At 38.3% G+C, this 62004-nt stretch overlaps 1 protein-coding gene and 1 pseudogene across 1 annotated transcript; one reads left to right on the top strand and one right to left on the bottom strand.

Annotated features, from left to right (window-relative positions):
• The first annotated feature begins 1305 nt into the window (after positions 1 to 1305).
• On the top strand, positions 1306 to 59104 carry DTWD2 (DTW motif tRNA-uridine aminocarboxypropyltransferase 2). Its single transcript, XM_085529442.1, has 10 exons — positions 1306 to 1429; positions 1482 to 1633; positions 17710 to 17800; positions 18220 to 18284; positions 21732 to 21929; positions 22304 to 22398; positions 35563 to 35752; positions 41653 to 41715; positions 53246 to 53374; positions 55648 to 59104. The coding sequence occupies exons 1-10, from the start codon at positions 1306 to 1308 to the stop codon at positions 55816 to 55818; spliced, it is 1278 nt and encodes a 425-aa protein (XP_085385568.1). The 3' UTR covers positions 55819 to 59104.
• On the bottom strand, positions 11126 to 12257 carry LOC146753703 (uncharacterized; annotated as a pseudogene).
• Positions 59105 to 62004: the final 2900 nt, after the last annotated feature.

Here is a 62004-nt window from a genome sequence, read left to right as displayed (position 1 = left end):
TTGTATGAGGCTGTAGCTTTTGTGAAAGCCAGTCATAAGCTCAGAAGAATGTCACATGCCTTGTGTTGGTACTTAAAACTGAGTTGAACCAGAGTGGAAATTGCAGTGCTTAAATTCAATGAATGAAACTGCTTGAGCTGCTGAATAACAAAGCACACCTGCCATTTGAATATCATAGGATCACAGAATGGCTGGGGCTGGAAAGGACCTCAGAGATCCATGCAGTTCCAACACCTTTGCCATGGGCTCAGCTGCCACCTGATAGATGAAGATGCCCAGGAGCATATCCAGCCTGGCCTTGAATGCTTCTAGGGATGGGGAAGTCACAGCTTCTCTGTGCAGCTGTGCCAGCACTCAGCACGCTCTGAGTGAAGAAATTCTTCCTAGCATCTAACCTAATCTTTCAGTTTAAACCCATTTCCCTCTGTCTTATCACTGTCTACCTGTTTGAAAAGCCAGTCTCTCTCATACTTGTAAGCACCCTTCAAGTACTCAAGATTGCAATGAGGTCTCCCTGGAGCCTTCTCTCCAAGCTAAACAATCCATCTCTCTAAACCTTTCATCACAGGAGAGGTGCTCCAGCCCTCAATATGCTTGTTTGAAAAGTGCTGTTTTGACAGCTTCTTCACGACTCTCAGAAACAAAAACACTCTGTATTGAAATTCAAAGAATCACAGAATCACAGAATGACCCGGGTTGGAAGGGACCTCAAGGATCATGTAGTTCCAACCCCCCTGCCTGGCAGGGCCACCAAACATACACCTTTACTAGATCAGGTTGCCCAGGGCCCCGTCCAACCTGGTCTTGAACACCTCCAAGGACGGGGCATCCACAACCTCCCTGGGCAGCCTGTTCCAGGGCCTAACCACTTTCCTAGTAAAGAACTTCCCTCTACCAACCAACCTAAATCTTCCCTCTTTTAACTTAAAACCCGTGTCCTGCTGTTGTCAGCCCTTTCGAAGAGTTTACTCCCCTCCTGGGTGTAGGGGAAAGGAAATCGTATTGAAAGGCTGCAATGAGGTCACCTCGCAACCTTCTCTTCTCCAGGCTGAACAAACCCAACTCCCTCAGCCTGTCCTCATAGGGGAGGTGCTCCAGCCCCCTGATTCTCTGGGAGACTTAAGATTTCTCTGGGATTAAGATTCTCTGGGAGACTTTAAGAGTCTGAGTGCTCCACTGGTAGCAGCAAGAAATAAGAGTTGCTACAGGCTTGGGGCTGAGTGTCTGGATGACTGTGAAGAGGAAAGGGACCAGGGGGTGTTGTCTGATGCTCGGATGAACATGAGTGTGCCCCAGGTGGCCAAGATGGCCGCTGTCAGCAGTGGGGAGAGACGAAACGCGACCCGACCCGTCCATAGCCAGGACCAACAGCGCCCCCTCCCGGCCGCACCACGCAGCATCGAGCTGGAGGACCGAAAGGCGGAGCTTCGTCATCCCCGCTCCCTGATTGGCTGAGATCAGCTCTCGTTCTCTCTGCTCAGCGGCGCCCCCTGGCGGCAGGAGGTGGAGGCATGGAGCGGGACAGCGGCGCCGCCGCCGGGCCGTCAGCGGGGGAGGAGGGCGAGGGCTGCGCCGGGCTGTGGGAGCTGCCGGTGGAGCGCTGCGAGAGGCGGCCGGAGTGCAGCCAATGCAGGTGAGTGGGACGGCTGGCCTGGGTTAGAGGAGGGAGCAATGCACGGTGGGCGTGCGGCCCTCCCTTGCCTTGCGTTGTAGTGCCCGGCCCCCGCCCCGCCCCTTCGGCGTGGCCTGGAGCTGAGCGCTGCTTCCGCCTGGCTGGCGTTTGATAGTATGCGAAACAAAATAAGCCATCCCTGCACTTGGAGCCGTACACAGCTTGATGCTGTGATGGTCTTGGGAAGGTGTTTTAAGTGTAAACGTGAGTTTAGCGTTTAATTGGTGATATCTGAGGAAGTAAAATGAGCGTGCGTTGATTCTTTTAGCTGTGTTTCGTGCGTGGAAATTGCTTTGATGTTCTTCAAACAGGAGCTCCAGGCGTTTGTTTTCACTGCTCTGAGTTTATTGCGATTTCTCACTCCCTGAAAGCATTGATTTCTTATCACTTAAATAACTAAACTTACGTATTTTCCCATGCTTCATGACTTGTAAGAAGTGCCAAGCTATTCCGCAGCGTAAGGTGTTTTTGAAGTCATACCATGCACGTCCTGTTCAGTTTGTATTGAAAAAGAAGCAAAGAAAGAAATACACAGGGTAGGTGACAGTCTTGAACAGATTTCATTATTCCAGGTTGTTGTGTGGTATCTTGAAGGCATTTGTTTTAAGTAACTATTAAAAACTCCTAAATCAGAGCAGTTAGTGCTGCCTATGCACATGCTGCCCACTATTGAAGTTTAGGGTTTTTTTAATTCAGCTTGTATTAGTTACTGTATCTGCAGGAATTCTTCACGCTGTTGTTTCTTTGGCCTGTATTAGCAGTAATGAGTTGTGCCAGTGCTGTTGTTGAAATAAAAATGTTACTGACTTTAATGCTACTTCCTTCTGCATGGCTAAGTTTCAAAGGCACTCGTTCATTTGCTGTAATATTCTAAACAGACTAATGAGTAGTGACCTTTTTAGGCCACTTACTTTGTGCTTGACCGACTTGGTTAACATCCATTTTGATGGGCTGGCATTTAATGAGAAAATAAAGAAAGCCAAGTGTCTGGCTGGCCATATTCTTTTGACTATGGATGACTAAGGGCTAGGAGGAGCACAGCCAAAGACAAGACCTGCAGCAGTGGATAATCTTGTTAATTAAAGCAACTATAGTGCCTTTGATTTCCCAATTCTCCGTAATTATATCAGCTGTGACTTTGCCTTCAGGGCGATAGATTATTGAAAGAGAAGTCAAAGATGTTTTAACAGTGATCAAATTTCTTCAACTTAATCATCAGGAATCTACAACCATAAGTGGTTCCTTTACAAGAATTGGTATTGATTTTAGTATATGTAACACAAAGCAGAAATAACCTTACACATATATGTGTATATATATTTTTTTCCTTTTTATGTAGTAATGCCTATGTAAGTAGATGAGAGCTGAAAGCTGTTATCTGTGTACTTGAAGACTTGGCTTAGGCACAGCCAAGTGTGTAATTTTTCTTGCTTGTTATGGAGGAGAGTTTGCCATAGGTGAATTTCAATGGAGATAAGAAATATCTCTTGAAATAGAAAAGGTATTTACTTTTGCAGAAAGCAAGCTCTGGCAAATCCCAGAGCTACTTATAGCATTCAATTGCTGCCGATGTCTGAAAGTCCTTTGGCTGGTGTCAAATTGAGATTTTTCTTCTGTTCCATCACCTTCTCCCTTCCCTCCCTGGACTTATCAACCTTCATTTTTGCAAAGCTGGGCTCTCCTGTCACTTCAGATATATTGCTTAAACCTTACTTTATTCTTGAGATGATATGCCTACAGTCTCTCTTTTTTTTTTTTTTCTTTTTTTTTTTCCCTGCCTTTCACTTATGCACTTTTCTTTCAGTATAAGGAAGGTGGTCGTTGCTGTCTTTTCTCCTTTCAGTTACTGTATTTCTATATTTAATTCCATCATCTGTTCTCTCCTTACAGTGCGCTTGTTTGTCACTTCCTATTCTTTAAAGTCAAATCATGTCTGCATTATATTCAGTTTTCCCTTGCCCATTTTATTGCTTTAAATGGATCATAGGTTTGCATCACAGTCTCTGCTGAAATGTTTTTTGTCATATCTGTGATGTTTTTTGCTTGGAACAAATCATCCTTCATGGACGTCAGCCCGGAACTTGGCTATGTTGTTATTGCAAGTATAACTTCCCTTTGGCTTCGACTACTTTTTCCTCTGTCTTTCTACATAACATTTCTGAAATATACTGATTATGTCTCTAATTTCTCTCAAGTTTCCTTTTAAATTATTTTCCTCAGTTTCTAAAGCTATTAAGCTTCTACGTCAGTACGAAGACCCACAGACTGTCTGTAACAGATGGTTTTGGTTCACTTGTCTTCCCATGAACATCCAGAAATAGATGGAGTCTTGTGTTCTGTGGCTTCTTTGACTCATCAGTAGTAGATTGTATATAATTTATACTCTAAAGTGTATAAAGAATGTATGCTGTAAAGTATTTTTCTTATGGTGTTACTAAAATTGTCATTTTCCCTTATGCTTCTGTTTAGTTTCAGCACTTCAACAGTTCTTATTTCCAACGTCTGGGTTAGTGAAGTTGAATAATTGTGCACTGTGGGGAGAATAAATGGACCAAATTGGAATGAGTGGGAAATGTTCAGAAATGATGTATTCAGGTGCTCACATATGGAAGTGGAAAGAAAACATTCCTTATCTTAAATAAAGCACCAACAGGTTTATTGCTTTCAGGTCTTAGAGGTTGAATGGATAATGAGAGTTATCCTCAGGTAATCTGGAGAATAGTAACGCAAGTGAGACATCTCTCAACAGAGACCTATCTGGTGGAAGCTGTGGTGTTTAATACTGCAGGTATTTGCAAATAGATGTTCCAAAAAGATGTTCTCTGGATAGTGGGTATCTGCAGCTTAACAGACTGAGTTCCAATACTGTTTCTAAGAATGGCTGGATTGACACACGAGAGGGAAGGGATGCCATCTGGAGTCTGGACCGGCTTAAGAGGTGGGCCCATAACAACCTCAAGAAGTTCATAGGGCCAAGTGCAAGGTCCTGTACCTGGATGGGGGCAGTTCCAGGCTCAGATACAGGTTGGGTGGAAAATGGCTTGAGAGCGGCTCTGAGGAGAAGGATTTGGAAGTGTTGGTTGAAGAAAGACTCAACATCTGGCAATCTTCAGTTTTGTAATGTGTGGAATTTTGTTTTCTTGGTGGTGAAGTACACTTAATGGGACTACTCTCAAAATGCTTAAGTTTTTCCTTAGTGTCTGTTAGAAATTGATTTAGGAGCTTGATGACTTGTCCTTACTAGGATTTCTCACTAGGTGGAGGTTTTAGTCTGTAAAATCATTACAGTTTACATGTATTTTGCTATTTTTAATGTAAATGCATGTTGATTGTATTCAGTAATAGGGAATTTCTTCATTAAGGTGCCAAAGAGATGAGCAATTAAATCCAGATGTGCTGTTTCTCTTGGAGACTTACATATAATTTCTCTTAAATGTTGAATCTAAGTATCTTAAGTTGATTTGAAAACACAGATATCTGAAGAGAATTTTAAGCATCTTCTAGAAAGTTATCTGTAAGTTGATTAAAAAAAGACGACAACAACTCACAAGCAAAAAGGAAAGGACCAAAGCTGTCAAGCACAGCTCACTTTTTTCTGTGTATGGCCCCTTCATGTGTTAGGAAACTTAATCAGAGATTCTGGATGGTATGTTTGCATTTTAAACTCAGGCAGTTTCCAAGGACCTAAATATCTATATAGGCCAGTCTGAAAGTAATGCCTTGTGCTTATATCCATGGAAACTACGACATTGACAAAGAGCACAGTATTATTGTTTGATAGAGCAAATTCTCAGCTACAAAACACTATTTTTCAACACGGCGTCACCACCATTAGGTGGTGGGAAGCTGGTGCAGATGACCTTCAGAGGTCCCTGCAGTCTGAATTACTTTGAGTCTGTTTATAGCTTTGCATGGTTATGCTCTGTGTGAGCTCATACCTGTGATCTCTCAGAACGGGCAGTGCTAATTTTCTCAGCATTAAATCATACTGCTATAGTGCAAATTGTTCCCAACAGTGTTTCCATGAGGTACCTGGCTGCTGTCAGTCTTTCTTCTTGTTAGCTTTTATGAGCACGCTTGCTAAACATGCTACGTTAATTATACAAGTTGTTTCCAAACTGTGGAAGAAAGGTTAATTTTTGTGTTGGACTTCTAACTTTTTAAATCAAAATGAAATATTACTGGATATGCTTTGATTCTGTAATCAGGTACTTAAAATCAAATGTTTAATTGGCTGTGTACATAAAAAAACAACATCTTATGGTATCCCTGAAAGCTTTAGAGTAAATTAATGATGTCTAATATAAATGAAATGCTGAGTATTCAGCAAAAACCTCACCAACTTAGTGAAATCTAATAACTGTTTACTTTTTAATAACAGGTGTATAATCTTAAAATACATTATTTGTTGTGTTACACCAGGAAACTGGCTTTTTAAAATAAAGTTTATGAAGAAGCCTGTGTCTTCAAGATTGAGGTGAAAGTATGTTAAACAGAAGTGCCTGCTGTTTTGAAAAAGGACACTAGAGTGTAGTATAGCATTTGGAGTTCTCCTGCAGCTCTGAGCTGTCAGAAAGTTCTGAGCAGGACATTCTTGTGTGCTGCCTTTTTCATGTCATGCCAGGACTCTGAGTTGTGGAGTTGTTCTCAAGCTCTCTGACAACAAACAAAGCCCAGTTTTTCTACCATTTATAACTGAAGTGAATAGTTGTACTGAAATTGAAGATTTTTTTAATTAATATTTAATCACCTACTAGAATTGGCTATAAAGCTGTTAACTGTTGTTGTTTTTCCAAGCATATATACACTTTAGGATAAATTGCAGACAATGGTGTGTTTTCTTTGTAATATGAATATTTACTGTTTAAAGAAGTAATTTTGCTTATTAGAAGGCATCCACTTTTTTGTTTGTGTTATCTGTAGTTTGGAACAGGCTTTCTGTTATGTGTTCATGTATTTTACCCGAATAATTAACCCAAATAATTTTAATTAACTTAATTATATGTAACTTAATATATGTAACTTAATTTCATAGCTTTTTTTTTTTTTTTTTTTTTTGTTATTTGTGAGGGGAAAAAGACATAAGTAGTTTTATGTGACGAGATACTGCATTATGGAGTGGAAAACATAAATACTTAGCTCTTCTTTTAACTGATGTTCAAATGATGTGTGTGTTCTGAGCCTGCTTTTGCTTGAGGTCAATAGCGGAATTCACCCCTGAGGTTACTTGGTGTGAGAGTGACCTTTTCATTTAACTCTGCTTTTAAATCTGCTTTGTTTCAAGCTAGGACTCAGGCATGGTTTGCTGTCTACAGACAGAGTAAATACATGCCAATAGCGTTTGTCATTAATGTCTGTCCCTAAAATATTGTATTAAATAAGGTAATGTTACATAGGTGGACCTGAATTTCAAATATGAAAAGAACTATTACATATGTGGTGATTAAGTTATTACAGAAGTCATCTGTGGTCATCACAGCTGATGCTTTTGGAACAAGAGAATGTTGTAGAACCACCCTTTGGAAGAAAGCTGAATATCTTTGTAAAAGATGTGGGAAAAACAGAAATATTTGCTGGAAATGTTTACTCTTGCATAGATCCTTGCAAGGTTTCACTTAATGAGAAGTTGTAATAATCTCTTTTTGATCAAAGAAGCAACCACAGAATAATAATAGGTGACACCTACAGCTCAGTCAGGGTGCTCAGAGCCTGGTCCAGCCTGACCATGAGTGTCACCAGGGATGGAGCATCCACCACCTCTCTGGGCAATCTGTTCCACTGGTTCACTACCCTTAACATAAAAAAAAACAAAACAAAACAAAAAAAACAAAACACCAAACTGTTTTCTTATATACTTTCTTCTCAGGTTGCACTGAAAGTGATGCATCCTATTTATTTCCATGGAAACTGCAAGAGATTCAAAGAACACAATAACAGTATTTGATGGAGCAAATTCCCAGCTACTAAACATTATTTTTCTATGTGGTTACCACCATTAGCTCTGCATTTCCTCCCACTAGGAAGAAGAGCCAGATTCATAAGCATCTGTACCAGTAGAGGTGACCCACTTGTAAAGTTTTCCCTATTACAGAGACCCAACGCGATGCTTATACAATTTTCCCATCACCATAAATGTTGATATAATTTGAGTGATGATTTGATGGGTGTTCATAATCTTCCGTGGGCCAGTGCTTGATAGATGTTACTGGAGACAAGCCATCTTAAGGTGCAAGTCTATCTGCATTTCATCAGTCCAAGCAAATCGTCCTGCGATGGTCCTAGAAGCTTAGAGTCTCAGGGAGAGTAATACAAATGTTTCAAGGGTACTAGGAGGGGAAGGTCCACCCTCCAAGGCAAGATACAGGCCGTATTCTTATCATGGGTCAATACTTCTGCTTGTACCGGTTTATGCCCCGGCCTCCGATACCATACCCTCTGGCCAGATATCTGTGGCTGTATAACTATATCTGGCACCAGAAGAGGAGTCTTAATTTGCCTTATGGACATGATAGGTGTCCCTTTAGCAATGAAGATCGGAGTATTGACCACAATGTCAGTAGGCCATGTACCTATCACCGAGGGGGTTACTGAACCTCCCACCTCCAATAATCTCCCCCAAGGTGCAAGTAGGCCACACCACTTGGGTCCTACCTGCACCTTCCAGGGCCAGTTTATCTTATGGATTCCTGGTTCTAGATTCTCAAGGGCAGGGAGCAGAAGATTATTTTCATTACTAACCTGCGGTTTTACCTGATTATCAGTACCCGTAATTTGGATCCTAAGAGGGGAGGCCCATATAGTCTGCAGCTTTTTTAGGGCACTGGGTCTGCCATCTCGAGGTCTTTCATTCAGGTCCCGCAGGGTTTCGTTTAGTCTTTTTGTCCACCCCTGCAGGGACTGGGAGTCTGTCTTCAGGGCAGTCTTGAGGATACCGCTGTAACGTTCAATAAGGCCTGCCCCTGTTGGATTATATGGTAGGTGGAATCGCCATTCAGTGTTGTTTTCTTCTGCCCAGCGCTGTTTCATTGCACCAGTAAAATGAGTCCTTTGGTCACTCTCAATAACTTGAAGTGTCCCATAGGTAGACATCAATTTAGTAAGTGCCTTGATGGTATACGCCTGATTTGCTTTTGGCACTGGATAGGCTTGCAGCAGTCCACTTACGGTATCGATGCAGGTCACCCCCTCAGATCGAGGGAGGGGCCCAATGTAATCAACCTGCCATCTTTGAAGAGGACTGTATCCTCTAGTAATGTGGGATGTTGTTTTGGGCAACGATCTTGGTCTCATCTTTGAGCAAGTGTCGCAGTCCTGACATGCTTGGACGATATCAGATAATTGTACAGGCAGCCCCCATGCTTTAGCAGCTGCCCACATTATCTTTTGTCTAGCATGTCATAGTTTCTGGTGTAACCAACAGGCAATATTTTCGGATTGTGAGTTCTCAATCCATCGGATTCGGGCCACTGTGTCAGCTTCATCGTTTCTGCATCCGTGACTGCATCCGTGACTGCAGGGGTTGATGACCGGAGACATGGTAGACACATACTGTCCTGCATTTGACTGCATTCCATATATCTAACCACATGTCTTTACCCCAAATTGGTCAGGCGTGTATAGTCCATTCTTGAGTAGCCCACTGCGTAATCCACAGAGTGAGCCCCTGATACACAGCCCAGCTATCTGTACAGATGTTCAGGACACCGTCACCAGGTTCTTTAGTTATAACCATCCACACAGCTCGCAATTCTGCTCATTGGCTGCTCTGACCATCCCCCTCATCAAAGCAGATTGTCTCAGCAGAGGGATGGTATGCTATCGCTCGCCACTTACTCGGGTTGCCTTTGCTCGATCCATCCGTATACCAGGCATCTTCAGGAATAGGATATCTTCCTTCCTGAATGGGACTCTTCTCTGGTGGAGCAACCATCGGTTCTTTTGGTGCATCACTGTGATATGTCACTGGGCCTAGGATTTTCTGTAGTTTTTCTTTAAGTGGAGATGAAGACAGACTACTTCTCTGGCTCAGATAGGCGACCCATCGTGCTACCGTTTGTGCTTGGGCCACCCTTGTCTTAGGGAGGTGGGTCAAAACCCTTACCCACCCATGGATTGGTAATGTAGTTTTTACTGTAACTTTTGCTGTCTGCGTTATTGGCTCTACTGCTTGTAACACCAAATAGGCAGCCAATAACTGTTTCTCAATCATGCTATATCTTTGCTCTGCTCCATGCCAAACCTGAGACCAGAATCTAATGGGGGTTCGAACAGAACTCTGGCATTGCCACAGGCCCCAGCCAAAATCATCCTGAGTAACATGAACATCTAATTCGGCTGGGAGGGTAGGATCAAATATACCCAGTGCCTGAGCTTGTTTAACTGCCAGTTTTGCTTGTCGAAAAGCATCCTGTTCTACCTTCCCCCAATCCCATGATTGACCCTTCTTAGTGAGTCTGTACAATGGCCTCAATAGCTGCGCCAAATGAGGTATAAAGGAGCGCCAATACCCCAATATACCTAAGAATTCTTGCAGCTGCTTAGATGTCATAGGGACTGGAAATGCCTGAACCTTATCTACTACAGCACTGGGTAGTACTTTGGTTTTCCCCGACCAAACTACTCCCAGGGATTTCGCAGATAACCCTGGATGTTGCACCTTCTGTGAGTTTATAGCCCACCCTCTTTTCTGCAGATAAGTTGTCAACAAATCTGCTGCTTGTCCTACTGCCTCTAATGAGTCAGATGTTAACAGGAGGCCATCAATTTAATGATATAAATTGACATTATCCAGCTTTTCCCAATTAGCCATGTGACACACCACTAAATTATGACAGTAGGTGGGAGAATGCACGTACCCTTGCAGTAGGACCTGGAAAGTCCACTGCCTGCCCTCCCATGTAAAAGCAAACTGATCTTATGATTCTTCATTGATTGGAATGCTGAAGAATGCATTTGCTAAATCCAGGACACAGTGGTATGTTTTAATTTCTCTGCTTAGTCTGTCCATTAGGGAGGCAATATTGGGTACAGCCGCATGAATGGGCGGCGTGCCTTTATTCAGTTCTCTATAATCTACTGTCATCCTCCATGTTCCATCTGGTTTTCACACTGGCCATATTGGGGAGTTGTATGGGCTGTGTGTAGGCCTTATAATACCCACTCTCTCTAACTCCTGCACTGTTTTTGTTATTTTGTCCTGCCCACCCGGGAGTCTATATTGTTTTACATTAGTAATCCGGCATGGCTTTGTCAGAGAAATAGGCTCATGTTTGGCATGGCCTCTCAATATTGTTTGTATTGCTCGGATACTAATGCATCTCTGTCAGAGCCGAAACTCCCCCACCACTGTGTGGAGAGCCAGGCCCCACAAGATGTCAATCCCCAATATAAACTCTGGAACTGGGGCAATGGATACCTTATACTCCCGTGGTGGGAGGCGTCCAACCCCCAATTTTACCCAGGTTTGGGTGACTGGAATCGTCTGTCCCCCAGATCTGCTACTAGCTGAGCAGCTTGTTGAACTGCTGCTTCTGAAGCCACCAATGGGTTTAATATGGAAACTAATGTTCCATACATATGTGAGGGAGCTTGCTGCAGTATTAGGTCCCTCATCCCTGCAGAAAATTTTACCATATCAGGACTATCGAATGTATCTTCATAAATGGGTTCTCGCATGCCCAATTCCCGTATATAATTTTGAAGGTCCTCCATGGAAGACCACATGCCCATATTTACCGGTAAGTCAGATTTATCTGACCATAACATGCAGCATGCAACCATCAACCAATCTATGATTGAATGATTTTCATCAGGGAACTGTGTCCCTGCATAGAACCTTTGCCTAATAGCAGAATGGATGGTTATAGTTGCTAATTTAGATACCTTGGGTCCGCTAACTAATACACTTTCTGCCCCTGAATCCCATAGACGCAACAGCCAGGCCTGAACACTTTCTCGTGGCCTTTGTCTGAATCACTGAACCAAAACCATGAGTTCCATAGGTGTGTAGGGGTGGGCTGTTACGTGTAGGTAAGACTCAGCAGGGGGCCATTGATCTGGTGGCTGGTCCTGGATCTTTTTTGTCTTTTGAGTCACCACAGGACAGACTTCTAATAAGTCCGCCTTAGGTGGTTCTTCCAGATCAGCTTTGGTGACTTTATCCTGATCTGTTGTTTTAGGATCTTGTTCATCATTCATTGTAATATATCTAATTTGGGGATTTGGCGAAAAAAACGATGGATTTTTCCCCGTTAATAAACTGAGCTCGCTTTCTAGCTTTTCAATTCAAGTCTTTAATAATTGATTTTCATTTTCAATATCATTTGATCTTATTTTGGCCTGATTTAAAGCAGTTAGTAAGGGCCAGGCTACTATAGACACGGCCATTTGTCTTTCTTTAGTAGTAAGTATGTTGAAAATATTCAGTTAAACAAAATGGGGACATGTTGTCCACCACCCATAAGGGACCCCATTGTTCAATAATAGTCGCAAGTTGGAAATATGGGAATCCCGTGAATCCTGGGATTTGCCCAGGAAGGATCTTTCCTAAAGGAGTGGCCTTCTCCCCCTTGAACCAGCTAAACATATTCCATAGTGTGCCCCGGTGGCACAGTGGTAGGAATGAATGCTGCTTTGCAAACACTGGGGCCCAGATTCAAATCCCCCTGTGGCACAAGTGGGGGAAGTGCCGCTCTGCTACACAGAGGCTCAAATCCCAGGGGTTGGACTCGATGATCTCTAAGGTCCCTTCCAACCTGCAAGAGACTATTATCTATTATTATTATTATAAGAAGGATATTCTCATCTCCTGCCTGGCTCGCCAAATGTAAAGGTAGCTAATATAATGTTGACCAAGATAGTGATAAATAGTCAAAGGTTATTAGTAAAGAAAACTCACCAATGTCGATGCCTGGACCAGATAGCTGAAGCAGTCTCCACTGGGGAGCAATCTCCAAGAGATGCTGCCTCAGTGGTGGTCAGCCCTTAAATGAGGTCTCAGAGGGGGTGGAGTCGAAGTCCACCCCTTCTGGGAGCACAGCTAGATTACTCTCACCTGTGCTCCCACAGCTGACCCAAAACTTGCCTCAGCTAATTAATCAGTGGTTCAAGCTGTGATTTCCCATACACCCACTGGTGCTGCACTACTGCTGAAACACACCACACACTGCCACACTGTGCTCACATCCACTGTTTGTTGTTGTTGTCTATAAATGTTCAGCAAGTGCTGATGAATGGCAGAGTTCCTTTTTTTCCACCCTGAGGAATGAGAACACCTTTGCTTCATAGGCACATCCATGTCAGATGCAAATTTGTCAGACTGCCCCTCTGCTGCCATCTATTGCATGGCAAAAAAAAATGTAATGAAATATTGTCAGGAAGGTTCAACTTCTACTGCCAAACCACCAGTGTTATGTTGGCCTCTGATGTGATGGGTCAACATAATAAAACAGGAGACACTATTTTTGGATAAGTCCTTGTGTATGGTAAAAAAATCAATATATCTTGGGCTAATCCCATTAGAACCAGTGCTACCAAAAAAAAAAAAAAAAAAAAGAGAAGTGTCTGTGCCTGTGACTGAAAACTCTGGATGGTGCATCAAACTATTTCCAAAGTAAGAACTAAAAAGCTTGTTAAACAAAAGGGGGAAAAAAAAAAAAAAAAGATATAGAGTTTCTTATGGTTGCCATCTCAGACCTTTCTTTAATTTCTCTGCTCTGATTTTAATTGAAGATGCACAGACTCTGAACTTCGTACAGGCAGGATTTTACAAACTCCAACTATGGAATATTAACTACACTTCCTAAAGATGTGTACATGAAAAAGGAAGGAAGCTGTGAGCACTGAAACTGAAGCTGTTGTCTTTTCTACTTAGCTTCAACACAGCGTTATTTACTGGGCAGGTCTGCTTTAACCTGGCCGTCCATTGCCTTAATTTCTTCACTAGATCTGAACATAAATAGGTGATCTTAAAGACATCTTCTGCAGCAGGTCAAGAAGCCGCTAAGCTATAAAACAATACAGAGAAGCAAAGCTGGTTGTAACACAAAGTGCCTGCTGTTTGATTTCCCTGCCTGAGGACATCAGCTGAAAAATCTAGCTTGAGTGGCACCACTACTGCCAGGCTAGACTGGCATATGATCTGAGTTCTTTTTACTTCTATGACATGTACAGCGTAAAATCTCTGTCCCTGAAGCTCCATGATGAATGTTTATATTGATTAGACTTCTCCACGTACTGATATGGCAATTGTGCTTGTGCAGTGTTATCCCTGTGATAACAGGGAAGAAATCCTAGCATTTAAAAATTGTACCTCTTTCTTCTTTTTTAGTGAGGAGTTTACCCTTATACTGCAGTAGGACCTCTGGCAGTGGAAAGTAAGACCTGGGTTAGTGTTCCATGTATCTGCCCTTGACAGAGCTATGGGAACAAACTTGTTTATGTCCCTCTTCTCATGTGCTTGTCTCTGCTTTTGAGAGTTTAACTCTCCATTTTCAGCCTCCAAAAATTTGAGGATACCCATATTAGTATCCTTTTGTTCCTAGCTGTTGTTCACAGGGTGCATTGAGGCATCTCTGCTTCCTTCATCCTGTAAATGCTTTTGCTTTCATTAGTTGGTGTTCACCAGGTTACATCCATGGATACATACCTCCATGCTGGTTGTCTGTGCATGATGTGTGCTAAGACAGCTCTCACCCTCATGTTTTTTTTCTTGTAGTAACTTCATCCTTAGTATTTCTTCTTATGAATTCAGAAATGATGTCCCGCTTATACAGGCAGCATATTAAAAAATAAAGACAAAAACAAAGTACTGTAATACTCCAGATAAGAGATCTTACAGTCATTCCGCTCACAATAACCATTTTAATTGTAATTGAAGGGTTTCTTAATTGTGGAAAGCCTAATTCTAAGGTATTTTTCAGTACTGTCTTCTCAAGTTGTTATCAAGATGGCAACTACAGATACAAGTCAGCAGCATGCACAATTATCTTGATTTTTAACGTGACTATTTCGTGAATCAAGTGTAATGAACAACATGGCAGCTGAAGACCAGTTATATTTACTACTCCTCACATAAGCCTTGAAGAAGATTTTGAAGACCGTGTTGAGAACCATTGAAACATGGAGATATGAGGCACTTGGTGACATTGATTAGTGGGCATGGTGGTAATGGGTTAAATGGTCTTAGAAGTCTTTACCAACCTTAATGATGCTGTGATTCTGCGGTATTCACTTTTAGGCTTCCTTTGCCCAGAAACTTGTAATCACAGTGTACAGTTCACTGTCTTGATTCAGTTTTGCTGGGAAAATAGACCACATTATTTTGAAGCTGAACATCATAACTGAGATGTGAAAAATGAAACGGGAGCTATGAGAGCTCAGCGCGTGATTCTCTGTTGTATATGAAGACAGAGAATAATTTTTGAGTCCTGCCAGTATGTCTGGTTGCTCTGTCATGAGTTTTTCAACTAGAAATGCTGAAAAACAGGTAGAAGGATGTTGGATAGCTTTGAGTTGTAGTGAAATTGCTTACAGGTGAATATTACCATAAAAATTATTCTCCTTCGAATTCTTCTCCCTACCCCTGGGCTTTTCCATAATATTCTCAATACTGCTGTTTTGCCTGGAGTCTGGTGCAGATTGCTTTCATTTTCAGAAATGGATGAAAACTTATAGTTGTCATTAACTGAGTCCCCTGGTGCTCTGCCCCTGCTCTTCTGTAACATCAGTGATATACATCGCACAAGACATAGCACACGTTTTCAACAGAAGAAAAACACAAAAAGCCTTTTCTTCCTAGGTGGCCTTTATGAGAGTAAAGATAGCTTTTGTGGTAGTGGAACAGGACTTCTCCTGTTCACTACTGTTTCCTAAATTATTACTAGAGTAGACTCATAATGTAAGATTTCATGTAGGGATAAAGTATGTGTTGTTTCTTTTTTCTTTTTTTTTTTTTTTGTCTCAGTACAATAGCCATTACATACCACGTTGAATGTACAGAAATAAGTCTTTGTGCTCCTGCAGTGGGGTTTAAAAGTGCCCTACCCATGCAACATAATTAGGCACCTAATTGAGTACTTAAAAGTTAAGTAATGTATATACATATGTATGCCATTAAGTTATATTGGAAAGTATTCTGTTTGTAATTGTTTGTGCCTTGCTGCCTACAAATCAAATTATAGGTAGGGTTGGTTCTGTGATGATTTAAGAATGCTTGCTTTTGGGGTAATTTCCTTTACTTTTTTACAACGTTAATAATGCTAAGAAAACAACCCATGAAGAACATGAGCCAGCCACAGAAAATAAGTAAATTATATCTGGCCAACTTTGTAATAGTAAACACCCTGGGGTCAGAAACCATCAGAAACCATTTCTGCCTGCTTATAAAAGCTAGGGAACAAGGCAGTTCTTTGTATCAAAGTCACCTGTTGACTGTTTTGGTACCTTTATGTACTAGATTTTCTCATCTTAATCTCTCCTCAAAAGAAAATACAGTTGTGGGGAGAATTCTCTTGCTAATGACACCGGCCTTTCGGTGGTTTCATTTCAGTAATGGAGGAGAATCAAGGAACGATTGGATGTTGTGTTGAGAAAGCAGGCAGCTTTTTGGATCATTATGTTGGAAGATCATATGGGAATAATTCCATTTTGTCTTTTTTTTTCTTTTGGTCATGAGCTTTTTGGTGTAAATATTTTAAAACACTTATTTTGATCAGTAGCAGTTGCTTCCCCTCCTCCCTCACTCCCGGTTCAGATTTTGGCTATTGTTAGATAGCTTTTAACTGGTTCCCCTTGGCAAGGGAAAGTAATTTCTCTATGGCAGTAGGGCTAGAAGAAGGCAGGGGTCTTAAATTAACACAAGCTGCAAGCTGTTAAAGACCAATTTATCCACTGTTATTGCCTTTTTTACTGTGTTGCCATTTACAGGTAAGAGCTAATGTTTTATTTTAAGATGGTCTGAGTAAAGAACAGTTATGCTGGCTTAGATCACTTAGCTTGCTTAATGGGGTGCTATTGCGGGCAAGCACTGCAGTGGCAGTGGGGCTGGCAATTGGCTTGGTCTGGACCTAAGAATTAACTTCAGTACATCACATCTGCTACAGTGTCTGCTTACATTGTCTCATATATGATCAACATCAAAACTGTTAATGACAAAGTAAGACGGAGGCAGCAGGTCGAGTTGTATTTGGAGCTGCTTGGATTCAGCTGAAAATCACAACTTTATTTTCTTAATCTTGGAGTGTTTGTTTTGCAGGCAAAGTGAATTGTGAGTGATGATGATCACATCAGCATTAAGGAAGTCCATTGTTTTTCTAAGTTCCTGAATAACATCCAGTAATTGCACTGTCTATGCTATAACAACTTCAGTGATTCTGAGAAGCTTTAAGCTTAATTCCTTGCTTCTGTTTATTCTTGACTATCCAGTGTATTATTTTAATGCCAAATGATACATAGGTTAATTTATGTAAATACAGTTCTCCTGGTAGTGATTTTAACAATGCATGCCATGCACCAGAAAACATCAAATTGTTGTATTAGTTTTTTCAGACGTTAATTAGAAAAGTGTGGTGGTGTTTGTTTTCATACGTCTTGTCTGCTATGCGTTTCAGAATGAATGAAATCATGGGGTTTCTTGTGAGTATACTTTAAAACGCTCTATCATAAATAGTTTCTCAACTATGTTAATTATATATTCTGTTACAGCATTCCGTCACTGAAACACTAACTTGGTATAAAATGCAGTAACAGGTTTATATAATTGGAGCATGGTTGCTCCTTCTGAAGATCATGAAAGGATTATGAAAGCGCTTTAATGCTAACCAGACCACAGGAGAGGTCTGAACAACATCTTCAAAATTCAGTTTGAATGAAAACTTCCCTTTCTTTCTATTTTTAAAGCAACAGAGATCTCAAACAGAAGTTTTTATCATGTTTCAATGTACTGTTTCATAAGGGGGAGTCCATACTGACCCTTATGGGACACGTTTATGCCACTGCTGATTAATTTTATTGTTTTCCCCCCCTGTTCTGTCATGTAGCCGCCCTCAGAAGGTGTGTTTGTGTCCATTCCTGCCGATACATCCTCTAAAAATCTCCACCTGCTTGTATATAATTCAGCATCCAGCAGAGGTAAGACCATTGTAAGGGTTCAGCTACAATCTTAATGCAGTAAATGTTCTGCGAGAGGAAGCAACCATATTTTTAATGCATAGTAAGTTTTCCTTTAAAATCAGAGAGTGGAATACAAGTTAATCTGAATTTTTGTGTCTTCTGAAATCATGCTTAACTTCTGTGATTTTCATATACACAAGACATCTTTTCATTCAGATAATCCTAGATTATGTGCTTGGCTTGGCACAAACGGTGTCAGGAGAGAATCTTAATATAACACAGAAGCACTCTGTTATAAATATGAATTAAGCAGCACATCTTGGTGGTGACTCAAAGTATTTAGCCAATGGAAATTTATGGCTTAGTTTCAAAATAGTCTGTTTCTGTGTTTCTTGTTTTTTGTTTTTTGGTTTTTTTTTTGGTCTCACTTATTGAAGAGAAGCACATGAAAGAACTACTGACGGAGCAGCTTTCTTTGCAGTTGCATTGTTTCCTGGTAAAGGTACTTTTGTTTTTCAAAGACTCTGTATGGCTTTGAAGTGTGTCCCCCATTGGACTTGACACAATGCATCCTTTTATGTTTTTGCCTATTTCATGCCTTCAAAGGTTTAACGGGCTCTTGCTTTTTTGATTTAGCTATTAGAGGCGTTTATATGGATGCTTTATTTTTCTGTTAATAATGCAGTATTTTGGTGGATCGCAAGTTTTAGAAGATGAACCATGGTTACATAGATCTGGATAGGCAGTCTTTTTACAAAATAGACTGTGGCATTCAGAACCTGTATTCATATGATCCAGCTGTACTTACAGTAGCTCAGTCTGCAGGCAGAGTCCTTGCTTGAAGGAACTTCAGCAGAATATAAATGACCAAATTATAGAAAAGCGTCTAGAGAAATAAGTGTTTAGTCCCTAAGTGGGAAAACTATGATTTTTAACTGTCTGTTTTCTGTAAAAATACTTTTATGTGTTACTTTTTATCTTGAAAATACTTAAGTGTGTGTCACCTTAAGTCATTTGCTGGAAAAAAAAAAAGAAGTTGCAAAATGTACCGGAGAGCTTTGAACTGATGCCTGAATTGTATTGCATTTAATGTGCTGAAAAGTACTAGAAGTTTACACATTCTTTTTAGATCCCCTGATCATCCTTCTAAAATGCTATCTGCATTTTTTATTAGTTAGTTTTAATTAACAGCTTTCTGTTACAAGAGGATGCAACTTTTGCACAGGTATATGGAAACAAGTGGCAAAACACATAAACACAGGTTGATGGAAACAAGTGGCTAAAGCAGTGCTGTCCAAGTAACACAGACAGTCCATCAGTGGAAAAACTTAACTATCTTGAATGTACTTGGTTTGAGGAGACAAATCTAAACAAAAGCTGAAAAGCTAGGAATATGGCTTGATGGCCTTAGTTGATCATAGCTGATTCTTTTGACATCAGAATGGTGGAGGCATACCCGCTGAAGGGTAGGTTCCCTTTGCTGTAGATGCTTCTGATCAAAACTCAGTCAGACTTGAAGGCAGATAAGCCCTCTGAATGTACTAGCAGCATCTGATCCTTCAGGCTGCCATGTCATTACAGAAGTACATTTCAAAAGTATCTCATTAAACTAACCAAACAGAGAATGTATTTTTCCTGCTGTGCATCTGTGATGACTTTTCATCCTCCACCTGTTTTGTTATTTATTGTTTTTTGCAGTTTGCAGTGCAGTAAGTAGCCCACCAACTGTGGAGTGATTATTGCATTGTGACTTATATTTGGGCAAGAGGGTAAGGCATGAAAGTGGGAGCAGGATTTCCTGCTCCTTCACAGTCCTTCAATCCAGAAGGCATGCTGTTGGATACATTCATACTAATGTTAGGTGCTGTGAAAGAGAATAGTCTCTTGATGCATAGCAACAAGGATTCTCTAAGATCCCGGGTTATTAATCTTACCATCCAGCATTCATCTTTGTATAATAGATCCATGAATTAATTCAAATATCATTTGTGAAGATAATTCTGCATTGCATGTCTAGGTGCAACTGTTTTCTGAATAGTGTTAGTGCATTACTTTTAATAATGAGAGTAATTAAAAATAAAGTAGGTACAAACAGAGGATCCTAACCCTATCAGCAGGAATAGCGGAACAGTGAATAATTTATTTGCCTAGCATGATTTCTACTCTTTTCCTCTTTCCACATACATATGAATATAAATAAATACAAGTAGGTAAAATGCTTTTCTCATCTTTATTCTCTCCCCTGCCTCCATTTGCAGACTTGAAGGTCAGTGGCATAGTTAGGTGTGTACAAACCACTGTGCAGCTCTTTCTTACCACTGATTTACTGTTGATGGAGTGATCTCCAGAGGAGCATAGGTCATTCTATACTTTTTGAGCTTGGATGGTTGTTGTAACTCAGGACAGAGCCCTTAGAGCGCAGCAGAAATGTCTGCCTAGGTTGTTCTGTTGCTCTGCCTTCTTTCTTTCCAGAACTGAATTTCCATTTTTCTGCACCTGTGAACAAAACCTGTATTTAATAAGCTTATATATGGGTCTAATAATATTCTTTATTGAATGGCAAGAATCAAGTACATCAAATATAGTTTGCTAATTGTTTTACAAGTTCAGGAGAAAATGAAGTAATGTGTATTTACTGGCTCAGATAAATGTTTTTATTAGTTAGAACTTGCTGTTCATGGTAGAACAACCCTTCAGTGTTACCAAAAGTATAATGAATTCCCATAAAAGGAAAAAAAACCCATTCTTAAAGCAACTTCTCCAAACCTATTTGTATATATATATATACTTCAGTGGTTAAAAAATGATTAAGCAAAGAACTGTGCATGACGGTTATGATGCCAAGAAGAACAAGGAGAGAACGACTATTCTCTATCAAAGCAGGAAATGGAAATAATTGATATGCCAACAGGCTGTGTGTGAAATAGCTAAATTCAGACATTTTTGTGAAGAAAATTCTAAACAAATGGAACCTATTTTAGAGGCAGTTTTGCCTAGATGTTCTTGAGCTCCTTTTCTCAAATTTTTTTTGTGGTATCTTCCTATAAACATAGATTGGAAAACTGCAACTTTTTTGCTGTTGTTGGAGAATGTATTTATTTGGTAAAAGGTAATTCTGAAATAACATGACATTGAAGAGAACAATTGAATGACTTTCCTATAACTGATAAGCTTTTAAAATTATTTATTAGTGACAAATAATCAATTTTCTTCCAGTTCCCTTATTGCTGCTTTTCCCGTTTGTATGAATTGGGGTGTTTTTTTGATGATGATGAAATCAACACAAATGATCTTATACTGCCAATGATGACTTATTCAGCTTTGTCAAACTGATGGAGTTTGAAGGATATTTCTCCTCACTTTTCTTGGACTTCATTCACCAAATACTTTGATCTTCATCTATCCCTAGGACACATCACACTGCTACTGCAGTGTTGCATATAGCAGGACAACTTATTCCTTTAACTCTGTGATGTTTTATTTATACTTCACAGAATGAGTAAGTATGGAGCAGAAAAAGCAAAATTAGTGAAGGTCTTAGGCAACAGTGATGAAAAGATTCACTGAATTAATTTAAGAGCAGTCTGATGATATAAGTGCTATAGGTGGATTCACATTGATACTTGTGGAGAGTAAGAGCCACAGAAATCATGGAGCTGAGCTAGTCAGGGCATTACTTGTTACTGAAACTTTATTTTCATCTCTCTGGTTTTTTCCATTAAATTCAAGATCTACCTTTGCTCCTTCTTCTTTGCCTGGAAACAGAAATCGACACTTTCTCTCTAATGTTACTTTTACTGAAAATGTCCTAAATATCGTTGTTCAATTTGCAATACTTCTTGTTCAGATGTTGAGTTACATTGCACATGGAAACAATTTTCTCTGTTTAGTATGTAGATGATTTGCTCCTCCTGTCATTTCTTCCCTCTTCCTCTGTCTTGTGAAGCAGGCATTCTCTGGTCCAGCACAGCACCCTTGCATGCTCTTTGAGATCTGGAGAGCCCCTCTTCCCCTCCCAGCCATGGCAATCTTATCCTTAACTGCAACAGATGCCTTCTCTGCACTGCCCAATTGGCAGGAGATAGAGCACTCACAGCAGCTTCAGTGTTGTGCTACTGTGCTTTTTCAAAGTGATAATGGAGTGGAGGTATTTATGTTTTACTCCGTTTGACACACCTTGTGCTCATATTTTTATCGCTTGTCTGGGGAAACCAAGCCCTCCCCTTATTTTCCAGGATAGAGAAATCAATGCTCCAACCTGTTACGTTAATGGTAGTGCTGTTTTTGTTTACATTTTGTTGTTATTTTATATATCATTACTGATAATGTAGCTCAAACTCTTGCTAATGGTCGTAGTTTAGGACAAGATTAAATCTCTTACGCTTGGTAAAAATAATATATATGTATGAAACTGATTTTTTGGTGTGTGTACAGTGAAAGAACTTGAAAATAGATGGAAATATTAACAATTCATAGAAGCCCTACTTGATTTTACTCAAAAGATACTTCTCCTTTTTACAGGAAAGTCGGGTATTGAGGACAGTGCCTTTGTTAGCAGCTTGTCTCCCTCCAGACAAATGTAAAATTTTGGTTGGTCGGCGTTTTAGTGAAGACAGGTGAGCAGGATTGCTTATACATCTTTTCTGTGTTGCTGTAAATTATAAAGATATTTCTTTGGGTATCTTTATTATTAGCAAGCAGTGTTCTTCATTTTTGTTTCTAGTGTGTACATTCACCTTTGGTGCCTTTGATTTCCATCAAAGCGTGGTATGATGGTCTGAAACATTTAATATATCTTCCTCTACTTTGTAGCTTTTACTGTCTCAGTATTTATCATGATTCTGTAGTGCAATATGTTATCTCTCATACTTTCTACTTTCCTTACTTTTTCAGTTTTCTCTTTATTTGAACCATGTCACCAGTATTTCAAACAGTAAGATGGTATGTTCTTTCCTTGCTCTTTCAGTAAATTACAATGCATTCAGATTGTCAAGTTACTTCCTTCAGCTGTGGTGCTCTGGGGGGGGGGCGCTCAAGCCTTCACTCTGCTACTTTTAGAAAGCTTTTTGCAATTCATTTCTGACTTGTTACTCAGTTTATCTTCCGTGTTTCTTTCCATATTTGCTTTGTTTGACAAACCACTTGATGCTATTCAAATAGAGTTAACATTTTGTACTTACGTGTGCGAAACTGTACTTAAGAAGTCAGCCCAGAGGTGAAAGATTCTTAGAGAATGTATTTTCTTCAGATGCTCTTTTTTTTTTTTTCCTCTTATAATTAATTGTGTGAAGTTATACCTCTCAGATCCACTTTTTGAATTTTTATCTAATTATTTATTTATTTATTTACTTATACTCTGAGATTTTGGACAATATTGGTCTCCTAGGTAATTCTTTCATCTTCGTTAGATGGAGCTAAGTCTTAGGAACCAGTTCTTGGAACAAATGCTAATGACATTTAGTACGTACATTTTTAATAAGTGCAAACAAAAATCATGAATAATGATGAAGGAAATTAATTCTAAAATTGATTTTAATCTTTGGAGAAAACTGGTAGAGTTCGCTGAGCAAAAACATCAGAAGGTGATTCAGAGTGCTGCTCCCACGCCTTTGTGCTGCCTGTATAGTGAGTAAAGCACATTAGAAATATATTACCTTTCTATTAGTCTTCTATGATAATAACAATAGTAATTATCCGAGAAGTTCCAGGCCACAGGGAAATCGTTCTCTCTTCCCATTAAACCTGAAAATGAAGCAGCTTTTCATTCTGTTGTGCGCAGAGTGGAATACCATCAATGCAGTCTTGTTTCCAGTGAATATCCTTGGAAATTTTTTTTAGAAGTGATGATTACAGTTTTAAAGCTTCTTCAGGTTTGAATATAGAGATTTCTCTAACATCAGGGATCCTGTTTAGGTCAGAATCAGTTGTGAACATCTCAACCCCCAAATAGTTTAAAGACATTCAGAATCACATTGTTCCTATGAGAAGAATGCTTTCTGCCACAAAACATTATGAAGATGCTGATTGAAATAAAGTTTTCTTGAGATTAATTTGGATTTTGCTGACTTAATTTACTGTGCTTCAAGGCTAAAAGCAATTAGGAAGAATCTGCAGTCTGCCTGCTTTGTGAATGTGAGACTGCACAGATGTGGAATGCTCAGTCATTGAGCTCATTGAATCACAGGATTAGTTACGTTGGAAGGGACCATTAAAGATCATCTGGTCTAACTCCTCTGCAATGAGGAGGGGCACCAACAGCTCAGGTACTCGAGGTACCATCCAGACTGACTTTGAGTGTCTCCAAAGATGGGGCATCTACCACCTCTCTGGGCAACCTGTGCCAGTGATTCACCATATTTATTGGAAATATCTTCTTTAAATCCAATCTAAATCTCCCCTCAATGCAGTTTTTCATTGTTTGTTTGTTTGTTTGTTTTCCCATGTTCCTTACTTTTAAGCAGCACTAGTTGCTGGAATATCTGGTAGAAGTATTGTATCAATGTAGTTTTGTCCTTTTTAGCATCCTGTCAGGCTTTGTTCCCTGCTGAGGTGTGTTCTAGGAGGAAGCATATGCAGACATGGGAAGAAACTTTGCAGTGTTTACAGTGAATGAGGAGCACAGTTTTGATTCCTGCTTTCTCTTAGGGTGAAATTTGCTGCTAACAGGACTCTTAAAAAATCAAAATATGAGCTGAACTGCTGCAATCTATGGCATATTAAGCTAAACAGTCTTTATTTCCTCTACTTAACAGCCATGCTGTTTGTAAGTAACTTGTTAGCTGCTATATAAGCTCCTTAATCAACCTTGCCCCATGTGGATGTACACTTTGTTATTTTGAGTGAGGAAAAATATCATCAATGTGTGCCTACTGATGCATTTTACATGTTATTGTTTTGAAGCACATTAAAGCCTTACGTTTGCTGCTTTTGATGTTCTGCTTTGATGCTTACATTCTCTGCTGCTTCCAACAGAAATACGTAGGTTGGAAGGGAACAGAAACAATTTTATTCTGAATTCACACTTGCACTGGTCTTGCATGTAAACATGTGCCTACAGATAGATATAATGTGGTGTACGCATTCTTCTGCATTGATATAGAAGCAGTATCATGCAGTAAGTATGGGAAATCATGCGGTAAATATGGGAAAGTTCTATCTGTGGTGGTTTTCCATACATTTATAAAGTACCAGAATAAAATGGTAGTGTACATATTTATATTATCACAGGATCTAGCAGCTCTTGGCAATAGCTCTGAAAATTAATCTGATTAACCTTGTGTGCAGCAGCATACAAACCAGTAAACGAATGATTGCTAATCTGTAGCTGTCTGCCTTCTGCGAGGACAAGCAAACCAGGTAAGCTGTGTAGCTCTTTCAGTCTTAGTGCCCTCCTCTTGAAGGGGAAAAGAAGCCTATTATTCACATGTATGTAGGTTATTTTTCCTGTTTTGCCCTAAGTGTATGAAATTTTACGTTTCCTATTCTTTGTAACCGGCATCCAAAACTGATGAGGAACACAGAGGATTTTGTAGGAAACTTCATATAAAATTGGATACATTAGGGTAACCGGAATGACCTGAAAGCTCAACATTTTGGCTTCTGAATTTTATGACAATAAAATAAAAAAATAAGATTTTTTTTTTAATTTTAATTTTAATTTTTTTAAATTCTTATGTTTTTATGTGCATATGGGTTGGCGGGGAGAGGGAGAGATTCACAGAATCACATAATGGCCTGGGCTGGAAGGGACCTCAAGGACCATCAAGCTCCAACCCTCCTGCCACAGGCAGGGCCACCAGCCTCAACATCTCATACCAGACCAGGCTGCTCATGGTCCCATCCAACCTGGGCCTTGAACACCTCCAGGGACGGGGCATCCACAGCCTCTCTGTGGATGTGCAGCATCCAGCACATCACCACACTCATAGTAAAGAACTTCCCCTGATATCCAACCTAAATCTTCCGTTCTTCAACTCAAAACCATTTCCAATTGTCCAGTTGTTCTGCAAAAGTTATTTGTTCTGCTCCTTCCTTTTTTTTTTTTTTTTTCCTAGCTATAGTATATCACAGAGTAGAACTGTAGCTTCTGATTTATTTTTTTTTTTGCCCTGAACTCATCTTTTCTTTTACCCTTTCTTCAAATGTTTATTTTCATTTTACAATATCTTATTTGTTTTTTTATTTTTGCACTATTTAATTTCCATTCCTGTATTACCTCATTGGCTTCTCAATGCTGTTCTCTGCTTTGGTTTCCTCTATTGATTTCACAGGTGGCTTTCTCTTTTCTCTGCATCTGATTTTCTCTGATTATCTATAGTTGTATCTTACCCAAATACGGAAAACTTACAAATATCTTTTGGAATAGAATGAGAGGTCATAATTTTTTTACATGTTCTGTTTTTCTGACGTGTTCTGGTTTGACTGCTAAGCTTGAGATTAAAATTCTTGTCTTGACTTTCATGTGCTGCAGATACTATTGCAAGCTTTTCTTTGACCTTGACAAATATAAATCTTTTCCCATGAAAACCTATTGAAAATCCTACAGACCAACAGTTTTCACAGCTTATTGAACTACTTCGTTCTGATTGTTTGACAAGTCAGGATGCCATCTCCTGTTGTCAGACTGAAAATTAACTTGTTGCTTTTACAGTTTTTCTTTGTCTGATGTCCTGTCATCCCCTGCACTCTTGAAATGTGTCCTCACGCCTCCTTTTACCCAAAGACATCTGTTTCTTTTTGATTATTTCTCAGATTTTTTCCATAAATCTATTCAGACTTGTTTTAATTTTCCTGGAAACAATTGCAGAGTTAATTAGCCTCTGCTTCATCCATCCTGAAAAATCAATTTGCCATAAATTTTATATGTGCATACAGAATTAAGTCAGGCTCCTGATAAAGTATTCAGTGTTTCTGATCTCTATTATTATTATATGTTTCTTACTTCTTTCCTTAATCCATTTTGCATCAGGTTTGTTAATCCTTTGATAGGGGATTAGCTCACTTCAGTTTTGTTTTTACAGTTTTTCTGAGGTCTAATCTCAAATGGTAAGAGTTTTCATTGCTTGAATATTGTAAATTATTGCTTAAGAATTTATACCTGCAGCTTGTAAATGCAGTTGTACTGTGTGTGTATTTGCTATGCTAGTTTACAAGGTAGATTTTTTAGTGTATCTTGTGTGAGGTTTTCTAAGTAGGCTACTTGGAAATATTTTTTTTGCTGATTTTTTTGAAAAATGGCCTATAAGAAAGGGCATAGGCTGTTTCTCCAATGTCCCAACATTCTGACTTGGGAACTACTAGCAGTAAGATGAAATGTATGTAAACATCTTTTGGTGAAGCCCATTTCTTGTGAGTTATGTTTGGTCTGAGAGGACTCCAGAAAGGAAAGACTATCAGACTGCAAGTGGATTGGTAAGGTTGTGTGATAGCAATGATTAAGGAGATAAAATGAATCCATTCTACCTGTTTGTTCAAAATGCTGGCACACTTGAAGGAAAGACCAAATCCTAAAGTATCCTCTCTGAATATGTTCAGTAATAAGTTAGCAGATCTAAATTTCAGACATTTTATATGCTGTAATGAATGATCGCTAACAGGAAAACCAATTCAAATATCTCTGCCTCTACCACCGTGTTGTTTATGAGAAAGAGCAATTGCATGTTTATTTACACTGCTCTCAGAAATCAAGCTGCAGTAATATCCAGTATGTTCTGTACTGTATAGGTGCTTGCTTTGCTACAGTGCAGTAATTCTGGCCAGAAATGAATTGGGCCTCTTCAAGCAGCATTCAAGTGATAAAAAGCGACTTATTTCTGTCAGTTTTATAAAGCTGTTTCTGTTAATTACGTGCTGTAGATGTGGTAATTTTTCATGCTTGTTGACAATAAAAATACTCTTCCAGAATCAAATAATGAAGACCTACCACTTATCAAATAATTAAAAGCTATTTATAAGACACGTTTCTTTTTTCATTCAAGTAGACTTTCTTATTAGGCTTTTTTCACGTGCTTCAATGTATCTACTAAACTAGATTTTCTGCTTCTCTTCTTAATCTCAGTCATCAAGTAGATGCTGTTAGAGATTTCAATTTATTGCCTCTTTACTTCTGAAACTGTACTTGACCGTATCAAATTTCAGATTCCTCAGTCTAGTTTGGATAAAAATTTTTCTAGCTTCTTTGCCTTGAATGCTGCAAGCCTTCAGCTTGGCAGTCAGTGCACAGCTGCTCTGCTCTGCTGCTCCTTCCCCTTCACCCTCTTCCCCTACTCTACCACAGGCTCTCCGTGGGCTGCAAGACACGATCATAATGACCAATGCCCATGTCTCTCTTGCTTTGTAATAATGATGTAACTGTCCTTGTTAACCTTCACGGAATGATTCCTTTGGGCCTATCCCAACAAAAAACTTTGTGAATTAGGGATGAAATTTGAACTGAACTTTATTTTTGCACAATGGATGAAAAGCAGAAGTTATCTAGCATTAGTAATGTTTCATTTGTTTCATTTGGAAAATCATTTGTCATGGACTCTTCTTATGAATAGTGAAGTAAGTTGCATTAACCCAGGCTACAAAGGAGAAACAGGTGCATTAACTTCATGCAAAACTTGCAATCTTTGTAGAGAAACATTTGTAAGTGCCATTTGTTTAAAGGAATGTGGCACTTCTAACTGTGTTAATTGTGGCTGCCATTTAAAATACATGCTTTTCTTCCTGAGCTTTAGTTCCAGATTTGTTTGGATATTTTTTGCTGTATTGAGAAGCCATGCTGTGAATACTTTGTTCAGTTTTCTGCTTTGTTTACTGGTCGTATACTGGGCTAGGATTTGATAAAGTGAGGGCTTTTAAAGTATATATGCTTAACATGCTAAAATATCGCTCACAAGCAATACAGATGTCAAAGAAAAATACTTAACAGAAGTTTTATAGCCTTGTGGAGGAGGGTTGGGTGAGAAACCCTGTTACGGAAATTAAGGTATTTCGAAATGCTCATGGGTGGCTGGATTGTGTTATATAAAAGGCATATTGAGACCGCACAACACCTGGAAAAGTCTGCTAGCATTACTGCAGTTTCTCTGGCTGCCTTTCTGACCAATTCCCACGTACTGCTTGACAGAGGATTAGACTTTAGTCTGTATGTGTTTGTTGTGCAGAAGGAAATTGATTTGGTTTATGGCTACAGTGTCTAGTAATATCAGGTACTGGTCTGTGTGATACAAACCCCCCCCCCCCCCCCAAGCAGAGCCAAGGTGATGGCTCTGCTTTCTATTTCTTGTCAGGATGTTACCTTTGGCTGCCATTCCATTTGTTGTCAAAAGTAATCTGCCAACATTAGCATACGGGACAGCAGAGGTGACAATTAATAGCATATTCTCACAGTTTACATGTTGTGGGTACTGTTAGGTCTGGGGGATTGAGTCTAAATATTCACCTCTGTTATAATGCAAAGAGCATTGCATCAATTAAAGGCATTGCTTGTACAAAAACTCAGCTGTCATTTTGGTCCAGTGAAGGGAGGAAGGAAATAATTTCTTCTCATTAGGCTTCTATCCTCTATATTGGTATGTTTTTCTTTTCAGTGTTTGAATAGATATACTTCAAGTAACTGAATAAATATCAAGAATATAAAATAAGGTTTTTATGTGGATGTGTTGATTTTCTATTCTTGCAGTGTTTATAGTGTATATGGGTAGTGAATACCATGATGGTGCAAACACTGAGATAAGTGCATTTTAATTAAAAATGAAAGCTAAACTCATGTTTTAGTAATTATCTTCATACCTTCCATACTGCTTCTGTGTAATGCAGCAAGAGCTGAAAACATTTCAGAAATAAGGGAAACCGTAAATAGAAAAGTATCTTTTTAAGGTGAGAGAAGTAGATAACACTAGTTAGAAAACCAATTTGATGATTTGATTAACGGCATGAACAAGTCCAGATTATATTAGCAACTAAACACCACTTACCCTTCAAAAAAATTAGCATATAATTTACAAAAACATCAATTTTCTATTTTTCTCTTATTCTTCAGTATTGATCCTGAAGGACAGTGTCTTAGTGTAGAGACTATAGAGACCTTATTGTTATTGATTTAACCTCCTTATGTGAATTACTGTTGATCAGTATTCCTGCAGTCTTCCAAATGCAGGAATACGGAAATGAATAAAGTCCCTTATTTGAGACCAAATTACGAGAAAAAACAGAAGCTTCTATTATCTTGATGGTTCTCAACTGACAGTATATTAGCGTATGTTCTATGATATGGCTTTTGTATGCAGCTAATGGCTGTGTTGGATTTTTGTTTATTTGTTTCATCTGTAATGCTTGCCTTTGGCATTGGCAGTGTTTAATACAGCCCCTTGAATTACAACTACCTACAGATATTACAATTCAAAAAAATTGAGTATAGAAGTGTAATAAAGACGTTTATGATAGTAATACTAGATTATTACAAGTTAAAAGTGTTTAATTTAAACATCTCAAGACCGTGCATCCCAGGAATAATGAAACATTATTTATCTCAAGTATGGTCATGAGAATATATAAATCTCTTATGACAGAGTGGTTGGATACACTTCAAATACAAGTGAAATATCTGAATGTTTCTGCTTAGCAGAGATTTTTGTCACAGCCCGCAATGCATGTTGCATACTAAAAGTAAGGCTGAGTGGTGGTTTCCATGAAAAGCAAGTGCTGCAAATGTTTCTCTTAAAAAGTTAAAGACCATAGTATTACCTTAAACACCCTTTTTTTTCAACATCACATCATCTTAATGAACTTTACGTTAGCAGTTTAACATGGAACGACAAAGAAAATTTAAGACAAAGAAAATTAGATATATTTTTAGGAAGGGATGATCTTTAGGTTGGTTTACTTTTTAATTATTATAGAAATATGTTGACAGGAATGAATTGGAACGCCATAACTTTAAATAATAAAAAAAAAATACTCATGAATTTCAGCATATTCAAAACTTCACAAACTGCTGATGAAGTCTCAAAAGCTAGTAACACACAGAAATACAAAACGCACAGCAGTGAATTTATGGAGTGTCATCAAGCATACGTACAAGATATTCCTCCAGCATAGTTTCATTACTTAAAACCACTATATTTAGGAATAAATCGAATGAAAGACCCAATACTGGAACTGGATATTTATGATATATAGCTGTAAAGTTGTCAAAACAGGGCTGGAAAGATGCTGAGAATGCTGCTGTTCCACATGTGTGGAATGAAAGCTGCTGTTTATAGGTATGCAGACGAATGCGTTATTTTTTTTCTCTACTTTAAATTAACTTGCTTATTTTTAACCTGAATTTGATGTTACCTGTTTAGACTTACGCTGTACTATTGTAACCATTCTTACCTGAGTAAGTGTTCTCTGTCTCTTAATTCATATTTATTTATGCTTCTTGTGCTTCATACAGATTTGACATGAGTAGTTGTGTACTCACTGTGTTTCTTTTTCATCCCTTGCCTTTCATCCTCTTAGTTTGTGTTTCTTTGTTCTGTGGGAATAGTAACTCTTTATTTTATCCTGCCTTCAAGCTTTGTGTCAGTCTTGTTCACCAGTTCCGTGAATACCTCTTTTTTTAATTTGACATTGTTTTGCTTTCATTTTGTTGTTCTTCATTTGGAAAATGTGTTGGAGAGTGCCTAGTAGATTTAGCAATGCAGAAATGATTAGAAAAGGAAAACCTTCAGACAACTTGGAATTCAAGATGCTTTTTATGCTCTTATTCTTTTCCCAAGTTAATAAACTAGTTATCATTTTCATTCTGCTAGGAGTTACTACATTCTTTTGCAGGCTTTTAAAATGCTTGGGAGGAACAGCTGTTGAATATATATATATATATATATTTTCATTTATAACAACATTTCTTTTTTTCCCTTCTGATTGATTGAGTTTTAAATTCCTTAAAAAAATCAGCCTCTGATCTGTAGGAAGAGAAATGCTTCTTGTTTAGAAATTCAGCTTTCTAGTCTTCTCTAATCTAGTCTTCTCTAGATTTGGTAGCTTCAAAGCATCTGCCATCAGCCTGTTAACTCTTCTGATTGAAGTGGAAGATACAATTTAAGTCCCCATTAATTCTCTGAAGTTAGCTACACTTCACATTAAGAAAGGATTGTATAGAAGTACTACAGATATGTCCAGGATAAAAGGTGTTGGAATATGATGTAGCTTTGTCTGTCACACTGGCCAGCAGCCCCATTGCACTGTACTCCTTTCTTCCTCTACTATTCTAACCTCCTGGGCTAATTGTGGAGGACCCTACCATGCCTAGCCTTATCGTTGTCTTATGGATGTCTGCTGGTTGTAGGCTATCATCATGTCCAAGTACTGGAAGTGTTGATGTCCTGAACCAGGGTGGAAAGTGATAATTATAGGAGGAAATTATCTTGCTGAATTGCTCCAGAAATAATAAGCTATTATTTGTGGAGATGCTTAAAGAAGGCTTTGCTGTCAAGCACATGGGCCCTCTCACTCATGTCTGTAACTGCACAAACTTTCCTGTTCTTCATCTATGCTGCCAAAGCTCTGTGACTTCATGGCAGACATAAAGTCGTGGTAAAAGCTGTTAAGTTCTGTATACCAAAAGACATCAAGGAAGGCAAGAAGACCCAATTTCTGTCTGTAAGCAGCTGCTGTGATATTCTTCCTTCCTAAACTCAGCTATTTCCTCAAAAGCTTGAGCTAGTTTATCTTGGAAACACAGCTCATCATTTTCCTGACTTTCCCCATGCTCCCATCTTATCTCTGTGTTTCCTTTGGGTTTTATTCCCCCACATTTACAAAGTAGCTATGAACTTGCTAAGACTTTAGTGAGTGTTACCCAACTCCTTGTAGCTTTTGCCAGTTTCAAACACTTGAAATCAGGCATGTGTCTTCCTAAGAATTTGCAAAAATGCATTTCCATTTGTAGCATAGCGCTGACCTACTTCTGTTGTGGCTCTGAGGAGACTTTCAAAGCTGGCAGATATCCTTTATTATCTCTGGAGATCCTTCAGTATTTTTAGAGTCGTCGTGAATAGAAACATCAACATTTAATGAAGTTATCTCTTATGTTTTTAATAAGCTGTAGTATTTGTCTCAAATCAGTGTTAAACATCGGAATGAATGAATAGCATTCAAAATGAAATCAGCATGAAGTCAGTATTTTAGAGTAGGACTATATGCAGGTTTTTTTGGATACAAAGCTCTGTGAAGATTAGACCTAATTCCTGGACTTTTACTTCATGTTTTTGTAAATCTAAGCATGCAAGACAAAGCTCATGTAGAAAAAAGAAGTTTATGCCTTGTGTGTGGATAAGGTTTTCAAAAGAACTCATTAAGCAAAAGCTCTATTTCAGCATTACAGTGAAATTGCTAATTTTTTGCAATTATTTCCTGTAAGCTTCCTTTGCAAACATTTGACACTAGTAGAGAAAATCTCACCACAATGTATAGCAGCACTTCATGAATACTGTGTAATTAATTAGACTGTACTGCGGTGTTTACCAAAGCAAACACATCAGGAGCATATTATTGTGCAGAGGCTGTGAAAACTGATATTGTTGATATATGTGAGAGCTGCTCTGAAAGTAATGCCTCTTCTTTTATTATGTTGGCAAAGTGTCAGACAGATGTTGGTGGTACAGAAGTAGAGGTTGACCTTCCCACCAGTATTCTGTTTCATTTTGTTGCTGTGTGACAGATGGCAGCAGGTACTGTTTGTGTGAACTGTAACCTGGAAAAGGTTCCATATATTTCTGAGAAGCTGTTAATATAAAATCTAAATAGCTGTAAATAGCTCTCTGTATGTGCTGATTGTCATTCTAGCATGAAATCAGTTGATCACTGAAGTCAGTGATAGCTTTTTGAAGGTACCAGTGCATCAACAGCTGTTGTTTCCCTGTGAATTGTATTACAAAGACTCAGACTTGAGATATAATGTTTGCTTTTCCTCTTGTTGTTTTCTTAAGGAGCTTTTTACTGGGTGTTCATTTTTGCTTCTGGGAATCGTAGAGTCGTAGAATTCTTAAGAGTTGAAAGTGACCTTTAAATGTTACCTAGTCTAACTCTCCTGCAGTGAACAGAGACACCTACAGCTAGATCAGGTTGCCCAGAGCCCTGTCCAGCCTCACTTTGAAAGTCTCCAGGGATGGGGCATTCACCAATCTTAGGCAGCCTGTTCTGATGTCTCACCATCCTCACTGTAAAATATTTTTTCTTTATATCATACCTAAATCTCCCCATTTTAAGTTTTAAACAATTTCCCTTGTTCTCACCAGCCTTACCAGCATGGAGCAGAGGGGCAGGATCAGCTCCCTCACCCTGCTAGCCACATCTCTTTTGGTGCAGCCCAAGATATAGTTGGCTTTCTGGGCTGCAAAAGTGCACTGCTTTCTTTTGTTCAGCTTCCCACCCACCAGTATACTCAGGTGCCTTTTCAGCAGAGCTTTGCTCGGTTCTTTTCATCCCCCAGGTTGTATTGGTAATGGAATTGCAAGACCTTGTACTTGGCTTTGTTCAACCTCCTGAGGTTTTCCTGGGCCTACTGCTCAGCCTGTCTAGGTCTGTCTGGATGACATCCTGTCCCTTAGGCATGCTGACTGCACCCCACAGCTTCGGGTGTCATCTACAAACTTGCTGAGGGTGCACTCAACCCCACTGTGGATGACATTAATGAAGATATTAAACAGTATTGGTTATGGTTTTATATTAGTATTAAGAGAATTTTCTCCTGCTTTCAAGGCTAAACACCCATTTCAAAGTTGCTTTTTTAACTACCTAAGAGTTGTTAACTATTGGAAAGCTCTCCCAACCCTCAATTAAGGCACTTAGCACTTCTGAAGGTTTGGGCTTGCAGAACAAACATCTTAAATTAGTGAATAATTCTGTAGATTTAAACCTTGAGTACAATGTAGCCCGTAATGAGATACCCCTTGGCTGTGATTTTGTGTATGTTTCCTTAAACTGAAGTGATAATGGAAGATAGGTGAAAAAAAATGATGGGCAGGTAAATTTCCACATCATTCTATTTGCCACAGACTTATCTTGTGTATTTCCTGTCGCTGTTTACACTGTTTATTTTGTAAGTAAATATTGCTACTCTTTTTATAGTGAATATTTTTTTTCAGTAATTAACTATGTATTACGAAATTGTTTGCTTGGGAACTGAGAATGGTCAAATATTGGTGTACTGGCTCTGAACCCATTGGTACACTGAATTCATTTCCTCTTTCATTTTTGATGTTAAGCTCTGAATCTCCGTGTCCTAGACAGAGCGATTGCATTGGAACCAAATACTGATAAAACTCTGTTTTCACATATGTCCCCAGAGACTGATAATGGGTTGCACAGGTCAGAAGTGCACCTACTATATATTGACTCAAAAATCGTTATTATACATTGCTTTTTTCCCTATCTTTAAGACAAGTAAAGTACAGTCTTACTTACTAGCTTTCTTTCAGATTCTCCTTTGCTGTCTATAGGTGTTTGTTTAAGATGTCCAATGTGGTACTTAAATAATAATGCTTCTCATAGATTTTATAAACTAACTTACAGTAGTGTCTTGTAAAAACTGAAGGAATTTCTGTGACTTAATGTGACTTAATATTAACACTTAATGGAAAATAGCTTAGAATTTTTTTTCTTGAAGTGTTGGAAAGAGAGATTAGTAACTGAGTGATGGACTTTAGAAGAGACTAATAGGGTTTAGTAATATAGAATATCTGGATGTACATGTTTGTCATGGAAACTTGCAGTAATTATTGTTTCCTTCTGTGTGTGCGCTGAAGGTATCCTGAGCTAGCAGCTGTATGCAGAAATCCCAGTACTCTTATTTTGTATCCTGGAGCTGAAGCAACCAATTTGGAAGAAGTCACTGTGATGTCTTCTAGCCCACCGGTTATGATCATAATTGATGGAACATGGAGCCAGGCTAAAGATATATTTTACAAAAATTCTCTCTTCCGATTTCCCAAGCAGGTAAGTTATAATACATAAATTAAAGATGTGTGTATAATAGACGTTTACATTCTGACCATCTCCGAAGTAGTATTTTAGTTAAGGAAATTAATGAAAATCTTTTCCTTTTCAGTTGGAACCAGCTGATAAAGAGAACGCTGAAAAAAAGTGTCAGCTTATGAGAAAGTTGAATTGACTTTGAGTATTTTTCATTGCGCTGGCAGAAAAGGTGAAAGTCGAAGTTTATAGTCTTATGAAAGCCTCACAGTCGTATTCACAAACTTGCTTTCCACTGCATTAAAAGCTATTGATGTTGTATGCTGTGTTTTTGCAATTATTGCAGCTCTCCCTGCCTACATGAAAATACCATTGATATTAGTGTAATAACATTAATGGGCATGTGTTCTTTTTGATGCATTCATAAAAGTTATAGAACTTGTTTTATAGGAGATATCTGAGTGTGGCTTTAACACAGCAGTCCTGAATGTAAGTTTTGAAAGTAAAACTTAGATCTTGTCTAACTGAGTCATTGACATTGGGGATTGAATTTCTCCTATTATTAGACTGAACTCATTTATATTCATGCTATGTGAACACAGTAGGTGGCACTTCATTTTGTATAACAGTGATTCCTCTGGGTTAAACACCTGAATTTAGGAATAGATTTTAGAATTTTAGAAATGGATTTTCTACAAAAAGATCCCATTATGCTTGTTTGTAGTTTTTGTATGCTGCACATCATTCATAATAAGGAACTTCTAAATCTGGAAGCTTGAAAATTTTAGTCATTTGATTGATTGTAAGTTTTTGAAAGGAAACACGACTTTTTATTTTTTATTGAGTTCTGTCATGTGCTTGTCAATGGAGCATGCTGAAACTGGTCAAACTTTGTTTCTGCTGTGATTGCATCTTCTCTGTAATACCATAGGTTTTAATTTGTTTGGAATTCAGATTGATGCCTGAAGGTCAGTGGTACCATTGCTTTAGGATTCCTTTTCTGTTCATTCAAGACCTACAAGGTGTTCATACAAGATACTTGATTTTGTTCCTTACCAGCTACCTCACATTCGTACTGAAACAGAAATAGTGAGATGGAGCACCTATACCCTGGAGAGTTTAATGGCCTTTGGCCCTCTGTAATGAAAAGATGCACAGCAGCTTGAGCTGTCAAAGGCAATGCACAAAGCCCTTGTGTAAGACTTGTCTCAGTCTTTGTTCTAGTTCATAGCTTGGGTGCAGCTTCTTGTTTATTGCCCTTTTTTGAAACTTCTGTGTAGTGCAGGATTTTCATCTGAATTCTTGTGTGAGTGCTTTGAAGTATTTGATTCATCAGCTAGCTCAATTTGGATATCTGAAGTCACATGTAGGAGTGGTTTTTCCACAGATCGAAACAGGAGGCAGTGTTTTGTCCTTATCTTGGTTTCTTGTAGATAGTATAGTGTCTGCAAGATGTTTCTTCCTGTAAATCATTATAATAGTGCCGCTAGAGGAATGTATATTGTATACTCGAATATTGCACACTGGGTTAAATTGTGTTTTTCCTTTTTATGTACTTCCATTAGAACAGGACTATTTGTCCAATTGAGCCTTTTTCCTCTCTTTCTTTCAGGAATGTTATTAAAAGTATATTGTGAAAAAGGGTTAATATTGACATTTTTACTAACAGAAAACATTTCATTGTTGGATCACCTTTTCATCAGTGCAAATGTAACTAACTCTTCTGGGGCAAGAGAGGCAATATGAAAAGTTATAAAAATCCAAGCCCCTGTTGACTCTAATGTTTGAATAGATTAATGGAATACTGTTTTTCAGCATGCTGCTAATTAAAAAAAAAGAAAAACCTAGTACTGTAACTACTTAAGTTATAAATAATTTACTTTAGGTGATGAAATCTGTTTGTTATCAAATAAGGGAATTGCTTTTAAGCTCTTAGCAATCAAGCTATATTAGTGTAAGTGAAATGGAAGAGTAGATTCTTGGTCTTAGTCCAATTGTTTTGGCTTTCAGAAGAAGATGGAATCTGGAGCTAGGAACTTATGGGATTCATTTCAATGTATTTCAATTTAACTGCAGCTCTATGAATAGATTTTATGGAATTTATTTCACTGCAATTCATTTCAAATTCTGCAGATCATTTGTCTTACGCTGGCATACCTGATCACTGATACGTGACTTGCCTTTAAGTTCAGAAGTGTTTTCGTGCATAATTCCTGTAGCTGGAAGCTACCAAATTTGCCAGAGGAGTCAGACATCAATAATCGTAATGCTCTAAAGTGGCTGTTTAACAGTTCAAAAAGTATTCCTGAAAATACACGTTTCACAGCCTATTTATGTCACTAATTATTCCTGTGCTGTTGCTTTTCGTTTTTCATTTTTTTTTCAGATGGGAGAAATGCTATTCAGAGTGAGCTAGACAGGCTTGAGCAGTGGGCCAAAAGGAACAGCCTGAGGTTCAACAAAGCCGAGTGCAAAGTCTTGCACCTGGGTTGCAGGAGCCCCCACGGTCAATATATTCTGCTGGAGGAATAGATAGAGCACAGCCAAAATGGACTTTGGGGTCCTGGTGGATGGCAGGCTGGGCATGAGCCAGCAATGTGTCCTCATAGCTCAGAAAGCCAGCTGTATTCTGAGCTGCATCAAAAAGCAGCATGTTCAGCAGGGTGAGGGAGCTGATCCTGCCCTTCTGCTCTGTGCTGGTGAGGCCTCACCTGGAGCACTGCATCCAGATGTGGAGTCCTCAGTGCAGCAGAGATGTGGATCTATTGGAGTGCATCCAGAGGAGGATTCCAGGGATATAGTGTTTTCCCTATGAGGAAAGGCTGGGTTGAGATTATTCAGCTTGGAGAAGAGAAGACCAGGGAGGCCTGATAGCGCTCTTTCAGTATCTAAAAGGAGGGTATAAGAAAGAAAGGGACAGACTCTTCAGCAGGTTCTGTTGTGACAGGACAAGGAGAAATCCCCTAAAAAGGGAGAGATTTAAAATGGGTATAGGAAAGGTTTTTTTACAGGAAGGGCAGTGAAGCAGTGAAACACGTTGTACAGAGGGCTGGGAGATGCTGTGAGTCTGGACACATTCAAGGTCAGGCTGAACCAAGCTCTGAGAACCTTGATCTAGCTGTTCTTTGTAGTGGAATTGGATTAGATGACCTTTAATGTTTCCTTCCAACCCAAGAGAGTATATGCTTCTATGAGTCTCTGAAATAGATTAATATCTTGAAAAGTAAGATCTGATGGTTACAGTTGAACTATAATTCAAGCCCAGTATTCCACAATAAATCTTTCATATTAATTTGTAGTGTCCCTTACTTGTCGGTATAGCTTGGATGTTTAAGGTAGCCTTCCTTTTCGCTTCCATTCTCTTATGTCCTTGTTGCTGGCAGAACTTCCAATCAATGGCTGTATGTGAGAGAGGCAGTAGAAGTGTATCACACATTTTCTTAAGTGTTGATTTATTCACTCAGTCATTTTAGAACTGGCTTTTCTTCTGTTCTGTCATTCAGCTTTCTTGGAAGGTCTATGATTTGTGTTTGTATATGCCTATATATATATGTGTGTGCCCCTATAATAGATATTGTTTTAGGTGGTATTTTTGTTGTTGTTGTTGTTTGGTTGTTTTTTTTTCTTTTAATAGAAATTGGAAGGGATCACTCAAGTTCATCTAGTCCAACTCCTCTGCTAAAGCAGGTTCTCTACAGTTTATCCTTGCTGCATCTCTGCATGCCCTGAAAGTTCCTGTATTCATATCAAGTGCCCATGCTCGTTTTCTGTGTTCAGTAAACTTTCTTCTCACATTTGAGTTTTTGCATGAGTTCCTTGCTCTTTCATGCAGGACTCCTGTCACCCTTGCCTGATTTCTTCCTCTTAGGGATGCACCCATCTTGAGGTTGGAGAAAATGGTGTTTGGATGTTAACCAACTCTCTTGGGCACCATTATCTCCTAGTGCTCTAACTCATGGTATACCACCAAGTCTGTCCTTGTAGAGATCAAAGTTGGCTCACCAGAAGTCCAGGATTGCTATCCTACTTACAGCCTTGCATGAGATCTTCAGCTCCACTGTCTCATGGTCACTGGACCCAAGGCTGCTCCCAGCCTTCACATCCCTGTGTCCATTCCTTGTTACTGAGAACAAGGTCAAGCAGCACCCCTATACCTTGTCAGCTCCACCACCACTTGTATCATAAAGTTATCTTCTGTAGACTGCAGGAACTTGCTGGACTTTATCTGCCTGGTTGTATTGCTTTGCCAGCAAATATGAATGTGGTTAAAGTCCCCCATGTGTTTGGGATCATAAGACTACTTCCAGATGAAGGCTTTATCAGCTTCCTCCTCCTGATTGGGCAGCCTGTAGTAAACACCCACAATGTAACCCACACTGGCCTGCCATTAAGCTCTCCACTCATTCATGGAGCTCAATACATTCCAGCTGTTCTCTCACATAAAGAGCACTTCACTGCCTTGCCACACTGGCCTGCCTTTCCTATATATTATACAGCCATCCAAGACAGTGTTCCGGTCATGTGAGCTGTTTCACCGTGTAACTACTAGCTCTGCCTGTCCATAGTCAGTGATTTTGGCAGATCATTTATGTTAAGAGTGGAGTGTGTAGATTTTCTGTTTTGTCAACTATTTCTTCTGCTTGATATCCTTGTTGTTTCTCTTTCATCGTATTGGTGAGAGTGGCTTCTGAGTTATTTCTTACTGGACTGCAGGTTACTCCTGTTTCACAATACTTCTGAGTTTCTGTTTCTGAGATGTGTGACATGAGGAAGCTGTCTGATGATCTTGTTTTTAAGTTCCTGTTCTTTAGCATTTTAAACTTTACTGTGTAAGGGCATAAGACTGTGTTGTATTTCCACGATTGAAAGGTATTGGAAATAAAGTATTTTTCAAACACTTTCCTTAAACAGCTTCATGCTGCAGTACAGGGAATTTTTTTCCCTGTGCTAAGATTCCAGCTTTATTGTATGAATATAAAGAAAGTAGTCAGACACGCATAAACCAGCAGAATTCATTGAGCACTAAAAATCAGAAGGATTGCAGCCAAACCACTTTTTCATAAAGGTTAAAAAAAAGTTCTTTAAGCACAAAATCGAAATCTCCAACAGAGCAAAAAATGTGATAGACACGTAATGCAAATGCAGTGGCTTGAAAAAGGATCTGTGTTATGTATAAAACTGAAGTATTTGGCTTAAACTGGCAATCATAGCACTGGGTAAATACAGTATCTGTGTAAATTCTGCTCTTTCTTAACCTTTATCTTATCCTACTGGGGTACCATAGCAACTTTTGTTTTACTTTAAATTCTTTTGAAAACAAAGAGCACGATGACTCTTCAAATATTATGAATTAATGTATGGATTAAGGCTGTTTTGAAACAGATGGTTAGTTCGGTTGTTATGAAATACCAGAACTAAAACCATTATTTGGTCTTATTTTTTTCATTATGGTCCAGTTGATACTTGCAGTTACATAGATGACTTTCAGCTGTCCATAGCCTTTATTGATGATGTTAGAAACTGAACTGCATGAGCAGCTTCCTTCAGGAAAAAAAAGCAGTGCACTGTTGAAGTGTCACCTAATTGACTTCCATCTCTTTATCAAAGCCTAAAGGTTATGTTTAGCAGTTTGAATGTTTTTTTCTTCTTTGCTTGCACAGTTCTGGTTTTTACAGTATTAAGTCCAAACTTGGGCTGTGATGCAGGGTTGTGGATTGATACCTGCTGACTCCTATTCTGAGTATGTGGTTCCTCCTGCTTTCAGACTGTGATAGTTTGCTGTACCTTCAGTTAAAGAAATATGCTGGAATTGGGTGGAAAGAAGGAGTGTCACACATGGGCAAATGTACACTTTAATTTGTGCCTAAATGTTCTGTGAATGATTCTCTGCTGAGTATGTTTTGTTTTATGTTTTGCAAGTCCAGGTTTGTGATGCAGTTTTGCAAGACCACAGTGATGAGAATGTCATTGGATCTGGAAATTTGGAGGTTTGTTATTGTAGAATGAGAGTGAGGTAGATCTGAAGATGTTAAAGTGATTTGATTCCTATGGGGGTTACCTTTAAATGAAATACAGACTGTTAAAGCAGAAGAAAAGGCTTTTTTTGATAGTGAGATGATCACAATTTCTTAACTGCAAGACAGACAAGAAAAAGACATTAAATTGTAGGCATTAGATGACCACATTTAATTGTGTTCCTTCACAGGTTCACTGATATTGTGTAATATGAGCTGCTATATTGAATGATTTTAAAGATGGTGTAGTATGTTTTATTGAATTGTTGTTCTTTTAAATTGGTATTAAAAGTTAAAAAGTTATTTAGTCAGAAGTGTTGGGTTCTTTTTTGTTTTGTTTTTTGAAAGGAATGTCTGAAGAAATTTGGACACTACTCTCCCAGAGCACCTAGAGGAAACAGCTATAACATATTACCTTTATAAGAAATATCTACATTTATGCCTTGCTGCAGAATCATTCTTTTTGTCTGGTATTTTTTAATGAAAAATAGTGAGCTTGGAAAAACTTCGTAACAGGAACTTGAGACATATGGTGTAAGGTGACTTCTGTGGCTTATATATGATTGTAATGATTGTGTCTCTTATGTCATCAGTTGGCACCCTTTAGAGAAGCACATTAGCCCAGGATGTTCTGCATAGTCACCACTGAGAGTCCAGAAGCATTAGGTTATGCACTGTAGGCTTTCTTGCAACAGCTGCTGTGGTTTGCAAAGCTTATGCAGAAAAAAGTATTGCATTAGCTTGGGCCAGTGGATGCAATTAGTTCAGGGGGATGAATGAGCTGGTTTGCACAGCCAGCATGTTTGGCTCAATTAGACTGCTGGTATATTGTATGAAGCAGTCATAGAACACGGTGGGTGAAGCTGCTTCTGTTAATGAGGAGATAAGCAGAGCATAGTGGGAGCAGATGGCTAAAAAGAGTATTTGACCTTCTACTACTTAATCATCAAAAAGCTGCAAAAAAAAACAAAACCTGTTCACCTACATGAACAGAGTATTTCTGTCACCTGCTATCTTGTTTTTCTGTTTTTCAAACAGCCAGTGAAGAAAATTATGTTTATATTGAATGCTTGTATAAAGAAAGAAAGAATCATTTCTTAAGAATGCTGAACTATGAAAGTGCTGCATAGCTGGTTTTAAGAACTGGGATGAAGGAGGAATTTATGTCTTGATGGTTGTGGCTTAAGCAGTAAGCAGCTGAACACTGCACAGCTTTTCACTTACTCTGGAGTGAGAAAAACTGGAGAAAGTAGAATGGTATGTTGAAATAAAACTGTTTACCAGGACAGAAAGGGAAGAGAGGAATAACAATAATGACAATTTATATTTATATGTATGTATATATATATGTGTGTGTGTGTGTGTAAAACAAGTGATAATTTTATATGTGTATATATAAAAGTATATACATATATAAAACAAGTGATGCACAATGCAAATATTCCTCGATTCAGTGCCAAAAAAAACAATAATGAAAAATTGGATTTCTGGCTTTCATGCTCACTATCTCTCTCAGCCACACAGCACTTCAATGAAAAAAAAAAAAAAAAAAAAAAAAAAGCCAAAAAGAAATGGGAGCATGTTGAAGAGGTTCAAGAAAAGCCAACGAGTGATTGAAGTATGCGGTGTGTGATGCTAATAAGGAGGGGCAAAGCAAGCCGCATGACTTTTTAGCTGTAAGGACAACTGGCAGAGTTTTGTGAATGCATGAGTGGAGCAAAATGGGCAAATATGCACCAACCGGTGACCATCTCTGCTAATACCTGAACTAAAAGTCACCAGAAGCAATAGGAACTTAAAAATTCTGATGAAGAAATGGTAATTCTTCACACATTTTCAAATATATGGAATTCTTTGCTGTTATTTTGTATGAGTTGGAAGATCAGAATGCAGCTGGACATAATAGTGGAAGAAAAAGCCATCAAGTGTTAAATAGTTGAATGCTAAGAAATTGCACAAGCCTATGAAATCTGTGAGTTGCTGAAAGCTAGGAAAACATTCAGATTAATTGCAAATTAATTTATTGTCATTTAGCACACTTCTAATTTCTGACTCAAGTATTAGTAAGAAGTCAAACCAAGACTTAGGGCAGTGTCCACAGTTTTCTCCCGTGCGCTACACCCTTCATTTCAACTAAGCACTTAGAGGGGTTGAGCAGAGCCAGGGTTGGCTATAAACTGCTGCAGTTGGTCCAGAATGCTGTGTGCTTGACCGATATACTTAGCAGTAGGTCCACTGCAGGTCCAGCTGGGGCTGATATGTATGACTTACCTCCTTTACCATCATCACAACTTTAATAGACATGTAAATTCTACCCTCCCAATGGGTAACAGTGGGCTTGGTAGCAGTGTGTACATGCACTCAGTGAAGCTCCACCTCTTGCTTCTGTGCGACACCAAACCTGAAAGGATTATAATAGCTTTGACATCTACCTGCTGACTTCCTTTTGCACTGAGCTCTCACTGGTACTTCAGCAATGTCTGCTGGCTACACTTCCCAGATTGTCCCAGTTGTTGTTGTCCCGGTCTGCTGGTAGTGATGGTCATGGTCACCATGCCATGGCCTCAAAGCAGGACCTGTGGAGCTGTCTGTAAACAGCTGTGCCCAGCACAAGGTCTGCCCTGCAGTCCCAGATGCACAGGTTCTAGGTCTTAGTCTGATCCATAACCTTAACTTGCGGGGATACCCACAAGTTCAGAAATGCATGGGAAGCATCATACTGCCTCTTCCCCATGAGTAAAATGGTACAGCGCCTTCCTGAGTTTATGTCACTGTTCCAGACAACCAGGGTGACAATGGACCTGAGGAGACAAGTGTAAGAGGTGACAAGCCACATGGCATGATATTTTCCCTTTAAGGTAGGTTGTTCCATATCATCAGTGCTCTGTACACAAAGCAGTCAGCAGGTTTCTCTCAAGGAAGACCAAGTTTCTGGCTCTATTTTTATGTCTGGAAAGAAGATGAGTTTAGGGATGCTCCGTTGCTGGAGATGCTGTTTTGCTTAAGTGCTTTGAACTCATTTAAACAACACCAAAAAAAAACAAACCCAACAACCCGAGGTTCTTATGATGTCTTTCAATACGTTATGGTCTGTTAGTTCAAGCACCCTAGCTGAATTCTTCCAGAGTAATTAAACTTTCTCATCAACTCAATTTTCCTAATTTTTCCAGCTGAATTAAGTGTTCATTGTTACACAACTTTATGGTCTTGAAATGAGCTATAAAATGAAGTAGAAAGAACTGACCTAAAACTGACCTACCAATAGTTAATTTATCTATTTTAATTTATTTTAATACTTTTATTTCTAGGTGCAAATATTTATACAAAACCCTGGGAATCTTGTGGTAGGAGGTGCTTTATAAATTTGTAGCCCTAAAACTATTAACATTTACAAAAAGCTGTGTTTTTTTGGTTTTTTTTTCTTCCAGACAAACAGTTGTTTTAAATGAAGACCTTCAGGGCAGTTTGTTCTCTTTGCCCTTTTTTTATAGCACTTACTCCATGCATAAGATGGGCAGTGTCCACAAAATATGCTTCAGTTTCTAAATAATATCATCTGCTTGTTATTTCTACTACCACAGTACTTCAGAAAACTTAATTGTCTTCAAAAGAAAGGAAAATATTACCTGAGGTGTTCCTTATGGCAGAAAGTGATGATCTTTGACCTCATAAATCGGTGAATTAGAGGCACTGATGCCACTTCACTGTTCAGATATTGCCTGTTAAAATGGCCCATGGGGTTTGAATCATCAAAATGAGCTAGCTGTCTTAAACTGCAGTCAGTGAAACAGAACTACGATTTAAAAAAGGAAACTCCTTATTTTAGCTTACTGTACTAATTACTGTTGTGATAGGACAGTGGGGAATGGTTTTAAACTGAGATGGGAGGTTTAGGTTGGATACTGGGAGGAAGTTTTTCACCCAGAGGGTGGTGATGCACTGGAACATGTTGCCCAAGGAGGCTGTGGATGCCCCATCCCTGGAGGGATTCAAGGCCAGGCTGGATGTGGCTCTGGGCAGCCTGGTCTGCTGGTTGGCAAACCTGCACATAGCAGGGGGTTGGAACTGGATGAGCATTGTGGTCCTTTTCAACCCAGGCCATTCTGTGATTCTTATTCTCAGCTTTGGGGAAACATGGCCATTTTTTACAGTTTGGAAAACTGTGATAAAGTATTTACACAGCATTCGAGCATTCCTGTTTCTTCCCCATTAACTACTGATGAACTTTTAATTGCTTGTTCAGTTGTGCACACAAACTGCTGCCTAAGTTTACAGAGTTTTGACTTTCACAATGTCTCTCACGTCATGATCAGCTGTAAGAATTTATAGGCAATTTACCTTGTTTCCCACATTAAACCTTCAATCTGTCCATAGTGAACTGCACTTGCTAGATGAAATAGCAAGGCAAGAAATTTTCCATCTAACATTCTGGCACAAAACACTTAATCTTTTGAAAAAGAAAGGAAGGAAGGAAAGAAGGAAATGAAGGAAGGAAGGGAGGAAGATGGGAAGAACAGCAGAAAGAAAGGAAGGAAGGAAGAAAACCAGTTCTTTTGGGCATTATTCTGCAGCTGTTCATTTAGCAGTAGCTGCTGGAGTTGCTTGCTTGGAGAAGCCGATAGGAATGAAAAGATAATAAATGCTAGATGTAAAAAAAATAAAAAGCCATCTGGCTTAATGTAAAGTGTAGAGTAGGTAGGATAAAATGTCAGCTGGTGTAGAGCATGGAATCTTAGGGGGCTTTGGCCAGCACTTCTGTTTGCAGCAGTGTGGTAATCATCAGTGTAAAACTGGCACCGTACGTAGTTGAGAAGCAACTGAACTTTATTCTGTTCATCTGTAATGATGGGTATAGCCTTGAAAAAGCTGGCTGATGAACTGCAATGGCTAAAGGTGTGCACTTTTTGATGATAACTTTGAATGACTTCAGTGATAAAGAAATCTGTTACATATTCTGATATGTTTGAATGTTGATATGTTTTAGTTAGTATCTCATCAGAACTTAAATGTTAAATGAATATCTTGGCTTCTAAGGAAGAAAGTGTTCTATGCAGGAATGAACTGAAACTGCTTTCTGATAAAACTGAGGTCAGTGAGCAAGGATGGAGAATTACCTCAGCGAAAGACTTTATGCAGGTGGAGATATGAGTAATCAACAGGAGCCTGTCCGTCTGACATTTAGGTTAATTTGAATTACATTTGTCCTCTTTGACATTTTTCTGTTCATAAGTATGTATTTGTTGCCTCAATATGGTGACATTTCCTTTATGACTGAAAGGTCTCAGTAATTTGCCAGACGTCAGTCATGTATGCCACTGTCACTCTTGAATTGTGGGCAGAAGCTTTGCTTTTAATTTATTTCTCTGCCATTTCTTTCGTAACTGTGGTTAAACTTTTTGCTTGTATTTCATGTCTACAAATGCGAATATTCTGTTGCTGGAAAACTCAGAAGCGATTGCAAGCTTTGCACCACTCTGGGACATGAGCACTTTCTGGAAAAGAAGTGATTTTGGTTTTGATTGAGCTTTCATTCAAAAACAAGAAAGAAAAAACAGCTTGATTTTCTTCTCTCAGTCTTTCTTCACACACTCCCTTCTGCACCACTAAAGTTCTGACAGGCTTCTTGCACTTATTTTTCTGCTTGCATGGAAGGACTATTTAAATTTAATAGGAAAAAAAGAAACCAGAAAAAGCAGAAGCAATTAGTAGATTCCAAAGAACAGTGCCATTGCATTAATGCTACTTTATGACACTGAGGTATTTAATTTCCCTTTTCAATTTTCTGATATTTACAGGTAATTAAAGTTAAATGGCTGAGACAATTTATGTAATTAAATTTTCTTTCTTCATTTCATGACCCCATTCTCTAGATCGGTTCTCTGCTCACAGGCTAAATTTACTTGCAACGCTTTCTTGTTGTATTAATTATTAAAAGAATAGTGCTGCATAAAACATAGATCTGTTGCCTGACATCAGTTTTTGAAATGTAAGCAGAGCAAGAGAGATATAACCAAAAATAATTTCTGTATCTTTCCTTGCTCTAAGTGCAAAACTGCAGTGAATGGAAACTAACTAAAAATGCAGAGGTACTTGATGAAGTGCCCTGTGAAACTCACATTAAAATATAATTATTTTAGCATAATAATTGCATCATTTCTTAGGTTTAGCTAAAAACAGCAGTTTCAGAAGATGAGACTAAAACCAAATGTTATTTCAATTATCTGTAGAAAGTATAGTCTAAATACTGCTAGGTTCATCCTGTCTTTTACTTTGTCTGAGCTGTCTTTTCTTCTCTTGTGTAACTGGTGATAGGACCAGAGGGAATGGCTTCAATCTGCACCAGGGGAAATTTATTCTGGATGTTAGGAAATACTACTCTGAGTGAGTGGTCAGGCAGTGGAATGGCTGCCCAGGGAGGTGGTGGAGTTGCCGTTCCTGGCAGCATTCAAGAGGCATCTGGATGAGGAGCTACGAGATGTGATTTAGTGGCTTGTGGTGGTCGTGTAGGTCCTTTCCAGCCTGTGATTCTATAATTCTGTGGTTGGACTGGATGATCTTGTAGGTCTCTTCAATCCTTAGTGATTCTGTGATTCTGTATTTCATTATAAGAATATCTTTTTCTTTATTATTTTAGTGTTTTCAAATATTCACACTTTTATCTATTTATACAAGAAATACAGGGAAGAGAATAAAGGGAACCTTGTTTTCTTTTATCCCCTTGTATAAGATTAAAATAATTACTTCTTACTTTTTTTCTCTTTGCTATCATCATAGGTTTTTAAGCAACATGTCATGCACATACACATCGATGCCTTCAAAGGGGGAGGTTGTACTCATCTTCAGTAGCAGCACTTGCTGTTATGCTTTTGTCTTCCGATCCTCCACCATCCCTTCTCTCTTTTCTTATTGATCTAGAACTTGGTGGCCAGAAAGGAAGGCGACCTGCCTAAATAGGCACTGTGGTTTGATGAGCTAAGGGTATTCCCTGACATCTAGCCAAAGGTCTTTTCTATATCAGAGAAGCAGGATACATGTACACAGACTTTGGTGATACTTCCCAACTACTAAAGTTTGCAGGCATCTCTGTTACTCGGAAGAGGAGTCAGTTTTATTTGATATGTCTAATATGCGACAAATGCTAAACTGTGAATTTCTCTTAGGTTTTCCGAGAAGGTGCTCAAAATTTTTTGTGAAAGAAGAACCATTTGTAATTAGTTTTACAAAGCAGATTAGGGCAGTAAAACCTGTTCTGCAATATTTATTTATTTATTTATTTATTTATTTATAGCTCTTTTGCTTTGTACTGCATGAAGAGAATTATTTACAATAAGGAACTGGTAGTTGTTGGACTTACTCAAAACAGTCTGCAGGTGTGGTACTAAATATCTTGAATTACCTTTTCCTTCTGCAAGAAGGTTGTGTTTTATAATGCCTAAAATTTATATGGAATAATATGCCAAAACGTGATATGAATAGTTATGAATTAAATTTCACATAAATTTGAAACACTCATATATCTACTTCGATGGCTCTTTTTTTTTTTTAACTTATGAAGGTATTTAACACACAAACCTTTGCAATGTGAATTGTGTGATGTTGTCTTTCAGGGTCATAAGAACTTTGAATTTATTCTGATTTCCCCTTACAGGCAGTGTTTCTTTGTAGATTCGTTGCTTCCCTGTCCAGGTCTTGGATGTTGACTTGCAAATGGGGGTGAAGTGCTGCAGGAGCACATCAGTTTTGAGGGGATGGTGTGGAGGCAGATGATAAATACAGTTGTGAGGCTTTTTTTTTTTTTTTTTGAAAATTTCCATTTATTTTTGCTTCAGAATTTTCTGTAGTGATGTAACGCAAGAATATCTGTAAAGGGCGTGTTCCTCTTGCAGCTTAACTTCCTTTCTTCATGTCAGCTTTATCTAAAAGTGAAAGCAAGACACACTGAAGAGGTATTCTGTACAACTTCATTTTCCTCATTAAAACATAGGGAACAAAGGGGCATCTTTCTAGGGTTATATGCAGATGATGAGTATTAGGTGCTGCTGTTACACAGTTTCTTTTTATAGGGGTGTAAGAAAGTTTCTTGTTTGACCTGTGGAAGACTGAATTGGGATTGCAGTTCAGGAAGGAAGTAGTTTGTGTTGTTCTACAGAAGCTGTTCTGCTTCTCTGTCAAAGAGGGAATATTACCTTTATCACATTTCTAGACACAGTAGCAGTGAGATATCCATAGCCTTGTAGTGGCAAAGCCATAAATTACCGAGAGGAAGGTTTGTGGGGTACACAGAAAGTGATTTTGGGTGGTCATTGTGAAGTATCCAAGAAAACATAGTAAATACCTTGTTGTCTCATAGAAATGGAACAAACTACTTTCTTAAGGTTTACCTGAAAGTCACAGTACGATTTGTGATTTGCTGCAGCAAATGGTACATACAACAAACATAGCAGTGCCACAGATACACCTAAGTATTCAATTAAAAACATGCAATGTGGGCAGAGTTTTGTTGTGACATCCATTTACTTTTTCAGGCTATCCATTTGTGACAGTTTCATGGCAGTTGTTCCCTGCAGTACTTGAAAACAGTGCTCTTAAGATGTCACTTTAAATTAAAGTCAAGGTTTTGAATGAAATAACTTATTTATATTCCTGATCTAAATTTCAGTGGCATGCTGAGGCTGACTTTGCTCAGGCTATTTTCTTTGTCACGAATGTGACTTCATTTAACTGCGTGAGTTTTCTTTGCTTTAATATATAGAACACAGTTTATATTGGCTTGAAGGCAAAAGGAACTTGCCAACAGGATGCCAAGGGAGGGATCTTTCCCATGCTTCTTTCTGTTTCCTGTTGGGGTTTATTTGTGAAGTAGCAAACAGACAGCGCTCTTCCTTTTCAGTGTCTTAAAAGTGATTTTTCTTAGTTTCTGGAATACAGACCAAAATGGCTTTTCTGTTATTTTGTGCTTTTGAGTTCTTTTTTTTTTTTCTTTTTTTTTTCTTTTTTTTTTATTGTGATTTTTTTTTTTTCCTGTAAGATAATTGGAGTCACAGAGTATGTGAGTTGTAACCACTACCTAACTTAAGAAGTATGACTGATGGCCCTTTCCTTGATCCTTCTCTTAGAGCTGAACAAATCAGTTCTGAAACAGAAACCTAAATTTTAGACTTTCTGTCAACAGAACTAAAGGAGGATGGGCCTTTAAAACATGTACCTGGGTTTGCATTGAGGTTGCAGAAGGATATTTTTTTTCAGCATTTTTAATGAAATAATTGTAAAATACTACAATTCTCCTTCTGAAATGTGCTTAAACATATTGCTTGTGTACACCCATTCTGGGATTTTGAACTGAAGTACTGGGGTAGGCAATCTGATTTCATTTACACCTTTTCCTTAAGTGAGAATTAAATTTGTTCAGCTGGATTTGAGGTATACACATAACAGACAAATAAGTAATCTGTTTAAGTACTAGAAAACTTCCTGAACGGACCTTGGAGACCATTAATTTAGCTCTTCAAATGGCCAGGAAAGAGTTAGGCCTGCTGGCATAATCATCCCGCTCCCAGCCACATTTGAGGAAGGTAACCACTTGTTTCCATCCTCTCATTATCCCCAAGAAAGGAGAAGGAATTTGGTTCCTCTTGCTCTTAGAAATACAAATTTGCCCTTTTGTACAGTGTCAGCTGCTTGAATTCTGTCCTTTATAGACACTGGGACTTCAGAGTGTAAGGCAGTGCGAAGGCAGCATTTCTTCCCTAAAAGTTGTTTTGCAGTCATGAATAATTTTCCTCTCTCTGGAATACTTATGACTATAAAGTTATTCTGCGCGACCCTTAAGCAATGAAATATAGAAACTAGCAGATAGACATTTTTTTCCAGCTCCTACAAAGAAAAGAATAAAAGAAGCCTTCAGGCACTCTTGTCCGTGTCTGAGGAGGGGGAAGCCAGTGGGCCTTCAGGTGGGCAATGAAGTCTCTGTGGAGATAGTGGAGAATGATTGTCTGATGGTGAGAAAACGGGGGTAGTTGTCTGCTATGATGCTCAGGCTAGTCCTGGGGCAGCAGCATTTGTGTTGCAGTTACACTGTGCTTTTGCAGGAAGTAATTGATAAAGGCGAGTATGCACCTCTGAAAGTGACCTCTCCAAACTAAACATTCCATACTAGAGACTTCAAAAACATTCTGACACATGCATCATTTTTGCCCTTCAGTATTGTCCTGTCCAGTAAGAAGAAAGGTACTTAAAAAAAACATGACAAGGTAGTTGCCTTTGACAAAAAAAGTCAGGACCTTTTGTCTCAAAATTACATTTTTCTCTTTTCTTCTTTTTTTGGAGTATATTAAGCTTTTATAGCTGGCTTATTTTGCCTTTTCATAATGGCTTTGCTGTTGTATTATTATTATTATTTTTTACTGGGTCCTATTGAATTGAGGTCGGGGAAAGTATTAGAATTTGGTCTAATTCGCTCTAGCTTGGAGGTTTCCTTTTATAAATGAAAGATCTCGAACTTTTTAGATCAGTTAATTACATGTGACAGAGATGAAGGAAAATGACACACTGCAAATAAAAAGAAGAGGGATAAGTCTGAATAAAGGAAGTGATAGTGGAAAACCTCTCACATGGAAAATGGGAGCAATATTGTGATAGCCAAGGAAGAAAGTAATGCTTTTTCCATAGACGATGGAAAAATAAACAGTGGCTTATTAGATATTCAGGAATGAAAAATGAATGTATTTGAACTTTAATAGTAAGTCTTTAGGGTTTGTGGCACCATGCTATATTTTATTTTAAAAAAATAAAACTCAAAAATTTATGGCTGTTTAGAAATGCAGTAAAAGCTTTTGTAGCTAAAGAAACAGACAGTTGGGTGAATTAAGTTTCTTTTTCTGATATACCTTTAAATTATGAGGTCGTATAAAGTGGTTATTGCTTGATGCAGAGCCAATAAATCAATTTCAAGCAGGATACAAATAAGCAAATTGCTCTAATCAGTGATCTAATGAATTGTATGAATAAATGTATTACTTAAGTCTTTCAGAAAATGACAATTTTTAACCAGGGGAAATAGTGTCAGTGATTACACAGTTAATTTATAGTGTGATGTGTGTGCACTGGGTACTGTAAAGAATCATTTTTATGTTAGAGTGTGCAATAAACAAATGTGTGAATAATGTTGTTTATTTTTGTTACGGAATGTGCTTGGCAAGTGAAATTTGTTGCTAAAATGAAATTTGTTTTCTGGGTTTATGCTTGTGAAGAGCACAGAAGAAAAACAACTTAAGCACGTAGTACGACCTCTGTTTCATTCAGTCTGTCTCTGACATGCACTTGTGTTTTCTTTACATGTTTGTACAATAATGAATGTGCAGTCCTTGTCTCAGATGGTGACTTGTAGGTTGGATGCTTAACAGATTATAAGGTCATCAGCTATTGGGAGACAAAACTGCAGAAGGATAAGAAATATGTTTGATATGCAGACCAGTTCATTTCAGTAGAGTTTGCTGTTTTCCAGGTGCAGTTAAAAACCAACATTTCGAGTCAATATGTAATTCGTACGCAGCCAACAAACAACTGTCTCTCTACACTTGAGTGTGCAGCTGTTGCTCTCACTATCATGGAAAAAAATAAGAGTATACAAGAGGTATGTAACTGATGTCAAATACTTGAGTTTTTCTGTTGTGAATAATAGAATGGCAGCAAAATTACTTCGCTATTAATACATTTGACTATGCAAATCGTAAGAGATTGCATTGAACAGTTTTGTTACACGGCAAAGTAAAAATGGACTACCAGTATAAACTGTTTTTCTTCAGACATTTGTTAATTTTCTTGTAGCTTTTACATATTTTTAACTCAGCAATCTCAGTTTTGTCCGGTTTGTTCTTTTTTTCTGTCTCATTTTTCTTAAACACTGGAATAGGCTCCCCAGGGAGGTGCTCGAGTCACCATCCCTGGATGTGTTTAAGAGCCATTTGGATGTGGTGCTCAGAGATAGGATTTAGCAGAGGGTTGTTAGAGTTAGGGTACTATTGTAAGGCTGTGGTTGAACCTGATGATCTTCAAGGTCTTCTCCAACCTGGGTAATTATAATTTGCACAAATGTAATGTTGTACTGATTTCTTTTTTTTTTATAACAGACTTGTTTGGGGGCTATTTCTTAATGCTGTTGCGTTTAGATGTACTTTATGTGCAGCGTTAGCTTAGAGTATGCTTTGTTGTAATATGTGTATATTACTACATTGCTGCTACATAACTCAACTTATATTTCCTCCATAATATGATTAGCATTTTTTGGTAGGAGCAACTGTTAGTAAACTTGGGAAAGCTTATAACCTATAATCACATTGATCTTTAATTTTGTTGAAGTCAAAAAAGCCTGTTGGTTATTTAATTGATTAGTGATTCATTGGTATTGAATGGCATGGAAAAAACATTTAGAGTTTTTCACCTGGATCTAGAAGGTTTTGTGCCTTTGACTTTATTCTGCTTCTTTTGAAGTAGATAAATTTAAGTGAAGTCAGGACTGGTTATTTATCTTATATCATACATCCTATAAGACATTTTATGTGTGTTTGTATGTGTATGCATACATTTAGAAGTTTATTCACATCATTTGAGATCGAATGCAAATTTGTCACTTTCAGTTTTCACATCTGATTTCCCATTCAGATATTTCCATCAGTCTCTACACAGTCTGACAGTGGGGAGCGCTGTTATTTCAGATACTATCAGTTGGAAGCTCTTGAGAATTATTGAAGTATATTTTAATATAGTTTTCAAAAAAGAGGAAATCGACTTCCAAGATGTGAGAAACTTAGGAAAATTTGCAAATTGGCTTCAATAAATTTCTGTTCTTCTTAATTAGGATATTCAAGTACTTAACTACTGTTAATTTCGTAGTTAGCTTGTTCTGTTAAGATCTGAGTTTAAGATTATTGAGCTGATAAAAGTCTTTGAGAGTTGATGGTGGTAGACTCTAAGTAGTTTAGGCTAGTAGTAGTTAGACTCAAAATACTTACTGAAGTCTAATAATTATGATCTTTTTAAATAGGTAAATGTGATCTTCTGAAGTCAAAGAGCAGCACAGTGATCTGTAACTCCCCCCAAAAACCCCACAACAACAACAAAAAACCCAATAGCTGATCAGGTTTGAGGTAGACAATTAAGTATTTTATTTCATGGGTAACTGTAAGTTTTCTTTTGCAAAAGCTAGGCCGTTGGACTACAGATATTACAGCTACCTTGGAGAGAAATGCTTTTGTAAGCCTATCCTACTGACCTTCTGCACTTCTGCAGGCATGGAATGCAACCCACTGGCTTGTGTTTTCCTGCTCATAACATTTACTTAGGTGTCATTTGAGGAATTTGGGTCATAAGAGTGCTTTGGTTAAAGTTTATCCTAGGTCAAAGGAAGCTAATTGGACATCAACCTTTTCCTTGCAAGTTTCAGCCACACTATTCTGTAATGAAAGAGATAATGTCTCCTTTGGCTGACATTAATAGTATCAATTTAATAAGCCTTTTGAGACAGACCTAATAGTAGTTAGGAACATAGACCCAGACAATCATAAAATGAAGAACAGACAGTTAGTAACCATTTGATTTAAATTGGCTTTAAGTTGCTTCATTAATCCTGCATAGTATTGCTAAACAGAAGCAGGGATGAAGTCTGTGTGTAGAAGGAAGGAGTATGGACCCATAGCAGGTAGGTGGTTATGTGGCTTTTCTTACCCCTCATACACAGATGCTCTCTGTTGCAGTTCCAGCAAGGTCGTAGTTTATCTTTTTTTTTTTTAAGTAACACTTAAATGTAAAATCTTGAATAAATGATATCTCCTAGACAGCTTACTGGAAGATTGAAAAGATTGGTTTTTTTCATCTGTTCCTTCTCCCTCTCTTACATTTCTTCTGCAGACTATACTACGTCCTCTTCAAGCTTTGTGCTCTTTCCAGCTTCAGCATGGAGCCCAGATCCATCACAGCAAGGAGCATCTTCTCAAAAATGGCTTATATGACAAGCCAATGCCAAAGAATAAGCGCAAACTTAGAAGAATGGAACTTTTGTTAAATAATGTAAAAATATAGGGAAACTGTATCTGCCATACACAGGGATTTATTTGCAGCTAGCCAATGAATATGGATCTGAATTTAATCCAAGGAGTTGTGCGTACTGTAACAAAGCAACTTTGAGCTCCTTTGTAGTAAAGAGTTTACCTCCAATAAGATGAACAATAATGGACAAGCTTTTGTATCCCTTTGTTCAGATGATTGAAGATCACCCTCATTTCCTTTAGAAATAAAAAGATCAAAATTCGGAGCTTGGTTTAGAGTTATGTTATCTCTTGGATGAATAATATGATCCTCGATGGCACTGGTTACATTTCTTTTGGAGATGTTTGATCACGAAATGGAATGTCATTGCAATGAACTGGGAAAACTTCAGAAGTTAGTAGTATATGGAATTTTGATTACTTTAATTTCAGAATCTAATTTTTGAAGGTTTTCAAACATTCATTCCTCATGTTATTTAGGACACTGAGCGTAAGTCATGTTTTTTGGATTGTTCTTTTCAATGATGAGATTTATATTTTGTCCCTTTTAAAAATGTATGTGTATTTTACAAGGCTGTCAGGTTTGGTTTGTCTCTTCAACTTAGTAGTTTAAATTAAGTCCATATGTTTTTATCTGAACCTGAACTTTTCTAACAACAACAGCAAACAAAACAGTGTACATCCTAATGAGACTTGCTAGAAGCAGAAGAATTGAGTATTTTTACAAGATTTGTGAATTAATGTTTTATGATCTGGAGAAATTAAAAAAAAAAAAAAAAAAAAGTGAAATAAAGATTTTAAAGTTCCATTCTTCATAAATGCCTCCATCATGAAACAGGTGAAATTGCTTACTGTTTGTCTTTGCTGTCTATTCCACTCAAGATAACAACATGGAGATAACTATATACTAATTAGTTTTTGACAAGGAAAATATATTTTTCGTCTAATTTTTCAAAAGCCAGTGAAAAAAAACTATGAAAGTGGGAGATATAAACACAGCTCACCAGTTCATTAGCTGAAAATACTTCTACAGTTAACAAGAGAGGTCAAAAGCAGGTCAGAGATAAGCTAAGAAGTTCTGGTTAACCCTAAACTAACATTGACATTTTGTGTAGCCATGGATTAACAGTTTAATTTGTCTGGCAATGCTAGTGAAATTTGTATAACCTTGCCCTCTTCTGTTCTATGTAAGTGCTCTGGTTGCTTCTACTATCAGTAAACCTGAATTAGTTTTGACACGTCTGAACCAAAACAGTTGCAAGTGATGAATGATCCTGCGGATGAACTCTTGGGGCAGAGGAAGGGTGTGTTTATTCCTGCAGGAGAAGCACAGTGCAGAAATCTCCCTGGTAGTGTGGAATCAGAACTTGTACAAAGTGTGTGTGACGCTGCCTCTAGTTCTGGGCTGACATAGCTGGGAATCCCTTTCCCCCATGCGTTTATAAACTCCGAGCGTTTATAAAGGAAGCAAGATTAGCAGTTAGGATTTGTTGTTAATGCCATATTCTTGTATAAGTAAGATATTCATATTTAACACTGTATATGTTAGTTTGGTTCCCCTTCTTCTAAGCTTGTTTGGAACAATCTTTTGACCTACATTGCACAGACTGTTTTCATACAGAGAAGTCTGTAGCTTTCAACAAAATTGGAGCTTATGTTATAGAGAACAGAGAGACACTTGTTTTACACCCTGGGTTTCACAGACATCTGCAAAATGCCTTAAAATTGCAAGATCAGAGAAACAGTTGTCTTAACTGAGTTATAATCCTGCATTATGCATACAGTCTCCGAATTCAGATTTTTCATGTTTTTCAGCAAAGGGCATGTTCTACACAACTTGCTTTTCAGTTTTGCTGATTCCTTGTTAGCAGGATTTGTAGATCTAATGCGAGACTCATGGAAGCCTTTATTGCTAGTTTCCCTTGTTGCACTGTGGTGGATCAATCACTGTGCAACACTTGCTGAAGAAATGAAAAATGATTCACTGCAAACATCCAGACATTTTATTTAAGATTTCTGTGTGTCTTGTCACAGCTATAGTGTAGTGATCATTTAGATACAACACAAGTTTTAATATAAAGTTCAATTTCAGATTTGCTTGAATCTATAGGGCGCAACGGGCCATACTTTGCTTGCTTTCTTTTTATTTTTCTGGTGGAACTTCTCTGGCCTTAAAAACATATGCAGTAGAAAAAATAAGGGTAGCAGGAGGTTAGGAAGTTTCTTTTCAGGTGTTTTTGGATTCAGAGTACACCTCTGAACACATTACTTTAAAGAAATGGGTATCTGTAGTCCAAACTTGATGAAAGTTGTGCTTGATGAAGCAGCACACTTTCTAAGCAATTTCATTAGAAAGAGTTTAATTTGAGGTTTTATTTTTTGCTGTAATGGTCAATCTTTTTCATTTTTCCACTTAACCAAAAGATTAATGAATCAAAACCAGTAGTCTAACAAGATATCGATTAAGAAGAAAGAAATGCATCTACTTGCAATGTTTGTTTCTTTGTTCTCACCCACTTTTATACTTCTGAATACTGCTACCAAAATGAAATCTGCCTTCTCTTCCTTTCTTATGTAGTGCTTTGGGGAACCTGCAACATGGATAGGAGCTGCAAAGGTGGATGTTATTAAATCTGCATATTTTCATTGCCTGTACGTCAGAGATTATTAAAATAATAGGTAAAGCTAGAAATCTTTCAAATCAAGAACAGAAGAAAACCCTTCTGTTTACAAAGCTTTCAAATTAACAGTTAAGAGGTGTGCAGGACAAGCATTAATGTTCTGGAAGATGTTGTTTCCGGATTACAAAGAAATTATTTGTTGATTATTTTTTGTTCAGATAAATGCAAAACTTTTCAACTGGCTCCAAAACTGAGAAAAAAACTATTTTTAGGCCATGCATTTCCTCCTCAGCTGCAGTTTTAGATAAGAGACTGTTCATGATGCAATGTTTTCCACAACCTTCCTGCTTGTTTTGAAATGTAATTAAATGCTGAACTTTGAGAAAAGGGTAGCAGTTCATGCTTTTCTCTTGAGGTTTGTGTTTATTATGCCTATATACTCAAACGTACATAAATTATGTATTTGTTTCTGCTTCAAAGCTATAAAAGATCTAATTTGCTGTGGTCATGTGCTACTGTTTCTCTACAGAATTGAATTTGTTTGCATATTCTAGTATCACAAGGATGTAAACCAAACCTTATGTTGTGCCTTTTTAGAACCTTTCATTCAGTTGATGAATAGATGTGGCTTTTTCTGTGCCATTTAAAGAAAAGGGTTCCATTTTTTTTTTTTCCCATTAAAATCTGCATCAAGACTGATTTCTAACGTGGTGTCTTTCAAGCTTTTCAGTTCCAGAGCTCTCCTGTCTTTCTGCAGAAGTGGCTGACTCCTGTTTGCTACCCCAAATCATGCACATATTCCCATACTCGTTCATGGAGTCATAGAATCATAGAATAGCCTGGGTTGCATAGGACCACATTCTGTGTGTTCATCCTGTTTCAACCCCCTGCTATGTGCAGGGTCACCAGCCACCAGACCAGGCTGCCTAGAGCCACATCCAGCCTGGCCTTGAATGCCTGCAGGGATGGGGCATCCACAACCTCCTCAGGCAACCTGTTCCAGTGAACATCATCCCAGGTGGCAGGGATTTAAAAAGTGCAGAGAGAAGGGACTGTGCTTTAAGGAGTTGGTTAAGCGGCTTAGATTAAAGTTGCTTGTAATTCAAAGTATAGCTGATACAGAGCTTGATGCACATCACTATGGCTTGATGTTATCCCTACAGTTTGGCTTGTTTGCAGAGTATATCCCAGGGTGACAGCTTTGTTTTACTGTTCTAAGATGCACAGAAGTTTTCTTTAGACCTACTTGGTGCCAGTCACTTTCCTGTGTGAGAAGGTTGTGCATGCAGCACAATTACAATTACAGCTGAGGGTATACTTCCCACTTGATCTGGGTCCATGTTTGCCTGCATATTGCACATCTTCTGTCATGGCTGTAAGAGGCAGCAGACACTCAGCTGGAAGTAGCTTTGAAATGCTCTCTTTGCCCGTGTAAGCAATAATTAAAAACCTCAGTAGTTGTAACAAACCATATGCCACGCTGTGTCTGTAAGGACAGGTAACATGTTTAAGCTCATACATCTGAGCTCAAACTAGAAATTTACCTGCTATATTAATACTGCGACCAAGTTGTCTGGGCTTGAATATAAGACTAACCCACAGTAAAGATGTGTATCAGAGAGCTTATAAAAATGATTTAAAGTGCATTAAGACAAGTCTTTTCCCTTGTGTGTTAGTGGAATAGAGCAACTTAAAATATTTGGCAAATTAATAATACATTAATCATTTTATTTGCATGCATAAGTGCATGTATGTGAATACAGATAATCTGTTTTCAATATGAATGCATAAGTAGTTATAAATAATCACCAGCTTTTAAATTGCTTTTGAAAGAAAGAATAACTTTCTATTAAAGAAAGGTCAGTATTTCTAGCTCCTTGTCTTCTCTTCGCTATAGATGTTTGCATGAGCATTTGAAAGTACAACAGATGGTTGGAACAGATCAATGAGATTTTTTTCTTCAATGGAAATGTAGAGAAATTGGTTATGTGCATGTTATAATTCAGCACTTGCAGAGCTGAAATCTGAGTTTGAAACTTTTCCATAAGTAGTCATTGAGAAAAAGTGATGTTGTGGAAAATTAATTTATCAATTATGGTACTTCATTATACTTGAAACGAACCTCTGTGAAACTTGAATTTTACTCAAAATCAAATTCCCTGTGTTCTTTGGTTTTTGTTTTTTTTTTGTTTTGTTTTTTTTCAGTGCTGGAATTCAGTAGGATGTTTTAAGTCACTGCTAGATGTGATGATATATGCCAAATGTAGATTAAACGTTGGGAAGAATACTACATTTAGATGGATGCACATCCTCTTCCCATGACAACTGTCACTTAAAGCTCTGTTAATCAGCTCAACCAGCTTCCCAGAACATTCTTGACTTTCTGGTCAGTGGCATCCCATCATACATAAAGGCTCCCAGTCATTCAAATGTATGGCTAAAGTCAAAGTATCCAAAGCTCTGAGTGCAGCACTGCTCACACAGCCATTCATTCAACTGAGCTGTTCTCCTTCTACCTAAGGCCTAGTCACTAACCACTCGCGGTTTTCTTTTGATGGAAGGTAGTGATAGTCAGATATTAGAAAAAAATATTCAGCACATTTTTAGCCCTTTCTTTGTTTAAAGTAATTTTCTCTCTTTCTGAGCATGCATTTTTTAGTAGAGAAAGTGTGTGTTTCAGCTGAATTTGAAACAATTGCCAGCTTGTTGTTCAGTTTTGCTTTATTCATCTGCCTCCCTCCAACAAACAACTGCTCTTTCCTCTGGGATTCATATTGATAGCCTCCCTGTGATCAGTTAGAGCTTCGCATTCTTCAGCAGGGCAGAATGAACTTACACCTCTTCCTGCAAAACTGAATCATCCCTGCCTCTGTCTTCAGACAGCAGTCACGGTTCCTTTTCAACCCCATTAGCACTATAGAGTCACAGATGACATTTTGCAGAGCTGTTCTGTCGCTGTTGAGGCGTTATGTGTTGTTGATGGGAGGTAGAACAGAGTTTGTAAATATCTGTTGCAGTTACTAGTCTCTAGGGGTTTATTTCAGATGAAAAAAATTAAAAACAAGTATTTGTCAAAAGATAAAGTATTAAAGTGAGCTTTTAAGGACCAGATTTTGTGTCTTGCCTATGAACAAGTAATGGGAGCTCTGCATTTATGTGCCCTTCAGAAGATGCAAGGAATGTCACAGCCCTTGTGCTGCACAGAGTGGAGAACAATTCTAGTTGTACATCTCTGGGGGAACGCTTCGCTTCAGAGGGGGAGGGAAGGGGCATGACTGCTGTACAGCGTCAGTTGTAACACTTTACCTATATAAACACTGTACGAGCAAAAGAATGGATATCTACAGCCTCCTTTGGGGTGCTTTCCTTTAAGTTTGCAAGGACTTTGCAGCAAAAGGAAGTTAAATGTTCTTGAAAAGGAATCCAGAGAAACATGCCCTCACTGATAACAGTGTTTACCATAGATGTAAACTGGTCTGACTTAGTGTTGTGTTCAAAGCACGTGTGTGAGAAAATGATACCTAATTTAAAGTGATAATAAAGTCCAGAGAGAGGGAGTTGTGCATTTCAAGTTTTGTCTGTTTGCTTTTTAAGGTAGC

Source organism: Coturnix japonica, chromosome Z, assembly GCF_054131305.1.
Source record: "Coturnix japonica strain WE chromosome Z, WE-NBRP24, whole genome shotgun sequence".
NCBI classification, from domain to species: domain Eukaryota; kingdom Metazoa; phylum Chordata; class Aves; order Galliformes; family Phasianidae; genus Coturnix; species Coturnix japonica.
This window is presented reverse-complemented; position numbering and strand designations above follow the sequence as displayed.

What these genes read in the sequence shown, in the direction of transcription:
- DTWD2 (XM_085529442.1), top strand. Translation starts at nt 1,306, where the DNA reads ATGGCCGCTGTCAGCAGTGGGGAGAGACGAAACGCGACCCGACCCGTC. An exon ending in TAATTCAGCATCCAGCAGAG is followed by an intron (nt 17,801 to 18,219) that starts GTAAGACCATTG and finishes CACTTATTGAAG; the next exon opens with AGAAGCACATGAAAGAACTA. An exon ending in AAAATAAGAGTATACAAGAG is followed by an intron (nt 53,375 to 55,647) that starts GTATGTAACTGA and finishes TTTCTTCTGCAG; the next exon opens with ACTATACTACGTCCTCTTCA.